Here is a 72,089-nt window from a genome sequence, read left to right as displayed (position 1 = left end):
TTCAACCAATTATTTTCCTTGCCAAGTCCTATACAATCTAAAAACATTCATGTGGAACTTTGCCAAAGCCATGTTGCACAGCAAAAGGTTCCACTTAAAGTATAAATTTCTTCCCAAATGGGACACACTAAATTTAAGGAAGGCTGCTATTTGAAGTGCAAGACTACAAAATTCTCAGCACTGTAAATAACCAAAATGAACAAAAATATACACAAATTGCATTGTAAATGTTAGCACAGATCAATAAGAAAAAATCCAAGGTCATTTCACAAACTTAGAAATATTAGCCAGAGAAAACAATATATAGGTCAAAGTAAATAGACAGAAGAAATAAACATCTAATTCTATTTTTTGAAAGAGTAACACAGGGTGGCAGGAATTATAGGTATTTCTGAGAAATCTTTTGAACATCTCTGATTCATATTTTTCACTCAGTGGAAGAAAGACATTCCTATAGAACACAAGCTCTTTTAGGGCAGTGATTTTTGTCTGTGTTGTTAACTACCATATCCTAACATGTATGATAATCTTCAATGAAAGCTCTATGAATTACAAAATATATATACTATATTCACAGAATTTGATACATGTGTAGGGATATGAGTAAGTTTAGAAGGATAGGTGCAGTTTTCTCTAAATATTATTCATTCAATGGATTGACAGTAAAGTTGGTATAACCTTCACACTAAATAAAATTTTAGTAGACAAAGTTATAGGTGCTTCACTGTGTCTGGTTTCTTCCTCAGGGTATTGGAGCCATGTAATAGTTTTGAGGACTGGAATGGAGGGAGAAGATGATAGGCAGATTTCTGAGGATGAGTAAATGGCCTGAAGAAAGAGATGAATGACCCTTTCTTGTGCTAATTCTTCTTTCTTTTTTGTACTGAATGCTGTGGTATGGTGTCACACTGTCTGGCATTAAGGCAACCATTTTGTGACCGTAAGATGCCAACTTTGAAAAAAGGCTAATACGACAGAATGAACAGCTAGAAAATACTGAGTCCGTGATGACAACACTGGACAGCTATACCAACCCTGAGAATAGTTCCCTCCTCCCCATGACTTTTTTGAGATAACTTGTTTAAGTCGTAGTCACCCAGGATTTCAGCAGCTCAAAATATTCTGTACTGATAAGTGAAAATTATGTTTCAGAAAAGTCAGAAGTTATTCCAATATCATACATCGCCTCTCATTCAAAGTAAGAAATTCTTAAAAAAGAAATATTCAATGATTAGATTAAAATAAAAGCCTAAAGTGTGGCAATATGAATGAATAAAAACTTAAAAAGCAGGGGGCATACAATAAATATTTAAGCAGTAGACTCACACTTCAGAACTTGGGAACTAAATTTTCGAAGGTAAGATGAAGGAGTGACTTACTATTATTTCTTATATATGGTGTTGTCAGGAAAGCTGAACTCTCAAGTCTAATAAGATGATGAGCATTATGAATAGAAGTATGATTATGGAGAAAGACAATCAAGTTACCTCCCATGGAATCAGTGCTACAGGATAGCATTGATGAGACGATAGATGTCTAACAAGTCACTAGAAGTTTAAGTCAGGTATTCAGAATCAAATGTGGTGTTTCCATTGTATGTATCTGTGTTAGACACATAGAAGGAGCATCTGATGATTTCTGTGATGTAAAGACTTCCACCATGGCATTTCAAGCCACCAGAGCTTTAACTTTCAACTGGCAAATTTCCATAGAACTTTGCACTTGAAAGCTGATGAAAGCTGGCTGCAAAAGCAACTTGGGACTAGAATAATCATTATTACTGGAATTGTGGTATCTGTATGGACTCGTTACATATATGTGTATGTGTTCATTTATATTATATAAATGTACATGTATGTGTAAATATATGATATAAATGTATGTAGCTAAAATGCGTATATGCATATACATACATAAGTACTTATGTATGTATACATAAGTAAACAGCCTAATAGAATGAGTCTACATAGTTTCCAGACCTTGTTTTCTGATTTCTATATTCCAATCAAAGGCATGAGGAGTCCTTGGAGAAATGACTGAGTCAGGGACTTGGACAAGAAAATTCTAAGATGAGCTTAGTTATTACTTTTGCGTTCTAAAGTAATCCAATGTTCAAAAAATGAAGGAGACGATGTGAAAAGGACCCCAAACAGACTCGAGTTGGACAATTTTTGTACAATGTCAGCATCTTCAAAACATGACAGTGGCATATTAGAACCCCTGAATAAAATATTAAGCTATGAGTTCATTCTGATATATGAGAATAAATAAATGAAAATTGATAAAAAATAAAACACTTCCATAGTATCAAAGCAATGTTAATTTTATGGTGAATAATCCTGAAAGACACCATATTTGAAAAAATTATCAAAATATCTAGTAATGAGAGAAATTGAAACCATGAGCCTTTTGATAGGGTACAATAAGTACATACTACTTCTGTGATACTTTTCTCTAGAAATTAACACAAATATAAGGAAACATCAGGAAAACTGAACTTATAAAGAAGAACTGGCCTAAAATCTTCAAGTGTATCAAGGTGATAAAAATCAAGGAATATTGAAGAACTGCTCTAGACCAAAGACACATAAAGAGACACAACAACTAAATATAATGTGATTCTGTTCTGCAACATTTTATTTAAAAAAAGAAATTGACCTTCTGGCGAAACTTGAATGATATCAGAGGGTTAGCTAGTAGTAAAGTATTTGCTAGATTTCTTTATAACTATGGTTGTATGGTACATCTATAAAATGCTTTACTTGTAAGAAATATAAGCCAACTATCTGCTGATAATGGTAAACTCTGTTGGTATTCTGACAGCTCAGAAGAAAATGGTTATTGTACTTGTCCTCATTTTTTACCTTAAGTTTGAAATGGCTTTAAAATACACATTGCCACTGTCTACATGAAGAGTTGTTATAATGCAATCGTACAATACTAAATTAGTTTTTCAAGTTAACTACTTCATTGTTCAAATACTTAACTAAATTAAAATTCTAGGTATATAATGTTAAACATTTTTCCCTAGTGAATTCACATTTACCATACATTTATTATTCCATCAACCACCAAAAATAGTTTGGAAATTAATAGACTTATTGTTTCAATAGAGAAAATGAGGCAATAAAAAGTTTCATAATGAACATTAATAAACAACCACTGAATATCTATGGCATGTAAGATACCACACAAAGCGCCCTGACACACATCTCAGAGTTGCCAGCAATAAACATGGATTGGAATTTGAAGTCGTCTGATAGATAGATATTATCCCCGACAGCTTTCACATGAGCTGTCAACTTCGTTTAGAGGACAGTAGCTAGCTGGAGTGCTGTATTGAGAAGAGTGAAGAATCTTTATGTTTCCAAGGAACAGTGTCTTGACAGATGATCAGTATCTGCCAGGGGTTGGGTGGGAGCACAGAGCATGCTGTGTATTTGGCAACATTTTGCAGTTTGTTGCCAACTACAAATATTTTTAAGTTGCTTTCATAAAAATTAAACATAACCTCAGGGGAAAGTAAGGTGAAAGAGTTAAGACTACATCCCTGGATTGTTATGAAATAGGTGCAAAAGAACATCCAAATAAATCTAGCAGTTAGAGAAGTTAGCCACAGATATAGTTGTTATCCTACCTAATTGCATGTCTATTGTGTGGCTATACCAAAGTCATATCAAATACAAATGCTAAAACATGGAACACAGAGCAGAGCATGCGTAGCTTCCTTTGCTGAAGACAACCGGACAAGGCATAGGCTCACTCAAAGCCTGTGTCTTAAACATTAAGTTCGTCAGTTGAAGGAGTTAGGGAGAGAGACAGCATTTGAGGTGCAGGGAATAATACCCTATGGGAAAAGTCACAAAAAGCTTAATATGCCACGGGAAAGATTGGGCTTGTGTGTGCACACACGTGTGTGTGTGTCTATGCATGTGAACTGTGACTTGGGAGGAAAGGCAGACAACAGCTAAAAGAGCAGTTAGGGACCAGATTGTAAAGGGATTTACAGCTGAGCTTAAGAATTCGAATGTTATCCTGAAGACAGAGTACACAGGGAGGCGGCAAGGCTTATGAGTTAGTGGAAGAGGCCAATAGGTCTGACAACACACTGGGGAATGCGTAGAGGGAAGAGACCAGAGGCAGGGAGATTCACCAGAACATATGCCGATGGGATCAGAACGAAGTAAATGAGTATGACTTGGAGACCATAATGGAAAGCTTTTTCTTTAATAGAACATCCAAAATATCTGTTCAGGAACATGATGAGAAGATGAAAGAGAGGGATGAGTAGAGGCTGACACAAAGACATTTATATGTGGAGGAAAAGTCAGAGGTAGGTCAGGGTGAATCACAGAAACAGTAATTCTGAATTAATGTGCTGGGCTCTTTACATTTAATCTCAACACAAAGCCATTTTACAGGAAAAGAAACAGAAATTTTGAGAAGTTAGTTTCTTTTTCATTTTTGAATAAACCCAAATCAAATAGTTGGTAAAAATTTTTTTTTATTTCAATGTTTTAACATAGGAAATGAAAATGGCTATCAAGAAACCACATGGAGAGACCTAGCAGAAATTTAGACACATAGTATGGATCTGGGATAAGAATTTGGGGCAAGAGGTATAGATATGGAGCCAGAGCCTGAAGTCATTGTTAAGATCAACCAGAGAATAAAATTAAGCAATAGACCCCAATGGGTCTTTTCCACACTAAGGGTCTAACTGAAGGGACTAAGGACTTACTAAAGACTTACTAAGAGACTTACTATTCCATACTAAAGGACTAACTGAAGAAGTCACTGAAGGAAAAAAGAGAAATAATAGTATTTACATAATCAAGAGACAGTAAAAACAAACAAATGCCACCAAAACAATAACCAGACTGAAAGGTCTGAGTTTCTAGAATCAGGAGATAATGAAAGTGCTAAATACTATAAAGGTATAGACTAAACTCAGGACTGAATCAGACTGTGGAATTTAGAAATTAGAACTCAGAAAAAAATGATTAATAATCTTTAACAACTCTTAAACATGTGACAGGTCTTCAAAAAGTTCATGGAAAATGTATACTCTGAAAAAATCATTCATGGATTTCAAATTATTTTGTGCCAAAATGAACCTATCTTCCAATTCCATTTTTCCATGAACTTTTGAAGTAACCTTGTATAAATCTATACCATGATTATACAGATTGAGCTGGGTTTGCTATGATTATATTGAGGCAGAAGGAGAGGCCAATGTGATATATCTGTTTAGCAAAACAGTTAAAAGCAGAGCCAAAAACAGCATGAATATAAAATGTCTACAAAGAAAAGGAAATAGCTATGCATCTAGAATATCTGAATTTTATGTGAGTTTTTAGCTGTACTTTCTGCACATTATCATTACAGCAGTATGTTGCAGTAATATTAACACTAGTAAGGAGAATTATACTCGACTCCTGAATATTAAAAACTATGAGTCAATCACCACACTTCTTGGAATCTCAGGTTCCTCATATGTAAGATGATAATCTCTGAATTCCCTTCCAGCAATAAAAATTTTTTGATTCTACAGCAGAAGCAAGACAATGTTAACCAGCTGCCCTAAAGCACACTTGGCATTTCACAGGATAATTAAGAAGCCTAAAAATTGTATTTTAGCTACTATTTGAAATAGATACATTTTCACTTACCATTTAAAAATACTTTTTTTAGACTTACATAGAGATTTATTACTTTTGAAGTAAATTTTTTAAGGGAACCATTTATTTGCCTGTGCCAGTTAGTTGCATGCCATGAATTTTTATTTTTAATACTTGTTTCTTGTTGTATGATACAGAAACTGGCTCAATACCACATACCCAAGAGAGACTCTGGCTGTTATGGATACTCCTACCCAATTTTTCAATTGTAATCATTTCACTGGAAAAAGAAAGCATATAAGAAATCACCAAAATTAATATGTCAAGTAATTAATATGACACGTGTAGTTTTAATTGGACAAATTTCAATTGGACAAGACAATAATTGACTAGAAAAAAAGGGTAGGAAAGAAAGTGGGAGACAGAAAATGAGAACAATGATTTTTAACCAAGTAATACTCTGCCCTTAAGAGTAGGTAGTAAAATTCCAAAGAAACAAAACAAAACAAAACAAAATACCAATTATGCATTAGTCACAATAGCAAAAAGTGAAGTAATAAGTTATTTTGAAATCACCCCTAAAATAAATTTAAAGTGAAATGCAAAAACATCAAAAATTTCTCATCACTTCTTGAAAGAAAGAAAGAGAGAAAGAAAATAGAAAGAAAGAAAGAAAGAAAGAAAGAAAGAAAGAAAGAAAGAAAGAAAGAAAGAAAGAAAGAGAGAGAGAGAAAGAAAGAAAGGGAGAAAGGGAGAAAGAAAGAAAAAAGATCCTAAGAGCTCTGAACTAAACTATTGGCAAAAACATAAGTCTCTTATGGGCATTAAGCCCAAAATATGATTTCTGCAAAACAGGCTGTTCACTATTCACAGTAGATTCACTAATTCTATTCCCAACATAAAAATCACATATGTCTTCCACAACCTACCCAAAAGTCCTAAGTAATATCATAAGGGTTTTGTACATAATAATTAAAGAATGGCACAAGTAAAATAAAAATATACTTCTGCACAACTCAATATTTCAACTGGAATTTCATAGTCATTGTCTGAAGTTCTTAAGTATTAAAAGGGAAAGAATGGAATCTTTTTAGGAGGATTAATTGGATTTGAGAGAAGTACATGGAAAATGATAGTAAACATGTTGACTAAATCGCATGGTCTGTGGGCAATAAATGGTGTTTCACCTTATTTTTCCTTAATGAGGAGAAATTAGGGAGTGGATTTTAGGCTGAAGAAAGAGATCCAAACAAGTATCCAAATGGTTCTGTTTGTGGTAATTTTCTTCCAGGTAGGAGAAACTTAGTCAGTCTCAGCCTTAGACTCATATCTGTTTTGGATGGGCAGATGGTTCCGCTGTCTGTAAGCCAATGTTTTCCTGCTATGGTTTGCACATATGTGCCCTCTAAAATTCGTATCCTAGAATAAGTGCCAAGATGACAATATTAAGAAATTGGGCCTTTTTGAAAAGTAGTAAGTCATAAGGACTCTGATCTCATGAGTCAATTCATGCTCATATAACAACTGAAGGGACCCTTCCTCAACTAGTGCCCCCTCTCTTCTATCATGTGAAAACTGAGGGGACAAATAAAGGTTGCTTATTAATGGATCATTCATGTAGATGTAGCCATTTTCTGTTGAAACTCCTGGAAATTGAGCTGTTAACTGAGCCTGCCCTGCCCAGACTGCCACGCTGGCTTATCTGAACCACCATCATACCAGACATGGCAACATATCAACCATCATATTGGGTACAAAGTGAAAGACCTGCATTTTTGATGCATGGACTATCATTGCATGTCAGGCTTGAAACTACTACCAAAACTTGACCCAGTTATCTTTCAGTGAGTGCAACCACTTAGCACAGGGCATTGCCCATGCTCTTTCCTGACAGAGTAATAGTTTTGGGGGTTATATATTACTATTCCAGTCTCTAAGCTTATTCCAACCATACCTTTGTGGCCTATGAAACTAATCTGTGTTAGATTTTTGGCTTTCTGGTTGACTTACCTGACAACAAAATGCCCTGATATGGTAAAAAAAATTCAACAGTGTGCTGGTAATCAGGTATTCAACAGACCTTTTGCATTCCCTATAATTCACAGATTTGGTATGGTAGAGTACTGGGACATTGTCATCAAAAATTCATTCAAAAATACTTGTAGCTCTACCACCCTCCCTTTCTTCTGATCCACACACCTTAACATTTAATGCTGCAATGTCCTCAGAAAGGGAATAATCTTTCAGCTGTTTTCTAAGTAAAGATCTGAACAACAGTGTCAGGAGACTGTTTAGGGCTATTTTGAAAATCCAGGATTCTCTTTGACAAGTTCTGGGCATGATGTTTGTTTCCTTTCATGGCATCCTCAGGGTGGCCTGGTTGGTACAGCTTCTGGCAGGCTGCTTGGGATATTCCAACTTAATTCTGGCTTACCCAAATGGATTTACTTGTTGCACCAACATGGTTTTAGATCAAAGATAGTGATCAATTGGCTGAGTACCCTACATTTCCTATGTGAGCCAAAGTGGGAATGAAATCATGGTCTTTGTAAATTGTATGAAAAGACTCTTCCCACTCTTATACCCAACCCTTCTGGATTAAAGGTTTGGATTGGGGATAACTGGAAAAAAATGATGAAACCACAGATACTGAAATGGAATAGTAATTATTTATCAGTGGAGGGAAGGCAATTCTGAAATCTGTAAAGAGAAACCTTAGAACCCAGAAACTACTTGGAACAGAGGGACTTTAATAATTTTTGTTTTTGAAAACCACTAAAGTGGCTCTCCCAATCTGTTACAAGCACCTTACATGTAACCACTGGATCTGCCACCCCTCAACAGAGGATCTGCAACGCAATTCTTCTTAATTTGATTAAATCTATCTATCTATCTGGATGGGCCTAGTTCTTGTGCCACATGCACAGGCAAGTGCATACAGATCCACCTATGAATACCCACCAGCTACCTCCCCTTCTTCTATTCCCATGGCTGTCACTTATTCATCCTCGATATGGGCAAATGCTATGCAGTTGGTGGTGTGGACTGTGTGCTGGAGTGATTGTCCTTGACCATTCCTTGTAAAAACCAAAACTAGACTCAATGACTCAATTGTTTGAGCTGAACTTGGGAACTCCAAGTCTTATCAGCTGACCAGGAAGCCAAAATATGGACATTGATACTTGCCCCCTTGACCAACATTTGGAGGGGCATAGCAATCAAGAAGTAGGTGTTAACCTCTCTTCTTGGAAAACATGTTGATTTTTACCTCTCATGATTTTAGTGTTTAAGGAAATGCCACAAATAGCTCATGCAGACTTGAGGTGACTTTGGGGATCTTCCCAAAATGAAGCTCCCATTGGTTATTCAAAAAAGCTTATTAAAGTGATAACTGCTGTTTTATTTAAGTACAATCTTAAGGTCTATGATCCATACCTACAATGGAAATCATTTAATTGGGAAAGCTGCTATGAACTTTGCCTGACTTTAAAATGACCAATGGCATATCTTAGCCCTGGAACCATCGTGTCCATTTCAATTCATTGGCCAAGGCTATTGTGGATAACATGTCTGAGACTTCTTCCCTTCAGGCTAATGTGGAGTCTGAAATTGCTCACATATCCTGCATGCCAGAAACAATGCTGTGGCATTGAGAAATTTGAGAAGGACTCTTGGCCCCTTATTAATGGTCTACAGAATTTATCTACCTGTGTGAGACAGAGACCCTGGAGAGCACAGCTGAGGTCAGTATTGCAGTGTGGCCTCATTCTGGCACTTGGAGCACTATTCATGGTGGTCTTAATTCAATGTTATATGAAACAAATTGTGCTGATTTGGTTGCAGCTAAATGGCAGAATTTAACAAATATGAGACATAACACATGTATAGGTATGCATGTGATCCTCAGTATAGGAATATGACAAAGGAATACCTCCCTTCATGTAAAAATGCACACCCACAGGAATACATTTTAAACAGAACATTGGGAAACAGAATCAAAATATATACAACAGCACACTTGTTCTCTGTAAATACTGTTCTTGTTCTTTATGTATTAAAATTACTCAAAGTCTGGCGGAACCAGCTGTCTTAGTGGTCCTATAACATAAATTTTCTTAAAATGTTTGCTTGACTTTAGAAATTCTGTTCTCTTATTATGTATCAAGAAATTCTTTTTAGACAATGAAGACTTATTGTTGATTATGTTCAGAGTAATAATATCTGGACATTTTCTTTTATTTATTCATTTTCAAGGTATTGTAAACTCTCAATTATAACTAGTCTACTTCATATTTTGTTCTATTTCAATTAAAATATTCAATTTCTTTTTCTATTCAGACTTTGATTAAATAATGCTTTCAATAAATATTTTATTTCTCTTTAAGGATTAGAAAAGTAATAAAGCTTGTTATAAAAGTTCAAACAGAAGAAATATAGAGAAAAAGATGAAAGTCTACCTTCCCTCACACTGTAACCTTGTCTGTCCTCCTTTTCAAAATTCCAGTTCTTCCAACATATAAATATATATTATTTATTGTAATTCTGATTTATGCTTTCTTCTTCTACAACTTATCCTCTGCTATATAAAAAGGCATCAAAGCTATTTCAACAACCTTGTCTTAGGCAGTGTTTACATGGGCAGAAAGGTTTAAGGTTGGGCATGAGAGGAATGGCTGAGTGGTTCGATTAGGGGATAAAACCTTGATTTCCTTTGTTCTCAGCCTTAGCAATGATTTTCAGGCTCACATAATAGGGTTTAAGAGACCACACACATATGGACAATAGATATCTCAATATGAATGAATCAGCATGGGATATTCAGGGTTTGCCCTGAATATATTGCCTTATGCCAGAGGCTCAGACTTTGCATGGTTTGGAATGAGGTAAAATACCTCATATAACTGACATACAATATTCTATCAGCTGAATGGATGGGGGAACAGAACTGAAGATTATAATATATATATATATATATATATATATATATATATATATATCTTCTATGCATAACTCAGTCTGTGGAGAAAACAACCATCACACATCCCTCTGCATTTCTGAGAAAACAACATTAGCAAAATCTTGAATTTGTTTAACTTTACATCTCACTAAAAGCTTTCACATATACTCTATAGCTGGATTCTCGTACAGAAATTTCACAAGGCTATCCTACAGATGTTGAGATTTATCTCAGAATATGATAACAACATTAATTAAAAATTTACTTGGCATGTACACACTGAACACTTCATAGGCCTGACACCCTTATTTTTGAAACATGTATGTTACTCTCAGGGCAAAGTGGATTCAAACATGAGTGATGTGTATAAACTTAAGCCAAAACATTTAAAAATTTCACAAATCAAGGGTCATTAAAAACGCCAGAGAATTAAAACACTCCATGAACTGAACATTACCTGAAGGGCTTTTGAATTTTGTCTTTTTCCTTTTCAAATTTAGAATCTTTAGTTTTTTTAAAATAAAAGAATGAAGAAATTTCTAGGTTTGACCAAGATGGAATAACAAGGACCAGATTTATTCTTCAATCTGAGGCAGCTAAATAGCTGGACTACAAGTAAGGAGGTGTATCAAAAAGGTTATGGAAAAAATGGATGTAAATACAACTTTCTTTCGATATACATACTTTAAAAATTTGTGCATATAAAAGATCTTCAGAAAGATCACACAAAGTGTGGATTGTGGGAAAGGCATGCATGGATCTCAAAAATTTTTGCACCTTAATAAACTTACCTTTTAATTCCATTCTTCCTCAAACTTTTTGGAGTATCCCTGTGTGTTTACAGGTGTTAGTCTCTGGAAGCACAGGGCAGTGATCCCTTTAGAAATGGGAGAACGGAGGTGAGCTCTAAGGAATGCAGCAGCTTAATGTGGGAGTTTTAAGGTTGCAGCATGGGAAGGGGGACTCAGCACAAGTACAGTGAGGTGAGGTGACTGAGCTGGGTACATAGAGGCTGAGGGCTTCAAGTCCACAAAGCTAAGTTCAGTGCTTACAGAGTTTGCCTCCTGCCTCTTGAGTGGAGAGCTAATCATCAGCTATGTGTGAAAAAAACCTCCTCAGCTGAACAGAGGGAGCAAGGACGGGGCTGTCCCACTGGCTAGAGGGGAAGAAAGCCCATGGTCTGAAGAGTATCAGTCTTCAGAAATGTACTGCTTGAGTTGTGGAGCCAAATTATTCCTGGAGGAAACACTGCTCTGACAGCATCCAAGGAAGCTTAAACGGAATCCTGCATGCCATGACACTGGTTATGAACATACAAGAAATGTAAAATTACCTAGCACCTAACGAGACAGAATTCACGATGTCTGAAAACTAATCTAAAGGTTCTAGGCATGCCACATGAAAATATTATCCTTAATTAGAACAGAAATTAATCAATAGTTTCAAATTTAAAAATAACAAAGATTACAGACACCGAAAACAAGGACAGTAAAAATTTGCTATTATAACTATAAATATTCAAGAAGGCCGAAAAAGACTAACCATGTCAAATACAAAAATGCACCAAAATGGAAACATGGAACTAAAGAGAGGAACAGTAATGAAAAATAATTAGGAGTAATGACAAATTAAACATTGCAGAAAAAAAGACAAACCAAACTAAACAACATAATAGAAACTATCCAAGATGAGATGAGACTAAAAAAATAATTTAAAAAAGGGAAAAAAGAACTAAGCACAAGTAAGCGAAGAGAAAACTAAAGTCTCAGTACAGCTGAAGTCCCACAAAAAGGGGAAGGGAAGAGGCAAAGAAATATTGGAAAATGTAACACTCAAAATGTCTCAAAATTTTATGCAACTATAAACTTACAGATCCAAGAAAAATGGGTTCAAGAAATTCTAAGCACAAGCAAAGTGGAGGAAAACAATACTAAGGCATGTCATAATCAAATTGCTTAACACAAATGATAAAGAAAATTGTAAAAGCTGCCAGAATTGGGAAAAGCAGAGTAGGACATTAGAAAACTGGAAACTAGAAGTGAATGGATTAAGATATTTAAAGCACTAAAAGGAAGGGGAAAACCAACAACAAAACACAGAATTCCAAATACCTTTTCAGAATGAAGGTACAGTAGACTTAAAAGAATGTATCAGAAACAGACCCACACTATTGTAAGTGCTGAAGTATTTCAGACAGAAGGAAAGCCATATGATACAGAAATCTGACACTATATTTTGGGGTGAAGAGCACTGGAGAAGGTAAATATAAAAGTAAACATAAGAGATGTCATAAATTTTTAAGCCGGCGCCATGGCTCAATAGGCTAATCCTCCACCTTGCGGCGCCGGCACACCGGGTTCTAGTCCCGGTCGGGGCGCCGAATTCTGTCCCGGTTGCCCCTCTTCCAGGCCAGCTCTCTGCTATGGCCAGGGAGTGCAGTGGAGGATGGCCCAGGTGCTTGGGCCCTGCACCCCATGGGAGACCAGGAAAAGCACCTGGATCCTGGCTCCTGCCATCAGATCAGCACGGTGCGCCGGCTGCAGCGGCGGCCATTGGAGGGTGAACCAACGGCAAAAGGAAGACCTTTCTCTCTGTCTCTCTCTCACTGTCCACTCTGCCTGTCAAAAAAAAAAAAAAAAAAAAGAAAGAAAAAAAATGTGAATGGAAGGGGAGAGGGAATGGGAAAGGGGAGGGTTGTGGGTGGGAGGGACGGTATGGGGGGGAAGCCATTGTAATCCATAAGTCGTACTTGGAAAATTATATGCATTAAATAAAATTTAAAAAAAAAAATTTTAAAAATTCTTTAAAAGCTAATTTAGTTTCCAGAATATGATGTAGTAACAGAGCTGTTCTTGCACGTCAGAGTTGGGGGAAAAAAGGGCTAAATACTATAAACAATTTTTCAAGCACTAAATATTAGAAAATGAAGGACAGTGGTCCTTGAGAGATGAGAAACAAGGTGAGCTTTATGATCAGCCGAACTTTCTACCTGGACAGAGTTCCAAGTCCATGACGCAAGGATTAGAAACCCACCTTAAACCTAGGAGTTGAGAAGTAACTCTGTTTTGCAAATAAATGATAATAAATAGATAACAATCTTTAAGAAGATGAAAAAAGCATCAATCTGGAATTCTCTAGCTAGTAGAAATATCTTCCCCAAAGAAATGCGGAATAGATTTTATCAGACAAATGCTGAAATTCATCAATGACAGATCTGAAGTACAAAAAAATGTTTTTCCCCAGGAAGGGGAAATGGAAAGTTCTTACACTAATTGTGAAATGGCACAATATCACTTGAAAGTAGACCAGAAGATAAAAAAGTCTAGTATACAGAAATCTCTAGGCCCAGACAGTTTCACTGAAGAATTGTCCCAAAGAGTTAAAGAAAAGCTACTATCAATCCTATTCAGGGGAGAAAATACTACCTCATTCATTTTATGAAGCCAATGTTGTGATATCAAAACCAAATAAAGACAGCATAAAAAGCAGATAAAAATAAACGTTCAATATCCTTCATGAATACGGTTAAACAACATCCTTATCAAAGTGTTAGTGAACACAGTTCAGCAATACATAAAACGAATTATACAGTATGACCAAGGGAGTGTATTATGGGAATGCAAAGCTGGCTCAATATTCTAAAACTGATTATCATGGTGATGGGCTGAATTAAACAGCAACAGGAAGAAATCACATGACTGTATCAATTGTTATAAAAAAATCATGCAACAAAATTCAACAATTCATGATAAAAACTCAGAAAATTAGGAACAGAAAGGAATTTTATCGACTTGCTAAAAATTCTCTACAGAAAAACTGCAGCTAACATCATATTTAAAGGAAAAGAATCTTTTTCCTTAAGACTTGGAACAAGGTAAGAATGCCTGTTCTCGCTATTCTCATTCACCATAGTACTAGAAGTTTTAACCAATGAAATAAGCAAAGAAAAGAAAAGGCTCAGATTTGGAAAAAAAGAAGTAAATCTATTCTGATTTACAGATGATAGTCTTTATAGAAAATCCTAAGGAATCTACAGAAAAATTCCTTGCATTAATAAATGAGCTCAACAGATCCAGACCAATACACAAAAAGCATATTTTAATTAAAGAAATCAAAGAACTCAGTTAGTGGAGTAATATCATATTTTTGAATTGTAAGATTCAACAAAGATGTTAATTCTGCCCAAACTGATACACAAACTTAACACAATTTCTATCAAAATTCCAGCAAGACTGTTTTTCTGTAGCTACAGATAAGCTTGTCCTAAAATTTATATGGAAAGGGTAGAAACAAAAATAGCTAAAATTATTTTGAAAACATTAATAAGTTGGGAGGATTCGCTCTACCTGATTTCAAGGTTTATATAACTATAGCAACTAAGTGGATATGTTGGTTGGAGAATGAACACACAGATCATTGGAACAGAAGAGAGAACTCAGAAACAGACCTATATAAGAGCCAAATGATTTCTGACACAATTGCAAAAATCATTCAATGGAAAAAGGATTTATATCTATATGTCTATATCTGTATGATCTATATAATTTTACTAAATAGTGCTGGAGCACTATTGATAAGTATGCAAAAAATCTAATAAAAATCAATCACTGGCCTGCACCGCAGCTCAACAGGCTAATCCTCCGCCTAGTGGCGCCAGCACAGCAGGTTCTAGTCCCGGTTGGGGCACCGGATTCTGTCCCGGTTGCCCCTCTTCCAGGCCAGCTCTCTGCTGTGGCCAGGGAGTGCAGTGGAGGATGGCCCAAGTGCTTGCGTCCTGCACCCCATCGGTGACCAGGAGGAGCACCTGGCTCCTGCCTTCGGATCAGCGCGGTGCGCTGGCTGCAGTGCGCCAGCCGTGGCGGCCTTGGAGGGTGAACCAACGGAAAAAGGAAGACCTTTCTCTCTGTCTCTCTCTCTCACTGTCCACTCTGCCTGTCAAAAAAAAAAAAAATCAATCATTAAGAAAATGGTAGCTAAATCACAATGTAATACTACTATACACCTACTAGAATAGGTAAAATATAAGAAAAGCTAGTCATTGAGTGTTGGCAAGAATCAGCAGTAGTTGCCCTCTCACACACTGCTGGCTGGAATATAATATGGCACGATTCCTTTGGAAAACATTTGTGTAATTTCCTTTTGAGTTATTCATATACTTACAAATATAACCCACCCAGTTTATTCCTACTTATGTATGGAAATGACAACATAGGTACATCTAGAGACTTTTAAGTGAATATCCCTAGCAGTTTTATCTATAATATCCCCAAACTGGAAACACCATCAATATTTACCAATAGTGAATGGATAAACAAATTGTGTTGCATCCTTACAATACAATATTACTCAGCAATAAAATAAGTGAGTGATTTATACATGCAATATATATGAATTGAAATAATTTTATTGAATGAAAGCAGGAAAATATCACAATTGCATTTGTGTAAAATGGGAATGATACATATTTTACCAATCCTAAAAAAATTGATGTGAGCATCAAACAGGACAAAATTAGACTATGTATGCATAAGAGATCACCAATCAATATCAATAGCATTTGCAATTAAGAAACATAATTTTATTTTTCATTCGTTATCTGCAAAGTCTTCCTAGAAATAGATCATGACCACCCTACAGCTAATATTTGAGTGCTCATTATGTATTGGTTTGGCTGTTTATTTTATTTAAACCTCAACAACAACCCCATGGGATAGGTGGGATAGGTAGGTACTATCACTTTACAGATGAAATTGAGACCTGGAGCACAGCAGCTAGCTGGTTTAACAGAATGAGAGTCCTTTGAGCACGAGAAGCTCTGGATTCTAGTCGTGCCTCTTGACACTGTGAGGTTTTTTTTTTTTTTTTTTAGCACCTCTACCTGTACTACCAAACATTAATCATTACCCAGCTTATTCATGAAGCTCTTGTGATGATCAAGTAAGATAAAGTAAAACTTTATAAACCTGGAGTATTAATGGTACTGAAGAACCAAAGTGACTCCATTTTAAAACAATAAAAAAAAGCAGGCTCTGTTTCCCATAGCAGACCCGGATCCTTGTAAAAGCAGGCATTCAGGCATTCCAGAGATGTCAAAGCTTACCAGGGACAGCTAGCTCGGTAGACCAAGGACAGCACAGTAGAGATTGCTAAACAAAGTAACTCCCTGTGCCCAAAGCTTCCGTGCTGTAAGCCCCCGCTGTAACTCCCTGTACCCAAAGCTTCCATGCTGTATGTAACTCTTTTTTCCTGCTGATGTAGCTATTTTTTCCTTTAAAAACTCTCCCAAACAAAGACCGGGACCTCACTCCTTCCTCCGATGTGCCGGCTGGCTGGATGGGGTCCCTGTCGTGGCTTGTACTCCCAAATAAACCTCGCTTTTGCAGTTCAGTGTGATCGACTCTCTGGGGGTCTCTGCGGGGATCTAACGATCTGGGCACAACATATTTTTTGGTGCCCAACAGTACTTTAATAAAACTATATAAACACAAATATCTTTGGAATGATAATTGAAAGAAAGATAACAACACAACATGCTGAATTCTTTCATGTTTTCTCATTGCCCTTACTTATTTTTAAAGTTCTCATTATAGACTACCCAGCCCTTGATAATCTGGTTTTGAGCTCCTTTCTTTTAAAAAAATTGCAATAAATAAATTAGTTTTCATCTTATTTTAAAGGCATGAAGAGGAAAAGAGAGAGAGAGAGAGAGAGAGAGAGAGAGAGAGAGATCTTCCATCTGTTGGTTCAAGCAGAAATGCTTGCAACAGATGGAGGTGGGCAAGGCTGAAGCCAAGAACCTGGAACTCAATCCAGGTCTGAAACATGGATGGCAGGGACCCAAATACTTGAGCTGTATCATCAGCTACCTCCTTAGTGTGTGCATCAGCAGGATGCCAGAATTGGTTGTGAAGCTGGAACTCAAACCTAGGCATTCCGATATGGAATGTGGGCATCTTAACTGTTGTGCCAAATGCCTACCCCTGCTCTTATTGATACTATTTTAAAATGTTGAATTAGTAAATACTTAAAAGGGTCTCCAAATACTTATAAAAATGTATCTGAAAATAATGCACAGATGATTGTCTAAATTAATGTTTCCTATTAGTAAGATTATGTTTCTCTCCATGGTGCTAGCCATTGTGATAATATATAAACCAGCCAGTAGTTATTTCTTGTATCATTATAATTGGCAATAAAAACTACTTTTTACAAAGACATGACATATCCACTAAGAAACTGATCTTGATTCATTCATTTTGCCTTTCCATTTCTCCTGGCAGTTTCGTAAGAATCCATGACTTTAGTTTTTCTAACTCGGTTTTGTTTAACTCATGGTAAACATTTGGAAGACTATGAAATCTTGTGCTTACACCTAGAGATTTTAACAGTGAGTTTGTCTCTTCACCCCAAGAATGAAGAACTAACTCGTCTGCAGTTCCATGACACTGAAATAATTCAGGAAGGACACCATGACTTTTCTTAAGAGCCTGAAGAAAAAAACCATGAAAATGGAAATTAATGAAAATTAAACTTTAAAAAGATTATTCAAGAAATAAGAGCAGAAAAATGCCATTTTTACCAAAGCTTCAATACTACAGGGGAAAAGGAGGCAGAGGTGGCCCTGTTGATGTACATTTTGGTGGGCTGAGCCTGAGTTTTAACTGGTTGCCGGCACCACTTCAGCTGTGGTTGTATGTGACCCGTACGTATAATATAAAGGTCTGTCTTAAAGCATTTCCTGAAGAAACTAAGTGACTTGCAAAGAAAGACCTCTTCACATAGAGTAGAAGGCAGGAAAAGCTCAGAACTAAAGTATAATCAAAGCAAAAATTTCATTGTGGTTTTAATTTATACATTTGTATTATTATTTCTACTTCTAATGAAGTTGCAATACTATAAATTTATATCAAATCTATGAATTAGAATGTTGCTGCAAAGTAAGTATCAGGTACCTAATACAGTTTTTGTTTTGATTATGTTCATGACATACTAACCAAATCTGGCTATAATTATCTATATATTTAATATGTACAAAGGTAAATATATACCACTTACATACATGTATTTTTTTATTTTTTTACTCTGACATTTTGCTTTGCAATATTCTTTGTACAGGACCTTCTCTGAGCAATAATGATCTCAGATAGAATGAATGAATATGAGTTGTTTGGCAGTTAAGTCCCAGGAATGGTCAGTTACATCAATTGTGCAAAAATTGCAAATCAATTTTTACTTCTTATTACCAATTTCATTTTAATTTTGAGATTTGCTTCAGTTTTTTCAGTTTTGTTTTATTTTCTAATCTGGAACTTACCTCATAAACAGCAGATCCTTTATTCAGAAAACTAGAAAGAGCAAATACTCCTGCCACATCTTGGTGATTTCTATATGCTAAATGCATCGCCATGCACCCGCCCATGGAAAATCCTCCTAAAATAAGCAGAAATATACCTATTAGAAAAAGCAGAATATTTGTAATACTAATTTAGATATTAAATTATTATTTAAGATAAAAGATATCTATGTCATCCTTTCATAATTATATTTTAAATAATTGGAGACCTTTAAAGAGATACAGCACTAAAACAAAAACTCATCTACTTCAGTTCTCACAGGAGACAACCCGCTACGTGTAAATAACACTACTGCATCTGTCATCTCTGGTACTATATTATGAAAGGTGCTAGGATTTAACAAAGAACTCATCCTTACCAAGTAGACATATTTATCATAATTCAAATCATGAGTCTTAGTGTAAGAATTATTTATTTAAGCTTCTAAGGTCTACTGATATTTCATTTACACTTAAAGGGCTCCTGCTTGCCAAGCTGTGAGCTCCATGAAGAGTTGACCACGGTGTCTGCCAAGTGTTCCATGCTTAATGATCTTTGGATTAGGAAGGATGATCAAAATTAAGGTGAGCTAGTTACAACATTTTTGGACTTGGTAGTATTTTGGAAACTGACTTATAATGGTATAATAAAAAATAACATATATAACTCTATGTTCTTTTTTACAACAGACCTTGAAAAAAGCCTTGCATTTAGCTGACACATCTTTATAATTTTTTTATATGGCAAGCACTGCTAATCACTGGAGATTTATGCACATAAAAATACATGGGCCCTCCTGTTCAGGTGGACTTTGATAAGAAAAGACTTTCATCACAGAATGCAGAGATGGGTGTGTGCCCTGGCAACAGCAAACAGGATGCGGTTCCTAGGCTGCCTAGAAGTCAGAGACTCGGCATGATAATCCTAATCTTGACTGAGAGTTAAAAGATATCTCATTTAGTTTCAAGAGGATATAAACACAGAAAATAAATCATGTAGCCACACACTTGTAGAAATACAAAGAAATACTTTGGTGTGGAATTTAGATCTCTTAATTTCCAGCCTACTGCTTTATTTTACTTCGTGTAAAGCGGAGCCTTTAGGGAGTATAAATTTGTATTTATACGATACCTTTCTTTTATACATGGGAAGAACTGAGGCCCAAGGAGATCAGGTGACCTGCTCAAGGTTGCACCCCTAACTTTAAGTGTAAAGCAGAACTTTAGGAATCTAGATTGCTTGCAAAAAAGAGTTTAAGGTACTTTCTATCATCCTCTGATGTTTATTAAAATGTGACTACCTTATCTGGGCCAGGCACACATATAAGTATGTTGGACTTCGGATACAAATTCTTCAAAAAGGATAAGCAACCTTACAAAGTTTAGATTTTTAGTGACGGGGTAATACAAAAAATAGTAACAATGCATGGTAAATATTATACCAGTATCTGGATTTCAACATACCAGAACTAGGAGGGTCTTAAGAGGAAGGTCTTATGAGTAAAAGTGGCTCACCGTGAATGAGAAACACCTGAAAGATTCTTTCAAAATAACCCTCAGTACATCTAGATGCAGACGCACCTAATTAGAGGTTCATGAATGAGCTTGGTGTGGGCAGAAGGGGCATAAAAATCTTAAATCTGCATGCAAAATTTATGGATGCTTATCAGATTCCTCCAAAGCTAGCAGCCCCTGGGCTACATTATCCCTAAGTTTGTGCATTGATAAATCTTTGGCATGTCGCCTTTGTGTATGAAGTGCTTGCCATAGCCAAGATTAGTAATTCTGGTAGTAAACACTTATCCTAAGTATTCAGAAAGAATTCTAAGCTTTATTATTTTTTTTTGCCACAAATCTAGTTATAAACTTCTTTTTGCTTCTAAAGTTTGTCTATATAAATATTGTGGGGGTTTTAAAGAAAACACATTTTGAAAAAAAAAACTTTTTATTGAGTTTAATTTATTGCATTTAATTAATTCTCCAGATTTTGAAATCCTTAATGGTTACGAAATGGTTCTCTCTTCAATCGTCAAATTTGGATTGCGTGCTTATGACCGCTGAACAGTGTCTCTGCCCTCTTGGTGCAGGCATCTGATGGAAATGGCTCCACATTTACACGCTCATTGCCTGGCAATGAGTACACTGCCTGGCACATAGTGTCAACTCAATATGTTTGTTTCATCAAATGTTTAGAAATCATATCTTAAAGGATGAATAAAAAAGATAAAATATAAATAAGGTAGATAAGCAAGCAAAAGCTTACTTAAAAATTTTTAAAGCACACCTATCAAGAAAATTTTATACAGTAATTACCCTCACACTTTACATTTATTGACTGGGAACACATAAAGCCACTCTACTTTATGTGGCTTCAAGGCACCTTAATGGGACCAGCCTAGCTTAAAAAAAAAAAAAAAAAAGAAAGAAAGAAAGAAACAGAAAAGCATTTACTCACCCATGAAATGTCATTATGCACATGAGTAAATGCATCTTGCAGACATTTCATTCTCCATTCTTGTAAGTTACAATGAAGAAAAATGTAGTTACTGAAACCTTATTATTTTAAGATTTAATCTAAGTCCTTTATGCATTAATAATCTCATGAGGTAACCTGCAGTTTCTCACAGGTCCTCTTTGACAATACAATAACCTTGAGCATAGGATACTACTGTGAAAAGGGACTCTGTATATTTTTTCTTAATGGAAGAAAATTTAACACAAAGAACTAGTCATTTGAATTCAATTTTCCATCGAAGAGTCTAAAATCTAATATAAAAAAAACACTGTTCAGAGGTAAATAGCAAATAGTAAATTCATTGTAGGTAATGGTTATAATGGATATTTATAGTTGCTAGCTAAGTATTTAAAATGTCAAGAGTTAACGTTTCAACATATATTTAAGATTAACAAGCTAAATAAAACATGTTAAAAAACAATAAACCTGGCTTTATGAACTCTTTATATAAAATAAAACTGAAACAATCTATATAAAAACTATACTGGAAAAATTAAGATATTCTATACAAAAACAAAAACCTAAGATAAAAAACAATGTTTGCTATCAACTAAATAAGGCTATAAAATATAAATAAAACTATAAAAATTCTTCCATTTGATTTATATAATATTGTATTTGTTCTTTAGACTTAAGTGCAATAAAAACCTTAAAGATCTGGGAATGCACAAGTTATCCATCTCTATCGTATTTATTTATATATTTCCTCTCAAACAAAATTTGTAGGATAAAGTATTTTTCTCTATGGAAAACTTTTAGAACAATAGTGTCAATCCTTTTAAAGCCAAGATAACTGTTGTTGAAAAAACCATGAGTTGTTTAATTAAAAAAATATATATATGTTCAAAGAAAGTAGAACCGAGTCATTCTCAAATTTCAGTTCCCAGATGGGCATAAGAATAACACATACGTTCAGGGGAAGGCAACTGTGGAAACTGTGGTGTTAGGTTTACCATGAACATTCCAATTATCCTTTTTTTTTTTTTTTTTATTTGACAGGTAGAATTATAGACAGTGAGAGAGAGACAGAGAGAAAGGTCTTTCTTCCATTGGTTCACTCCCCAAATGGCCGATCCAAAGCCAGGAGCCAGGTGCTTCTTCCTGGTCTCCCATGTGGGTGCAGGGGCCCAAGCACTTGGGCCATCCTCCACTGCCCTCCTGGGCCACAGCAGAGAGCTGGACTGGAAGAGAAGCAACCGGGGGTAGAACCGGCACCCATATGGGATGCTGGTGCTGCAGGCGGAGGATTAACCAAGTGAGCCATGGCGCCAGCCCCTCCAATTATCCTTTAATTTTATTTGTATTTTATATCTTACTCTAAAATCAATAAAGTAACATACACATACTCTGTAAAGTGCTTCTATAATATAGATACAAATACAAAAGAAAATGAGTCATCTGAAATCTTATAAACCACACAAAATTTTGGTATGTTCTTCTCAAAGTTATTTTAAAAATCAGTCTCAATGTACATGTATATCTTGCTTTTTGATTCATATACTAGATTTGAAATTATAAAACTACATAGTTATTTTTTAATAGAACACAAACTGAGAAAGTTTTATTTGTATATAAATAGTATTTGAAGGTTACAGACTATTTAATCTTATTAATAGACCACAATTCCCTTAAGCAGATACTTTAAGATAGGGTACTTAGATCATCCATGTAAATTATTCAAGTGTAGTTCCAGAAACATTCGCTTCTCCATGCTTCAAAATTCTGATAATATGCCTGTTATCAAAATTTTGGTCATCTGTTTGTCATCTGTTAATCTCTATATATCTTAAATTAAAGTTAAACCTAAATTATATTAATATTTTCTCTTAACAACAAATTATCACCACCTAGTGGCCAAAGAAAGGAATCTGATCATAGCATAAAGTTCTTGGCCTAAGTCAAGGGACCTGGGTTCTAGTCCCAACTCTACAGAGGCCAGTAATCTCTTTGAATTTATTTTTTTATATCTGAAATGAGAATAATGAAATTCTATTTAGCCTATTGCAAATTTTAAGAGAGCTGTATATGAAAACAACTTTATAACTTATGCTACCTAAATACAAAACACTATAATATTTAACAGCAAGTTAAAAACTGCCAAGTATAATATAAATGTTAACTAATTTAAGATTATTATTACCATATATACTTTCTGAGCACAACAGTACACAAGGGAAAATGATATAAATTTCTCCATTTTGACTTCTCACATTATACAAAAACACACTAGGAGGAAATGGAAAGTTTAAGACGGACTTATAGAGGGAAAATGGACTGATTATGAAATATGCTTGTATTCTGCACACAGGACACTTTCAAATCTGTTAACAGACTCATTAGAAGACAGGATAACCTAATATTATTAATGCTTTAAACACTTACAGGATTTGAATTCTAGCACTTCACTGATTATTTCAAAAATTAATTTACTAATCCATTTTACTGCCTGTGTCTCCCCTACATTTTATCATAACTTCTATAGTCACATAACATATAAATGAACAAAAATAATTCTTTTCTTCAATTCTTAATGTAAATAATGAGGATACATAAATGCCTCCAAGGAACATCCTTTCCTTGAACATTTTCTATATAATAGATCTGGGGGTAGATAGTGAATCTTCAGCCAGTTCTTCTCATCTTTACAAGAATTTATTAATTTCTATTAAGAAGGTAATAAATGTCCACTGCAGGCAACTTAGAAAACTATGGCGTAGCCAGTAAAGTCACTGCCTGTGGTGCCAGCATCCTCTATTATGGGCACCGATTCAAGTCCCAGCTTCTCCACTTCCCATCCTGCTCCTTGCTAGTGTGTCTGGGAAAGCAGAGGAGGACTGCCTAAGTGCTTAGCTCCTGCCACCTGCATGGGAGACTCAGAAGAAGCTTCCGGCTCCTGGCTTCAGCTTGGCCCAGCCAAAGCCATTCTGGCCATTTATGAAGTGAACCAGTGGATAGAAGATTCTCTCTCTCTCTCCCGCTCTCTCTGTCTCTCCCTTTCTCTCTGCCTTTCAAATAAAATAAAATTAATCTTATCCAAAAAAAAAAAAAAAAAAGAAAGAAAGAAAGAAAGAAAGAAAGAAAGAAAGAAAGAAAGAAAGAAAGAAAGAAAGAAAGAAAACAAAAAATTGGGGCCAGCATTGTGGCAAAGCAGGTTAAGCTGCCACTTGCAATGTCAGTGTCCCGTTATCAGAGTACTGGTTTGAGTCCCCCACTACTACGCTTCTGATCTAGCTCCCTGCTGATTGTCTGGGTAGGCAGCACAACAATGGCCCAAGTACTTGGTCTCTGCTCTTCATTTGGGAGATCTCCCGGCTTTGGCCTGGCCCAGCTCTGGCTGTTGGGGCCATTTGGAGAGTAAGCCAGCAGATGAATGATCCCTCTCTGTTTTTCTCTCTCTCTCCCCCAACTCTTTATTGTTCTACCTTGGAAAGAAATAAATTGAAAAAAAAAAAAAAAAAAAAAAACCACTTTGTTTTATAGCCAATCCCCATAGTCAACTGTAAATTTCTTAAGTATTATCTACCATCCCTTTGTTCTAAAAACCTTTAAATTGTGCCAGTTCAGTATTTCTTCATGCCATTTCATTCACCTTCTTGCTGTTTTCCTGACCTTCATTCAGACTCCCTAGTCAGAACTCCATAGTGTGGACAGCATAATGTTTCTAAAATGCATATTCGATCACACCACTCACTCGGTGTATAATCCACTGATGCTGGAGTTGGATGAATAGTCAGCTATCTCCAGAGAGAGTCTAACGTGTCCCTTACTTTCTTTCACAAATACATTGCTCTATGTGCTGCGAAAGTCTCACTCATTCTTTAAGACGGGTGGAGAACACCTGTTTTACAGAGTAGAACTAACTCCTAGATTTTCTCCTTTCATGGACTACACTGTGTCTTTTACACATCTTCTACAAAAACATGTGCATTGCATTCAAACGTTTGAATTCAATATCTATCTCTATGGAAAAGAGAGGCTTTTAGTACTCTAGCATTTAAAATTTGTATTAACAATTTGGAGATAAAATTTAGGATGAGAAGTGTCATTTTCAACCAACCCAAGCTGGACCAACTATTTAGAAAAAGTAGAAGATCATATATTATTGAAAGAATTGTTTCTAAAACTGAGTCAATTTAAGAAAATATCACTAACTAAAATTGTAGAGTGGTCTCCCATTTACATCAAATATAGATGGCAGTTTTGCTTATAAAATTATACAGGTTGCGATTATACTCTGAGACAGGGTTGTATTAGTACATACCATTTGTTATCAAATCAGAAATATGACCATGTAGGAAATAAAATGTATAAGGATAACACTTTTGCATCTATTAAAATTGTACTTTTCTAATCTTACATTGCTATTTTTCCAATCATAATTAATTTTTTAAAGATTTTTATTTTGAAAGTCATAGTTACAGAGAGAGAGGGAGACACAGAGAGAGAGAGAGAAAGAAAAAGAGGGAGAGGGAGAGGGAGGGAGGGAGAGAGAGAGAGAGAGAGAGAGAGAGATCTTTTAGCTGCTGGTTTACTCCCCAGATGGTCATAATGGCCAACTCTTGGCCAGGTCCTATCCAGGAACCAGGGACTTCATCTAGGTCTACCCAACTGGGTGGCAAGGGCCCAAACACTTGGGCCATTTTCCATTGCCTTTCTCCGGCCATTAGCAGAGAACTATATTGGAAGTGGAGCAGCCAGAACACAAACCTGTGCCCTTATGGGATGTCTGCGTTGCAGATGGCAGCTTTACCAAATGCCAAAATACCAGCCCATATAATTAATTTTTGAATAACATAATCTTTCTCCTAACTCTGGGCTCTGAATACATGTGTTTGAGTGAGTATATGTGTTTAATAAAAATTGTTTGAATCTCAAATGTATTTTTTCTTTGATTTCCCATTGAATCCCTGCATTAAAATGTAGTTAATGGCACTTTAATCTTAATAAGTTAAAATGTGATAGAAATTAAAATTCCAGATAAGTCAAATAATTAAATGTAAAAAAGGAGGAAAGTCAAAAAACCAATTAAAAATCTATTTGAATATTCATCTAAGTTCTAGAGAGGGGAAAATCCATAAGCTACTCAAGAGAGGTAAGTTATGCCCACAGAACTAAGAATAGGAGGGCTGAAGAAAATATTCATTGAGTGTCTAGAATACATCATATTGTTTACAAGCACCATCTCCCAGGAAAGGACTGTGTTAATATTCCCACCTTAGAGATTAGGTATGTAGTGTGTACTAATTAAATCGACACCTTGAAATCTGATTATTATTTATAGCCCTTTTCTATATACAGGAACAGCGGTCTTTCTATTTACTACTTGTTGAATTCTTTATTTAGTGGAAGATTAAGCTTGTGATTATAAAGTAAATTGAAAGGATGTCATTGGAAAAATTTAAAGAAATTTAAAGAAAAAAATTTAAAGAAAAATATATAAAAAATTTAAAAAAAAATTTAAAGAAAATTAGCAAAGGGAGGAGGAGGAATATGATCAATAAATTTAGTGACTTAAATAACAAAGAACCAAGTGAATTCAGAAGAATAGGTCATATGCATTTGGGACTAATGGAGAAGAGTTTCACAGATGAATGGTGGTGACATTTGAAATGTACACATTACAATCATTTAAACTATTGCACTACAGAAATCGAGGTATAGGGAACGCCATGAATGATAAATAGAAGCAGGAAGAGTGCTGCTCTTTGTTTTCCTCTGTGTGGACCCTAGTTGGGTATCTGACTGGACAGCACCTGGTTGACCCTGAGAACCAGACTGAGAGACTGAAGAGCATGGTGCAGTGCTGATGACAGAAGTCTAAAACCGGCCATTTCCTAGCTGACCTACTGCTTTTTTACTTATATGAATTTTTTCATTTATATAAAGGGAACAGATGTCATATATTTAATATACAATTAACAGATTTATTGATCAAATCATAACATTAATTGTGGATTTCCTGGGCATATGCTCTGTGCCAGGCATTGCAATGGCTCCTGGGAAATAAAAACAAATAAAAGCAACAATTTCCTTGGAAGAGCTATTAGTCCAAATGTCAGGGGATCCATCACAGCTGGTTGGATTACAGTTATTATTTTTACTTCAACCTCTTGGGCCATTCTAGGTCATAGGAAATTTGAAGACGAATCCGGTTTTATTTATCTGTGTATCCCTTTGGGGATCTCAAATACTTCTGACAAACAGTGAGGATTTAAACATTATTTGCTAAAGAATAAATGATGAATTCTCTGATTTATTCACATATTTTGAATTCTATCTCTGTTTCATAGTGCCAAAGACTGAGTTGGGCATCTTTTCCCTATATTCTTTCTCAAGCTAGACACAGAAAGAAATACAGAGTGGCACATAGATGAGGATACTAAGGCCCCCGGAAGTTTTATTGCTGGACAGGAGGTCACACTATTTTTAAATAACAGAAGTGGAAAGTGAACCCAATGCAGTATAGAATGAATACCCAATAGATCATGTTGTCTCTCATAAATTAATGGACAGAATCCAGCACTCCAGTAAACACAAAGGAAGTTTACTGATTCATACAAATACTTTCTATAGAGAATTTTAACATATATTTTAAAATAATTTAGAACGTGATGTAAATGCTTGCTTTACAATTCTGTCAACAAATGTAACTCATTATAAATTAAATAGTAATATTTCAAAAGAAAACTGTTTCACCAAAGTACGTTCTACAGCACTCACACTCTATACACCTTAAATCAGTTTTGTATACATTAGAGACAAAGGATTTGTTAGGTTATGTATTTAGTGAGCACAGAAAAAGAAAAGGCTATTAAGTAGAAAATAGAGCTTATATAAAGCTATGGTATACTCCTTTGGGAACAAGGCTAAAGACACATTTAACAAAAATACATAAATATCTTAATTTTGTAATATTAACTAACAAGTTTAATTTTCATGAATTGTTCAGCATATTTTGACTGTGCACTTACTCTATTTGAATCATGGCAATAGTATTTTAAACTCTCTAAGAGTTGGCTGGCACCATGGCTCACTTGGCTAATCCTCCACCTGCAGCGTCAGCACCCTGGGTTCTAGTCCCGGTTGGGGCACCAGATTGGCGAACCAACAGAAGGAAGACCTTTCTCTCTGTCTCTCTCTCTCTCACTGTCTAACTCTGCTTGTCAAAAATAAAAATTAAAAAAAGACCTTTCCTCAAAAAAAACTTAAAAAAAAACTTCTAAGAGTTAAGATAATTAAAAAACAATGTTTAACAAGCTAAAAGGTATAATATCAATTAAAATTAAACTGCAAAGAAAAATTTAACTGCCATGAAGTTTTCACAATATTGTTACTCAAAATCAATTATAGTTGTATAAGACATTATTCTAATATCTTTGAAATCCAAAATACATTAACATTTACATATAAAACTATGAATGTGTTGAATGACATACAAATGCTTTTAATAATGTCTCCTATAGAATTAGACAAAAGTGAAAAAAAACACCAATTTAGGTCTTACCTATTAATATCCTGTTTTTTTTGATGCCACTCTTTACTTCCTCATCAATCAAACCAGACAGCACTTTACACATTATATCAATTGATTCTATGTGTTCTGGGCAGTCATTAGATATTTTAAATCTGTCAAACCATACATTAGAGATGCTTCCATTCAAAGGAGTATATGGCCTGTTTGAAACCAAAACACAGGAAAGAAAAAGATGATGAGTTTAAAATCTATAAAAGATTAATGTTTTGAAAGAATGATTTTAATTTTTCCAAGTTTTATAAATAATTCATATTAAACAGACTCCCAAGCATACTGTGTTAACTTTCTTATACTTACACTGACTCAATTCATGTTTACTAAAGCTAGTTTAACATCTTTATATATATAAACTCTATCTTTTAAGAAGTGAGATAGAGTGCCACTGTTATCCTAACCCATTTATTATACAGTCATACTCTGGAATGCTCTGTTTTATACACACAAACACAAATCAATGCATTTTAGGGGTCTTTAGGAAGTTCATGGAGGATATGGGGTGGGCATGTGGCACAAGGGGTTACAGCCACCACTTGGGATGCTTGCATCCCCTAACAGGGGTAGGGAACCTTTTCTTCTAACAAGAGCCATTTGGATAGTTGTAACATCATTCACAGGCCATACAAAATTATCAACTCAAAAATTAGGCTGCAATAGATCTACTAGATTTTAAGTTCCACCTGGGGTTGACTTGGCGGTGCCAGATAAAATTATTTTTGTAGGCCTTATATGGCCCACAGATCTGGTAGAATGCCTGGGATGGAGTCTCAGTTACACTTCTGATCCAGCTTCCTACTCACATGCCTGGGAGCAGCAGATGACTGCTACCCATTTGGGAGAACTGGCTGAGCTCCTGGATCCTGGCTTCAGCCTGGCCCAGCCACCGCTGCTGGCATTTGGGGAGTGAACCAGTGGATGACAATCTCTTGTGTGTGTCTCTCTCTCTTGCTCTCTTTCACATGAAATGAAAATAAATAAACAAAACTAAAAATTTATAAAAATTGTAAGTTCTTGTAAAATGTGTATTGTGAAAAACCAATCCATGGATTGCAAAATTTTTGCACAAAAGTAAACTTATCATTTAATTGTGTTTTCCACAAGGTTTCTGAAGTCCCCTCATATTAGATAAATAAAAACAACAGTTTTCCATAGATAAGGGAAAAGAAAGTTTGACAAAAGATACAGCTTATCACATGGCAATCCCTGTTTTCTCCTCACAGAATGCTGCAAAAGTTATGTGCAAGAGTGCCTTAGAAAACACAGCCACTATTATTTGGAAGCAATCTAAACCACTGACAAGTAATTAACTTTTCCTTTTGATGACTACAGGTGCAGGATTCTCCCTTCACCAGTACCTCTAGTATTTTGCCATCTCAGATGCTATTGTAGGTGTCACTCTCCAAACTCAGTCAAGAAAAAGTATAAAATGTACAGCTAGATTGGACAAAAACTAGAAGGCTAAAAGGCTGTTGAGATATGACTGTTTTCTTGTACCTTCTCTGGAACTTTAGCAAATGCTAGGAGGTAGCAATATTCTATTCTCTCTGCCCCGGGGAAGCATGTAATCTTTAGGACCAATAGATGGTGTTGAAAAGAACAGAACTACAGGAGAATTTTTTCTTTTTTGCTTTTTAAAAAATTTTATTTTTCTAAGTTTCATGTATTTCCATACATACAGACTCAGGAACACAGTGATACTTCCCACCCTACCCTCCCTCCTGCCCATACTCCAACCCTTCTTCCTCCTTCCATTCTGTATTGATCATGCCGCTCCAAAACAAATGGACACCAACATTAGGAGCCTGCGAGTCATGAGGATTATTTCTGGAAAGTTTCTCAGTGAAGCTGAAAGAAACTTGGAAGCAAGAAAGGTACTATGACTCAAACTGAAGAAAAATTCATATACAGAGGATCTTCTGTTTATTTACTCAAATAGAATCATGAGCTAAACATTACTTTGCAACACCATTTCTAAAATTTGGATGTACATGATGAAAATCCCAGAGACGCTATATAAAAAATGTAACAATTTCTTTTTTAAAATTTGTTAAAAGATTTTATTTATTTATTTGAGAGGTAGAGTTATAGACAGTGAGAGGAAGAGACAGAGAGAAAGGTCTTCCCTCCATTGGCTCATTCCCCAAATGGCCGCAACATCTAGAGCTGTGCCGATCCAAAGCCAGGAGCCAGGAGCCAGGTGCTTCCTCCTGCTGTCCCATGTGGGTGCAGGGCTCAAGCACTTGGGCCATCCTCCACTGCTTTCCTGGGACCACAGCAGAGAGCTGGATTGGAAGAAGAGCAGCAGGGACTAGAACTGGCACCCATATGGGATGCCGGCCCCATAGGTGGAGGATTAACCTACTGCACCACGGGGCCTACCCCCAAAATTGTAACACTTTCCACAATTCATGAAGATACAAATAATTTTTACAAATATGGAGTGTCTATATATATAGAGTCATACATAATGTCTTATTAGAGATACAAAGAGGTGGACAGAGAGACAGACAGACAGACATCAATCTTTTTTCTTTCTTTTTTTTTTTTTTTTTTTTTTTTTGACAGGCAGAGTTAGACAGTGAGAGAGAGACAGAGAGAAAGGTCTTCCTTCCGTTGGTTCACCCCCCCCCCCCCCGATGGCAGCTACGGCCGGCACACTGTGCCGATCCGAAGCCAGGAGCCAGGTGCTTCCTCCTGGTCTCCACGCCTGTGCTAGGCCCAAGCACTTCGGCCATCCTCCACTGCCTTCCCCGGCCACAGCAGAGAGCTGAACTGGAAGAGGGGCAACCGGGACAGAATCCGGCGCCCCAGCCGATACTAGAACCCAGGGTGCCGGCACCACAGGTGGAGGATTAGCCTAGTGAGCCTCGTCGCCGGCCCAGACATCAATCTTGTATCCAACAGTTTACTCCCTAAATGCCCACAGTACTTGAGGCTGGACTGGGCCAAGCTGAAGCCAGGAACCAGGAACTCTAGGTTTCTTACATGGCTGGCAGGAACCCAAGTATTTCAGCAATCATCTGCTGCCTCCCAGGTACATTAGTAAGAAGTTCAATCAGAAGTGAAGTAAGTATGCAATCCAAAGCACTCTAACCTGCTATGCCCTATCTGTCTGTCTGTCTATTATATATAATACACATATTATATATATATATATATATATATGCAGTTTTTTTTAACATTTATTTATTTGAAAGGCAGAGTTACAGAGAGGCAGAGGCAGAGGCAGAGAGATCTTCCATCCACTGGTTTACTCCCCAAATGGCCACAATGGCTGGCCTAAAGCCAGGAGCTTCTTCCAGGTCTCCCACGTGGGTGCAGGGGCCCAAGGACTTGGGCCATCTTGTACTGCTTTCCCAGGCCATAGCAGAGAGCTGGATAGGAAGTGAAGCAGCTGGGTCTCAAACCAGCACCCATACGGGATGCCATCACTGCAGACGATGGCTTTTCCGGCTATTGCCACAGTGCCAACCCCTATATATATGGTTTTAATGTTATCCATATAAATCTTATTTTTTGCTTATCTCTCCATTCCTCTTTCCCACACATCTGTCCTTCACACTAAGTGCCTGGTCAATGATGTAGAAATATAGCCTTCAATTTAAAAAAAATATTTATATAAAGTGAACATATATCATGTATTTCATATATATAGATTTATAACCATAGTGATGCCTTCTACCCTACCATGAATTCACACTCTCACACTCCTACCTTCCTTTCTTATTTTTTCTTTTAATTTTTATAATGATATACTTTCAGTTTATTTTTAATCATAAGCTTAACCCTCTACTAAGTGAAGAATTCAACAAATAGTAATAAAGAAAATACATTGTTCTTCAAAAGTAGAGACAAGAGCTGTAAACAATAATCAATTCTCAAACTGTCAATTTTGCTCCTATCATTTAAAAGAATTACATTTTTTGTACTCTGTTAGCTACCACAAATCAGGAAAACACATGATATTTGTCTTACAGGATACATTCTAGAGCTCTTTATTAGGTTTTCAAAACTTATTTGCTTTTTGATGTGCTTCATAGTTATTTTTTTTAAAAAATACATCATGGAAATCCTTCCATTTGATAAAGTTCTGATCATCCTTTCACATGGTTATCTTCTGCTCTATGATAAATATATTCTGCAATTTAATAGGCCATTCCCCTAACAATTGGCATTCATTTGGTACCCAGGTTTTGGCCACTAAGAGAAATGATTCATTAAACATATATGCAGACATGTTTTCATGTACTAGGGGTATATATGTATATATGTATGTATGTGTCTATTTATTTTACTTAATAAGTACTGAGACAGACAGCCAGGGTGAGCTCCTATTTGCTGATTCACTTCCCAAAGATCCACAACCAACTGAAGACAGGAACTGGTCAATCCCAATCTCCCACATGAGTGGCAGAGGCCCAACCACTTGAGCCATCACCCTCTGCCTCCCAGGGTACACACTAGCAGAAAGTGGAATGCTGAGATGGAGACAGGATTTGAACCCAGGCATTCCATTATGGGATGTGGGTGTTCCAACCAGCAGCTCAACTGCTAGTCCAAATGGCCATACCTACACTGGGGTATGGAACAGAGTCCAACTCTGTTCAGCCCACTGGGGTGAAAGCTATAACTTCTGTCTTAATAGATGCTTCAAAGTAGCTTCTGTAAAGGTTGTAAAAATTCACCTTTTCACAATAAAGGTAACTGTGTTAACATACTTTAAAATGTTACCATTTGAGGCCAGTGTTGTTAAGCTGCCTCCTGCAACATCAGCATCCCATTTGGGACTGGTTCATGTCCCAGCTGTTCCACGTCCAATCCTGCTCCCTGCTAATGTGCTAATGTGGCAGAGGATGATGGCTCAAGTATTTGGGCCCCTGCATTCATGTGGGAGACTCAGATGAAACTCCTGGCTCCTGGCTTCAGCCTGGCCCAGCCCTGGCCATTGCAGCCATGTGGGGAGTGAACCAGCTAATGGAAGATCTCTGTGTATCTTCCTCTTGAATAAATCTTTTTTAAAAAATTATCATTTAAAGGAACCTATTGAAGTTTAAAAATGAACTTTACTGAGGTATTACACACAGAAAAGTATACACTTTTAGTACACATTTCAAATACTTTTTGGAGTGCAGCCACATTTACATAATGATAAAAAAATACTAGCTTTCCTCAGAAAACTCCATCATACCTCTTGGTGAGCAATTCCTATACACTTGCCAGTTAACCACAAGCATTTCTATTAACAAAAAGAGATGTATATACTTAAAAATTTCACATAACTGGAACTGTGGATTGATGCTACTTGCAGTTCTTTTTCTATTGGATTTTTAAAAAAGTTTTGGTTTAGAATAGCACTCTTTATTACTGTTAAATATTTGTCATCTGCATCTCAAGTTTATTTTTCCAAATTTATGTTTGAATGTTGATACTAAGAGGATATATTTCAGATTCTCATTTTGATCAAAGACTTCACGTTTGATACTCTTTTTAAAAATTAAATATTCAGATTTCCTGATTTATTTAAGAAGCTTTTCCCAATCCACAGAATCCAGATTTTCTACTAAGATTTTTATTCTATTCTTTACTTTTAAATCTTGAAATGTGGGAGAACTTATTTCAAATAAAGGGTGACCTAAGAGTTCATATTAATTTTATACCATATGAATAATCAACTGTTTTGAACAGAAGGAAAGAACAGAGAAAAGGTGAAACTCCATCTTGGTCATTTATTTAACATTATAGGTCTACTTTATCTATTCTCTCTTCACCTGAGTTCTGTGAGAAAATTAAGTGCTAATACCTAAGACCTATACCATGTAATGAACTGACTTCTCTTCAACGCATCTACAGTGGTACTTGCTCTTTACTATCTTTGGAGAAAAATCAAGAAAAGAGTCACTCAAACAATTTTCCATGTTTTGCCATTCAGAGGAAGGAGCTGGGTTGCAAAAGGCTCCACTGTGTCCCACTACTTTATCAGTTGATTTCATTTGACCATCTCACGGCGGTTTTGCAGCATCTTCTGAAGTTGTGCAAGGAAAGGCCCACTATCCTTACCGTAATCACCATTAGTCTATTTTTTTCACAACTGTCCACCTATTCTTAGGCATCCATTATTCTTTCTTTATCCAATAAAGTAATCAAAACATTTGGTAAACTTTAAAATACTTTCAAATCTAAAAAATCCTTTCCGAGTTTAAACCAATACCGTCTTATTGTCTGAGAATTAACATTTTATGACATCTGTGACAGGAGGACAGAGTTGTACAGTGTAAGCTTTTAGCACTTCTCCTGCGTTGTCCTCCACCCAGGATCTCAACTGCAGCAGAAAAGACAAAACCTTGCACCAGCTCTCTGCTACCACCTCACTGCCACCCAAAGCCCAAACTCTGCCTTGCTCACATAAGCCTCCTTATCCCAGAAGCCAACTGCCTTAAAAAGTAGAGACAATTGGAATCAGAAAGGGAAAGAAGGCGGAAAGCATTCAAGCCTTTTACCTCTCAGAATCCCTTCTTAGCATTAACTTTCTTAAAGCACTCGAAATGAAAGCTGGTGCTATCCACATAGTCACTGTCAGACAAAATGAAATACCAATCTGTATTCCAATTGCCCCTAAAAACATGTAAATTTCTAAGTCAAAACTGAATATACAGCACTCACTATAAAGTTCAAATTAGGCTGTTACCCTTTTGAGTTATTTCTACATCCCTTTCCATTTTTCTCTGCTATTTGTCTGTCTAAGCACTTAAATAAGGATGATATCATAGGCTAAAATGTGAATCATTCTGGGAACTCATCCATTAATGGAAAAAATGATATTCCTGTAACTTTTTTTCTTCGACAATGCTTTAATTATTTAGATATAGATGCTCCATAGAGGTAGAACCCCAGTGCAAGTATTTTACTAATACAGTAGCTTTGTATTTTCTCAGGTCTCTAAGAAAATTTTCTTTCAAAGGGAATAATCAAAAATTTAATCAAAGAATAATTTTAAAGTTTTTTCTTTTTGCTAAAAAACATAATCAAGAACACATAACTCTCCAAATATGTTAGAATAACCTTTAAATAAAGCATGAAAGATTGTTTTTAAAATAGCTAAAAAAAAAACCTGGCACATATGTTATACTCATTCACCTCCATCCACAAATAAATCACTTTATTAGCTGGTATAAAACTGCTCAGACATTACCACAATAAATAAATATGCTCAGCAAAGAACATCTGTGTGACTCCTAAATCAATCAATCAATCAATGAGCCCATTACACATTGGTAAGTTATTAAGCTAGAATAAATTGTCCAAGGTTATTTAAGAAATGGTATCAGATTGACACCAAGTTCTGTTTTGATCTGTATTCCCTTAAAGTCATAAAATCAAAGGTGATTCATAACCTTTAGGATGATCTGGCTTGTCTGGCTTCTTGTTCTCATTTCATCTCACTTCCCTGAGCATTTTTCAAGTTCCAGGTACACTTCCTATTTCTTCTCTTCCAACAACACAAGCTCATGATTGAGCCAAGGGAACCGTACCTGATCGTGCCCCTACCTGGAATGCTCTTCACCATCTTTCTGCATGCTGGGCTCCCTCTGATCATTCGGGTCTCAGCTTAAATGTCACTTTCTCAGAGGAGTCTCTGACTCTCCCACAGGATGTTTGCCTCCCCTCCACCCTGTAACACACATAGATCCTCTCCATTCCACTGCCCTCCCTAGATACCATCTGTCACTATCTGAAATTATAATGTTTAAATTTTCTTTTATTTTCCATCTCTATGTGAGTACTCTGAGAGCACGGATTCTACATTTTCTGCAATAATAGCCTCAAGGCCAAGACCAAAACTTGATATACAGTAGATATTAAGTAAAGATTTTCTTCATGACAAATGCCAATAATTGTTTGTGTCACTTGCAAGTAATTTGTATCACTTAGAAATAGCTGAATGCCTAAAGTTATTTTATATGTGCTTTGAATATTTTGATTTAATTTGAATATTTTAACTTAATTTGATTTTATATAAAATAATCTTTTGAGAGGCTTAGAAATAGACAAAAAAAGACAGGTGGAGAGAGAAAAAGATATAGGGACAACTTCCCTCTACTGTTTTACTCCCCAAATTACCGCAACAGCTGAGGAAGGGCAAGGCTGAAGCCAGGAGCCAGGATCACAATTCTGGTTTCCCATGTTGGGGGGCAGAATCCCAATTACTTGAGGGTCTGCATTAGCAGGAAGCTGAAGTCAGCAGTCAGAGTTGGGAACAGAACCCAGGCTCTCTGATGAGGGACACAGATGTGTTAACTGATGAGTTAAATGTCAGTTTCCATATCTTTTGATTTTAACTCTTACAAAATCTATACTGCAACTTCTAAAAATATGCCCAAATTTTTCTTTAGTTGAACCTAAAAAAAGATTTCTAAGAAAAAGGTTTTTACCTATTAACAGGTATTTAAACACACTATTTAACATACTTGCCAAAGAAATAAACTATTTCTTCAGCTTAGCTATTTTTCAGTAGGACTTCTTAGTAGTGTACTTGTTGGGTACATCTACTGATGTCAGGACAGTGATCATCTAACACCATGCATTAGACAGGAATCCTAAGTGTTGGAGTAAAGATTAATCCATTGTTTACTTCCCATAAATAAAAAGTGCCTACATTTATTTTACAATATGTATTTAACAAAAATGTAAGCATGATCTTTATGTGGAAAAATAATGAAGTGAAAAGTAGAAGCACCATTAAAATCTTACTACTTTTAGACTATTTTAAAAATACTAAGAGAAACTGTATCATACAAATTATAAAAGGCTTGTTAAAAATTGTTATATTTTGTGAAAAAATGAAAATTCTAAGATTAAGCCCAAATTATGAAAACTTCTAATTGTAGGTACAGCTCAAATATGTCACAAATATGGGTACTTTAATTAAAGTATTCAAATTAACATAATGAGGAAAAATAAAGTAATATTTTCCACCTAAATTAACAAAGCAAACTAATTGCTTTTACTTATTATGTCCCTTCTTAGCTGAGTATTTTATTTTATTTATTTTTTTACTTTATTTTTTTTTCACAGGCAGAGTTAGACAGTGAGAGAGAGAGACAGAGAGAAAGGTCTTTCTTCCGTTGGTTCACCCCTCAATTGGCCGCTACAGCCGGCGCGCTGCGCTGATCCGAACCCAGGAGCCAGGTGCTTCCTCCTGGTCTCCCATGTGGGTACAGGGGCCCAAACACTTGGGCCATCCTCCACTGCCTTCCCGGGCCGCATCAGAGAACTGGACTGGAAGAGGAGCAACCGGGACAGAATCCAGCGCCCCAACCGGGACTAGAACCTGGGGTGCCGGTGCTGGCGCCGCAGGTGGGGGATTAGCCAAGTGAGCTGTGGTGCTGGCCTCTTAGCTGATTAAAAACTGTATTAAATACAGTTGAGGAGGAAAGGAATACTACATAGCCAAATTGGTAATTCACAATTTAATCAAGACACAATATGCTGTAATAGACTACAACTGAGTTAAGTACAATAGATTATTGTTCTCGTCTTCCGTTCTTTAACATGTGGGTGGAGTTTTCAACATAAGCAAATGAAACACTGTGACAACTATAACATAAGGTAGGGGAGATAAACGGACCTCTCTTTATATAGTTTAAAGCTTCTACAGTTCACTGAAAGTCGTAAAAATTACCCCTAAGAAGTCGAAAGGTTTGTTATAGATACTTATATCCATAAATATTTGGCTTGGGAAAAGCTATACTTCAATGATGGGATATTTTAGATAAATTATAGGACAAAACTGCTTAATGAATAGGTCATTAACGGTGCATACTAATTAAATGACATCACTGCAAAGATTTAAAAATCCAGATGTTATCCTCAGATATCCTTGTGGGAGTAACACAGATGGATAGTCAATGAAATGCATACAGTACAGAAAACCTTAAGGTGATGAAAGAAAAAACTGGAGACACACACAGTACTAGAAATCTGGACTATATCAAGTAGTGTGCAGCAAAGGGCAAACATTTGGTCTAATGGTTAAGACAGTGTGCAGTAAAATGTTGAAGGAAGAAACCCTGGTGCACATTTTAAAAGATTGTTAAAGTTTACTTTTATAACATATTAATTACATTAAGTGGTGACAGTTAAGGACAGCATGTACCACTTGTCTCCTTCTGGTGTTATCTGAATATCATAAACAAGGTAGATGATACAGGAGTCTTCCTATTAGCAGCTCAAGAAACACTGTTGTAATACGAATAGATGGAAGGCAGCAGAGATGTTTATGCTCCCAAATGAGGCAAAACCAAGCAAAGCCAAGCCAAGAAAGCTGTGCCCAAACTGCATTAAAACTATTACTGTTGAAGTCTAAGGATGAATAACTACCGTCCCTTAGTACCTACATTTCTGTTTTTTACCCCCAAAAACACGCTTTTAAAAGCTCACGTAGTGGGCTGGTGTTGTGGCACAGCAAGTAGAGCTGTCACTTATGATGTCAGCATTCCATATGAGCTCCAGTTTGAGTCCTGGCTGCTCCACTTTTGATACAGATCCCTGCTAATGGGAAAGCAGCAGAAGATTCCCTGCCACCCATGTGGGAGACACGTATAGAATTGCTGTCTCCTGGTTTTGGCCTGTTCCTGGTGCAGCCATTGTGGCCGTTTGGGGAATGAAAAGTGAATGGAGGATCACTCTCTCCACACTCCCTGCTCTGCCCAGTAACTCTGTCTTTCAAATAAATAAAATAAATCTTAAAAAAAGGAAACACATCAGCAAAAATTATTCTAAAATTAAAATGTAACTAACTAACTTTGTTAGATTCTATGTTAAGTGCTTAGGAATATTATATCCCTAAGTGTCCGTTAGGATCCAGCAGTGAGCATGATATATAAATAAGGTAGAGAGCAAGGAATACATATATTTAAGGTAGAGAAAATACAGCTAATTACAATACAGTATGCTCAGTACTATCTCTCATCACTGACCTGACTGCCTCATAGGACTAGCCAAAGCTGTCTATTCCTTTTTCTAACACAGCAGCCTAAATGCTCCCAGCGAAGAGCCTTCACTCCAGCACATCCCCAGTTTTGCTCCCACAAATTGAGCTTCCTTTTCTATGTTAAGAATAGTTAACTAGGTTTGTTTCCAAATTTGTTTATGCTATTTTATTTTCTATTGCAATTAGATAATTTAATATTTAACATAAAAGCTTGGAAATGTTTTATAATTTCTAACTAAAAGTAAAAACTTGAACAAATGAGTATTCTACTGAGGTAAAAATGATGAATTGGTCTATAACATTACTTCTGAACATGCTGATATAGAAACTCCTTTCTAAGGTCTAAAACTACTGTCCAAAGTGGTAAACCCTAGACACGTATGGTAGTACAGCATTTAAAATGCAGCTACTACAGCAAGAGAACCAAATGTTAATGTCACTATGTTTAAGTTTAATTAATTTAGCATCCAAATTGAGATGTGCTATGGATGTAAAATGTACACAAGGTTTCAAAGATTTGGTATGAGTAAAAGAAAGCAAAATATCATTTTAATTACACATGATTATTTTGGAAATATTGAGTTAAATAAAAGATATTAATATTACCTTTTTTTTCCTTTTTCTTAATATGATGCCAAGGAAATTTAAATTTATATATGTAGTTTTTATTATATTCCTGTTGGTCAGTGTGGTCTAAAACAATGATGATCTGTCCAAATAACTACTAATCATGAAAACATACAACAGAAAGTTACTATGAATTCAGTGCATCATTTCAGTGATACTATGCTAAATCACAAAAGCATCACAAATAATGCTTAGTGCATCTGGAGACTTCTGGACTCAAATATTTCCAGCATAAGGTTTGAAAAACATTGGTCAAGAATTCATATTGCAATTGGTGATAAAATATGAAATAATGATGAAATGTATTAAATCCCATAATCATGTTTTGAAATGTCTTCCCTACAAATCATCAGACTGCATTTATATTTAAGCTGAAATGCATTTATCTTTCTTATATCCACACAAATATCATTACCTTTTTCCTTCCTAAATTTGCCCATCCTAAAAACAAGTGACAAGCACTTCTGACATTTTCAAAGGTGTTCAACTTATATAACAAAAAATAACCTCTTGGTCAGCAGGTCTTTTATCTGTATGACCAAAGTTAATTATACTAAAATAACTTTTTTTGAATCTTGACTCATCATTTATGTGTTCAAGCTCTTTCATTTCTATCAGCTGAGGTAAATAAAGCCTTATTAGTAAATACAAAAATGTCCTTGAAATACTGGTTCTATTACTAATTAATACTAAATTAATGAAAAAAATCAAGCCAAGTATTTGCATAAGTACACAAGTAGACTTAATAAGTTCAGATCAAGAATAAACAATGAGAAAACAGGTTGGGTACATAATTTCATACACACAAAAAATTTGCAAACATATTAAAAGCAAACATTCAGAATAAAAAACTATGCAGAGGCTAATTTAATATTTATAAAAAGAAATCTGACTTCAACACTATAATATTATTGTGAACTGTGTCAAGCACACAGGTTATCTAACCTGATGATTTACTAGGTAGTCAATTTCATATTCCTATTTTGTTCTGCCAACTCAAAAAGCATAACATTATTTCTAAATAATCTTTCTGAATGCAGAAAGAATGTTATAAAATGCTTCTCCAGAGATTACAATCTTTGCCTTGGCTAAATCATTACAAAGATTAGACTCACTGAAGTTCTTGAGTTTCCTTGAAGGGTGAATTAGGGAAAGAGAGGAGTCTTAAAGATGACAATCTGAAATGCCAGAGTACATACAGTCCAGTAGGTACATCTTGGTCAGTTTCAATTCACAGTTTCAGGAGTGTTTTAGAGAAGGGAATTACTCACCTGACAAAACTCCCAAAAGTACAAATGCAAAATAAAGAACATGTTCTGGAAAAAAATGTATCCTAATTTAAGAAGTAAGCTTAAAGACCCTTTAGTTGGCATCTATTTATATACATTTTATGCCACAGAGTCATACTGAGCAGTGAGATAAATTACTACATACCTGCTAGGAGCTGTTGGATAAATAATTTTTATGTGCTGGAATGTTAAATCTTGATTTAAAACTTGTTTGATCCATGTTCTCAGTCCTAGTCCAGAATCACCTGTTGAATGACAAAGTCTAAAGTAAAATAACCATTTTATTAATATAACACATTAAAAGCAGTCTGTAAGTATCATGTCACACAGATGCTGGAATAAGAGATAAGAAAATATTTATACATAAACATAACTGAATAGACACTGATATGAATTGATCAGGCATTAATAGCTTGGATTACTTTACTCCTTGCTTTACCACTGAACACCTTAAAGGACTTGTTTAAGCTTGAGTTTTAGGTTTACTCATTTACTTCATGGGTATAGCAGGAACAAAATTGATTTTTCTAAAAATAAATTTTTGTATCTCTGATTTTTAACACTATCATGTCTTAGCTTACTCTAAAAAGAACTAAGTTCCAAAGTGATCATACTGAATTTTTTAGTTGGAGCAACTTAATACATTTTTATTGGTTTCAAACAGGAACAACCTTTCCAAAAGGATATGAAGTCTTTCATTTTTAACTTGAATGAAATAGAATTTAACTTTGATAACATGATCTGAAACAGTGATCATATATTCCATGGTTTAAAATAACCAAAATTCATGCAAGGATTGCTGTATGTGTATGTGCATTCAAAAAGGGGAAGGAAATATAGGCCCATTCTATGTAGAAGAGGAAATTTTAGAGTTCACATCTTAATTTTTTAATCAATCATTAGAAATCAATTCCACCAGATACTACCTGAGAGGCAGTGATGTGCAGGGCGGGGGTAGGATGGGGAGTTGGGGAGGTGAGGAGTGGATAGAGTCCTTACTCCCACTAAGTGTGTATCCTATTATGAGGAGTAGCCATCAAATAATCACAAAAATAAATACAAATTATAAATGTAACCACTGCCAACATGAAACACTGGGTGCAGAGGGGTTTACTATGTTCAGAATTGACCTACTAGTTAGTCAGGGATAACTTCACTAGAATATCTGCTCCACACAGCAAGGTTCATTTTGTTTTATCCACTGAGCTATTTGTTCATCTACTGCTAGGAATAGAACTGATACAAACTAGGTATCTTAATATATGGTTGTTGCATGGTCTGAACTAAAATCTGCAGGAAGGTGACAAGTGAAGTGCAGACAGAAAAAGCATCTCAGACAGTGAAGAGGCAAGTGTTTAAGACCCTAGACAGGAGACATAAGTGTGACATCTGAGAACTGAAAAGCAGAGAATGAGAGGAACGCTGACTGTAACATGAGGTTGGAAAAACTAAGAACCTGACAAATCCCAAGACCATGGGGAAGTCATGAGTACCTTTTACAAAAAGGTGGCATGATTCTAAAGGATCACTCTGGAGGCTGTAATTTTAGGGGGACAAATATAGGTGTGGGGAGTTCAGTTACAACACTACCGTTTAGGTGACTGACGCATAGACTAAGGGGATAGCAGTATACACAGAAACTGATAATGGAGATATTTAGGAGGTAAAATTAATAGGGACTGGTAATATATGAGGGGGCAATGGTAAAAGATTTCAAGAATGACCTTTACGATTTTGGTCAGAGCACCTGGTTGAACAATAGTATTATACACCAAGGTAGGAAATACAAGGTAGGAAAAACAAGTCTATACAATATAATAGATACAAGGTCTTATGCCAGGAGTTGGTTGAACAAAGCATGGCCAGCCAGAGGGAAGGACACAAATCCAGCCAATATCTTCAAGGAATATAAGCTAATTAAAGATTTTGCATTTTTAATTATGCCACAAAAAAGAAGAGGGGAAAAAGACCTGATGTGGCCCACAAAGCCTGAAACACTATTTGATCCAGTAAAGAAAAAGCATGATGAACCCCACCGCACACAACACAGATGCCAATACCATCTAGAATACCATCTTTTGCTCTCCTGACTCCAGGCACACGAGCCTTACTACTTCCCCTGAAGTGTCAGGAATTCATCATGGGGCCTTTGTCTCAACTTTTTCCTTGTCTGGAATAGTCAAACCCAACATCCACATGATTACACGCACTCAAGTCTAGCTGCTTCACTGTTATCATCACACTGAGGTACATTCTGATCACCCTATTTAAAACCGTAACACCCTCATACTTTCTGTCCCCCTTATCCACTTTTTTTCTCATTGAACTCACTATACTCTACTATTATTATTTATTTCCTCTATTAGATTATAAGCTTCATGAGAGCTCAGACTTTGTTTGTTTTGTTCAGTGGTCTGTGCTGTAGAACAGTGCCATGTGCACGGGTAGTCACATGATGTATTTCCTGAATGAATGGGTTAAAGAATGAATGTCCTGGGGCCAGCGCCTTGGCTCACTAGTTTAATCCTCCGCCTGTGGCACCGGCATCCCATATGGGCGCCAGGTTCTCGTCTCGGTTGCTCCTCTTCCAGTCCAGCTCTCTGATGTGGCCCAGGAGTGCAGTGGAGGATGGCCCAAGTGCTTGGGCCTCTGTACCCGCATGGGAGCCCAGGAAGAAGCAGGTGGCTTCTGGCTTTGGATCAGCGCAGCACCTGCCATAGTGGCCATTTGGGGGGTGAACCAATGGAAGGAAGACCCTTCTCTCTCTCTCTCTCTCTCTCTCACTGTCTAACTCTGTCAAATAAATTTAAAAACAAAAATGTTTTTTGAAAAAAAAAAGAATGAATGTCTATCAGGCAGTTGGATAAACAGGTCTAGAGCTCAAAGGAGGCCTACAATGAAGAGACACATTTGTGTCAACAGTATAAAAAAGACTCTTCAGGTTTACACGCAGTTTAGTCTGGGGAGAAAAATGTAGAGTAGGAAGAGTAGACCTAAATCTAAATTTTGAGGAACCCCATTGTGAATGTCCAAGTACAGGAGGAGGATGAGTTTGCAAAAGAAACCAGAGGGAAAAAATAGCGGTAGGAAGAAAACAATTCAAACAAGAAGATTGAAAAGTCTGCTAAATTTAGCAACTGACATTACCAGTGACTTTACAAGTGACAACTAAGTCAGCTCATTGAGACATATTGTATGGGGGGAAAAAGCCATAAATTAGATACATAGGGTTTGGCTTTTGTGATCCTTATAATTTAGACTAGAACACAGACATTTGAGGTGATAAGTATGATGACTACCATTGAAACAAGAACTATAGCATCCTATGGGAACAAAAAACAGCACAAATTAATCTGAGACTGAAAAAGCTAATTGAACTATCATTTATTTTTATCTTCCTAAAATAAGTTATTTCTTTAGTATTTCCATTAGGAAAGGCTCAAATGAAGCTGGCTTTCTATATTTTACACCCCCATATATTTTTTAGAGGCTGTTACATCCTAGAAAAGATCTCAAGCTTTTAAGATTTCTTTAAAAAACACAATGTCCCTAAACATACTTTTCCAGTCTTAAAAATACTAATGTTACAAAAAAACAACTATCCATCCATTCACAATGTTCATTTTTAGGCAGTTTAGTCCAATAGTATGATAACATTCTTAAACTTGGTTTGCTCCTCTTTGGATTAACCAAAAGCCAAACATTTCCTCTAACCACACATATCATAAAATCTGAAATAAAATCATTAGCCTCTACCTTGAATAATAAAGACCTATTCTCAATAAAAGCTTCATTTACTTCAGTAAAGATTTAAATATATGGAAACCACATTGTACTTCCATACTTGGCAAAATTATTTGGGTAAATTCTTTGTCCAAAGTACAAAGGGGAATGTTTATATATAATGCATGACTCTGGGTTTCAGAGATATGTCATCCAGCGCTGTGGCTCACTAGGCTAATCCTCTGCCTAGCGGCGCCGGCACACGGGGTTCTAGTCCCGGTCAGGGCGCCAGATTCTGTCCCGGTTGCCCCTCTTCCAGGCCAGCTCTCTGATGTGGCCAGGGTGTGCAGTGGAGGATGGCCCAAGTCCTTGGGCCCTACACCCCATGGGAGACCAGGATAAGTACCTGGCTCCTGCCTTCGGATCAGCGCGGCGCGACGGCCGCGGCGCGACGGCCACAGCGTGCCGGCCGCGGCGGCCATTGGAGGATGAACCAACGGCAAAGGAAGACCTTTCTTTCTCTCTCTCTCACTGTCCACTCTGCCTGTCAAAAAAAAAAAAAAAAAAAAAAAAAACCAGAGATATGTCATTACAGGCTATAACATTATCAGTAATTTAACACTGAAGAGAATGGATCCTTATTTTAAATAAAGTGGTCCAGGGGAAAAAGAACAAAATGTATGAATTCTTGTTAAAATACTGGGAATTATTTCTAAGAAGTGAGAATTAGCTTATTTATTAATTAGCTGTATTTACAGTATTCAGAAAATTCAGGGCACTTAAAAGTGTACATCCTATGGTCCTAGCTAAACAGTGCTACCAATCTCCAGCAGATGCAAGCACCGCTGACAATTCTGGACACTTCACCTTCCAAATATATTTCATCAGAAAACCCACAGGCCTTTTTCTTCCCTAACTCGCCACCTTATCCTACCGGAGTACTAATTTTGGAGTCAAAGAAAGATTAAGATTCAAGTCCCCAATTTCTCCACCACTACTCACAGTAATAGCCAAGTGACCTGGGCAAACTGCTGCACCCATCTGGCCCCATTTTCAAAACTCTAGCAACTGCTCACATCCAGTTCTCTGCCCTGCACCTTTCCAATCCCCTCCATTACCCAATCATCAGCCCCTATGGGTCTCAGATCAAAGATCACTGAAAAACCCGAGGAGTCTTCACTTGGCCTGAACCTTGCACCGTCTTGTGATCTCCCAAGCACTGCTGCCTCAAACTAATTGTTTTGGTTTTTAAATGTAGGTAGGCCCCCTGAGGACACTTGCTGCATTTCATTTCTGAAAGAAAGAAAGAAGACACTTGCTGCATGAAAGAAAGAAAGAAAGAAAGAAAGAAAGAAAGAAAGAAAGAAAGAAAGAGAGAGAGAGAGAGAGAGAGAGAGAGAGAGAAAGAAAGAGAAGAAGAAGAAGAAAAACCAAACAAAAAACATCTCCTGGGGACTTACCCTGGGCCAAGCACTGGGCATGCAAGGAATAAAACAAGATTCAAGGGTCCTTATTGTGGAGGACTGACAATCCAGTGGGGGTAAGAAAGCCCTAAGTAATTAGGATGAGAGTAAGAAACGCCATAGGAAATCAAGTTAGGGAAGGCAGAATACCCGCCCAGAGAATTCAGAGCTGACCTGGTGCTGTGCCTTGGAGGCTTAATGTCAGAGAGAAAGCGAGGAGTGTGTGGGTGGGCAAGACAAAGGCACGGGGCAAGTAGATGCTCTGCTAATACTCGCAGTGTCTCAGTGAATCATGACTGCGATGGTCCACGTGCGCCTGGAGGCTGGCGCAAGCGAGCAGTGGAAAAAACCCACAGCGGCGGAAAACCCTCTAGTAGCTGGCTCTGGGAAGTCCTGAATAAGTCACTCTCATGAGCAGAAGACTCACCTTCCTAACTCCCAGTTCGAACGCGGGGAGCTGGGACGGGAGTGGTAAGGATGGCACGGGAAAGGACCTTGCGGATGGAGAGCGGGCTGAGAGCCGCGAGGCTCAGGGCGGGAGGGAAGTGTAGAAAGAAGACGACAGGAAGATCGGGGCAACTGAGTAATCCTGCCGGGAAGTCCGCGGCCCCGGGCTGCAGAGCGGAGAGCCACCCTCTCCCGGAGCTGCCTCCACGGGAAAGAAAACTGTGCTAACCCAGGGGAGGATACTGCCTACGCTGCAGAAAATCACGATGGAAAATTGCAATCCACCTGAACCGTGCAGGAAGATCAGAGAGGCGCTGTGCCTCCCAGCCGGCGACACCAGACACCGCGGAAGGCCAACTGAACCGGACGCAGCCGCCATTGTCGGGAACACGCAGGCTCGCAAACAGCCTGAAGGAGCGCGCATGCGCAGCGCTTCTCGCGCAGGCCTGCTTCTGACAATTTGGGTTCAAATAGGGGGTCATTCTAGGTGTACTAAGACTTTGGTTTTGCTGAGGATGGTGTCAGCTGCAAATAGATTAATGAATATATTTATGTCGTGAGCATTAGCTGTGGAATTTCAACTGCAATGCTAAAACTCTAAGCCTTATTTGTAGAAATATTGGTGTTACTCTGTTTAAAATTTTGACAGGATGATCATATTTTACCTTCCACTTTAGGACTTGCACAGGATGTTTGCAGGTTTTTATATGTAGGGTAAGGCAGCCATAAAATGAAAATAATTTAGGGCCGGCATTGTGGCACAGCCAGTTAAGCCAACACCTGCTGTGTCTGCTGGATTGAGTCCCAGCTGCTACACTACCAATTCAGCTTCCTGCTAATGTCCCAGAGAAGGCAGTGGATGATGGCCCAAGTACTTGGGTTCCTGCTACCCACATGGGAGACCCAGATGGGAGTTCCTGTCTGGGAATGAACCCAGAAAATGGAAGATTCTCTCTCTTTCTCTCTCCATTTCTGTTGCTCTGGCTTTCAAGAAAATAAATATTTAATAAATAAATAAAAATATTTTCCTCTGTATTCAAAACATTTTTTTTTTTAATTTGACAGGCCAGGCAGAGTTAGACAGTGAGAGAGAGACAGAGAGAAAGGTCTTTCTTCCGTTGGTTCACCCCCCAAATGGTTGCTACGGCCAGCGCTACACCGATCCAAAGCCAGGAGCCAGGTGCTTCCTCCTGGTCTCCGATGCGGTGCAGGGCCCAAGGACTTGGGCCATCCTCCACTGCCTTCCCGGGCCACAGCAGAGAGCTGGACTGGAAGAGGAGCAACTGGGACTAGAACCCGGTGCCTATATTGGATGCCGGTGCTACAGGTAGAGGATTAACCAAATGGGCCACGGCGCCAGCTCCTGTATTCAACAAAATTTAAAAATCTATTTTATTTTAAAAATTGAATTGAAAGGTAGAGTGAGTGAGAGAGAGAGAGAGAGAGATCTTCCTTCTACTGGTTCACTCCCCAAATGACCTTAAAGGCCAGGGCTGGGCCAGGCTGAAGCCAGAAGCCTGGAACTCCATTCATGTCTTCTACGTGGGTGACAGGGTCCCGAATAGTTGGGCCACCATCCACTGCTTTCACAGATGCATTAACAGGGAGCTGAATTGAAAGTGGAGCAGCTGGGACTTGAACTATTGCTCCTAACTGATGTCACAATCACAGGCTGCAACTTAACCCACGGTACCACAACACCAGCCCCAGAGCAGATTTATTTTCATGACATAGCACTCCACATTCATTAGGATGGCTGTTATCAAAAGAGCAGAAAATAAATGTTGGTGAAGAAATGTAGAAACTGGAACTCTTGTGCATTATTGATTGAGACGTAAAATAATAGAGCAGCTGTGGAAATAGTTTGGTGTTTCTTCTAGAATTTCTATCTGATCCAGCAATTCCTCTTGGAAGTATGCCCAAAATGAGTGAAAATAGGCACTCAAACTGATACTTGCTCCTCAGATATTCATAGGAGAATTGTTCACTGTAACCAAAAAGTAGAAATAACTTAAACATTAACCTATAAATGAATGGACAATCAAAATGTGGAATCCATACAATGGAATATCATTCAGTCATTAAAAGAAAGGAATTCCTACACATGCTACAACATGGATGAAACTAGAAAATATCACGCTAGAGAAATAAAATGGAAACAGAGGAAAATATTTTATAATTATATTTATGTGAAGCACTATGTCTAATTTGGGCAGAATCATTGAGATCGAATATAGCATAGTGGGTATCAGGAGCTAAGAGGAGACAGATAATGGGAAGTTATTGTTAAATGGATATAGAGTCTGTTTAGAATAATGAAAAATTGTGAAAGTTGATAGTAGTGATGTACTAAATGGCACTGAACTTTATGCTTAGGAATGGTTACAATGATAAACTTAAGGTTGTGTGTATTTTACCACAATTTAAAATAAACAACAACAAAAAAATGGAATTACATCCTATAAAGGTGTAAGCATAGATACCTTTTATTTTTTTTGACAGGCAGAGTGGACAGTGAGAGAGAGAGACAGAGAGAAAGGTCTTCCTTTTTTCCGTTGGTTCACCCCACAATGGCCACTGCGGCCGGCATACCGCGCTGATCTGAAGCCAGGAGCCAGGAGCTTCTCCTGGTCTCCCATGCGGGTGCAGGGCCCAAGAACTTGGGCCATCCTCCACTGCACTCACGGGCCACAGCAGAGAGATGGACTGGAAGAGGGGCAACCGGGACAGAATCCGGCGCCCCAACCGATACTAGAACCCGGTGTGCTGGCACCGCAGGCGGAGGATTAGCCTATTGAGCCATGGCGCAGCCACATAGATATCTTTTAATACCAAATGCTGTAACCCCAGTTCATGGCTGTTTTCAATGTGAAACTAAAGAAAATAACCCAGTAGAACTTGAAGTGCCATTAAATACCAAACATCCATTCATAGTAGTCTGCATGATACTTAAGCAATTACAACTCATCTTTCATTTGTTCAAGGTAATCACTTTACTCTCAAGGGATAAAACTGCTCACAATTTATGGTTAGTTGCCAAGATAAGCTCTTTGCTATTACAGTGTTACACCAATGCTGTCAATAGGAATGAGTCTACATGCCATTAGTTAACCAGATCAAAAAGAAATTCAGTCATTTCCCTAAAGCCCATAGATATGCAGCTCAGAGTACTTAAAGTGAAATAATTGAAGAGGACAGATAAGCTGAACTCTAACAGTCAACTCTTAAAAAATGCTTCTGTCTCTAGGCCTACCTTCTCCAAATGAATTCTAGATACCTTTCAGGGTCCAGGTTGAGAAGAGGGCAGTACTACTAGGAGAGGCCATGGGAGATGTGTCAAGGAAGGTTTTGAGTTTTAAGAACTCAATTTACTGTCATAAAACCTTTCTCTACATTACCCCATGCTTTTGAGGCAGCAAAAATTTGGGAACATGATGATTTAATCATTATGATTATTGTTAATAATACCGATAAACAGCTATCATCATGGATTATTTATGGTGTGTAAATTCCCACAAAACTCTGTGCTACCATTATCTGCTTTTGCCCATGAGGCTCAGAGAGGTGAAGAAGTGGGCTTAAAGTCATCCTTCTGGTTACTGTAGAGCCTGGACTCACATGTTGGACCTGACTCCATAGTCAGGCCCACACAAATAAGCCCAAGGCATGTCCCAACTATTTTATTTTTTAAAAAAGATTTTTTTATTTATTTGAAAGAGTTACAGAGAGAGGTAGAGACAGAGAGAGAGAGAGGTCCTCCATCCACTGGTCCACTCCTCAGATGGCCGCAATGTCTGGAACTGGGCCGATCTGAAGCCGGGAACCAGGAGCTTCTTCTGGGTCTCCCACGTGGGTACAGGGGCACAAGGACTTGGGCCATCCTCCACTACTATCCCAGGCCATAGCAGAGAGCTAGATCAGAAGAGGAGCAGCCAGGACTAGAACCAGCGTCCATATGGGAATGCTGGCGCCTCAGGCCTAGACGTTAACCCACTGTACTATAGCGCCGGCCCCCAACTATTTTATTTTGAACCAGCCTTCTGGCTGTGGGGCAGTAGTCCTTTTGCGGGGCATGGCGGGGGGGGGGGGGCCTGGATCCTTTCCAGTCTCTGTCATTTAGGAGTTCTGTGTTTCTTTAGGCTTTCCCCAAGTCTCATGGTGCTAGTTCCTGGTTTCCTACTTCAATGCATGAGCATCAAGTGTAAACAGGTAGAAGAGCATTGGTAGACACCTGAAGGTTGGGATTCTGAGTTTCACCTTGAACCTGAGCCTTTCCAGATTTAGGATTGTTATTAGAATGAACCAGTTTCTCCTGAACCTAATCAAAGTGCTCTTTGATTTCCAGTGATTTAAATGCTTTGCCATTGTTGCTATTGCTTTCATCTTTATTTATTTGTAGAACAAACAAAAGGTTAAGATGACTGCTTTTAGAGATGCCATCTGGTAGGCAAACTATTGAACAAAAATATTTTGTTCCTTTCATGTAACTGTATCACTTTGAAATGTAATTAAGTTTCAGGATGGCTGTTTGCTTCTTTTGTGGTGTATCTATTGCCCTATTGAACTTGCGGAAAATTATTCCGGGATGATTTTTATTCAGACAATCTTTTATTGTTTATAGAATATCTTTTTTTTTTTTTTTTTTGCTATTTGTTTGCTTTCAGCTAATTTATTTGCCCACTATTTATGTACCTCCTTTTGGTAACTTCAGTTCTAAACTTAAAAGTCAGGAAAGTAAACAAAGCAAAAGCATAAAAAAATCTAATTTCGCAGGATTTCCATATCTTTGTGGATTTAAAGGTAAAAATGGCAAAATCAGAGCTTAATCTGCCTTTCCACTATGTGTTTAGACATCCTCTAAGCCATACTTGTAGATTAAAAAAAAAAACAGTTGAAAGGTTAGCAATTTAGAATAGTTTAGTTTGTATTTTCAAATAGCAGTTAAAGGAGGGTGTATGAGTCATACAGACAGTACACAGCTATGCATTTGTTGTTTTCCTCAGTCTTGAGCGTCAAATTGTACTTTCTCCTTTGGTTACTTTTTGCCTTGTATTATTTAAAGAGACATGTCCATAAACACTACATTTTTGTTGTACAAAATGTCTCAGCTTTGGGTAACTTTAAACATTTTTAAAAAGATTTACTGTGTTTATTTGAAAGACAGTTACATAGAACAAGGGAGACACAAATCTTCCATCTGCTGATTCACTCCCCATATGGCCCCAAAGCTGGGATGGACAGGCTGAAGCCAGGACCCTGGAACTCCATCCAGGTCTCCCATGTGAATGGCAGGTCCTCAAGTACGTGGGCCAGCTTTTGTTGCTTTTCCAGGTACATTAACAGTGAGCTGGATTGGTAGTGGAGCAGCTGGTACTCAAATTGGTTCTTGTATGGGGTGCTGGTATCACAGGTAGCAACCTAACTGTCTACTCCATGACACCAGCCCCTAAGCATTTTTTAAAGGTTTATTTATTTGAAAGAGTGACAGTGACCTAGGCTGGACCAGGCTGAAGCCAGGAGATTCATCTGGGTCTCGCATGTGGGTGGAAGAGGCCCATGGGAGGGACCCAAACACTTGGGTCATCTTCCATTGCTTTTCCAAGACCAATAGCAAGGAGCTGGATAGGAAGAGGAACAGCCAGGACGTGAACTGGCACCCATGTATGATGCTGGCATCCCAGGGAGTGGCTACATCACAGTGCCAGCCCCGCTAAACATTTTTATATATGAATGAGGCGAGTTTGTGTGTGTGTGTGTTTGTGTGTGTCCATTCCCCCTAACCATTTATGACAGGAAAAACTAGGGAGAAAAAAGGTTATTCTTACAAAACAGTAAAAGTAAATTTGTTAGAAATTAGATCATCAAATTCATTCATTACCTGAGTTCTAGAGTCCTTAAGCATTTCAATTTGGTTCTTTAAGATACAGATGGGGCAAGTTCCTCCACTCCACTTCACAGGTGGTGCTGGATTTGCATTCTACCATTCTTTCTTTTTGAGCAAATGGGTCACTTGGAACATTGTGAGATAGACTGAGACAACATAGGCTATGGAGAAAAAGGAATACCAGAGTTATTCAAACACAGACAAAACACAGTCTTGGAGCATGGGTAGGTTATCAGTCTGCTGATCTTTGCTAGAGCAATGTGTGGGCCTTGGAAAAGTTCCATTCCTGTGTAAAGGTTGCATGATCAGTGCACGTGCCTGGGCACCTCAACAATGTTCTCTAGGAACAATGTTCCCTAGGAAAGGGGTTATTTCCCATTTGAACATCTCCCATCACCAGTTCTCAAATTCCCAAGTTACTCTCTGAAACCCTTCTTATTCAACTTCCTCTACATCTTCATAGTAAAATGGGGAATCCTTCCATGGATACGCATACTTGTCTGGGTAACCTGGAACCCATTATTTCATTCTCTTCTAATAGATCTTGACAGCTTTTCAATACATAGCAAGAATTGATAATAATGCCTAGCCAGGTCCCTTTTCCTTGCGGACAGGGGAGGCTCAGTCTTCAAAATCTCCAATGAGATGAAGGGAAGTCATTGCACTCAACAAATCTATTGCAAAAAAAAGTAAAGTAAAAAGAGTAATTTCCTTATCAATACAGCCTGAAAGTCTGTATTTGCCATATTTATATGAGAAGATTTTGTGTATCTATATAGATACATACACACACAATATAGGTCAATAGATAGGTAAATTGAATATGTATGTGTATACACGTACACACTCATATACTCATATATGAATGTTGAAATATTGAAATGATAGTATGGCCTTTCTGTTCCAGTTTCTTGGGTGACAAAGCTATGTGACATGAGACAGACCATTTGGTCTCATTGGACAGGTTTCTAAAGCTGTGAAATAAGGGAATAGGACTTGATAAGCTCTGAAGTTCTGTGATTCCAGGCTCATGAAGTGATTTAAATACGCAGCATGCACCACTTTCATAACTACACCTCGATATTTAATTCTACTCATACAATTTTGATGCCAAACTCTTAAATATAGTAAACCAACTACTAGTAAGTAGTACTAGAAATAGCAGGAAATATGAGTCTCCTCCTTCCTTGTGTGACTGACTTTAACACAATTACTCTCCCTGTTATTTCCATGGTGACTTATAAAAGCCAAGAAAATAGAGTTTAAAAGGATTCTTTTAAAAGAAATCAGAAAATACAAAGTCAATACTTGCAATTTAAAAAAGGATGTGCAACTTATTATGTAGTGAACTATTTGCAGATATATGTGTCCATATATCTGCGTTTTTCCATTGACATATGGAAAATAATTTGTAAAGTTGTGACAGGGGCTGGCGCTGTGGTCTAGTAGGTTAAGCCTCCACCTGCAGTGCCGGCATTCCTTATAGGTGCCAATTCTTGTCTCAGCTACTCGTCTTCCGATCCACCTCTCTGCTTATGGCCTGGGAAAGTAGTGGAAGATAGTCCAAATCCTTGGGCTCCTGCACTTATGTGAGAGTCATAATAGTCATAATGGTCATAAATACAGGTTAAGAAAATAAAGACTATTGGTAAATTTCTCTTTAATGCATACTCTAAAGACTTATTAATGTCATTCCTTTTGTTTATAATGCTTTCTAAGAATTTACTGTTCTGTAAATGATGGAAAACATCAGTATTCAGTAATGAATATCTTTTGGGGAGATTAAAAATACATGCAAGTGTACATATCCAAAAGAGTGGATAGCAGGCTAGCCCAGTGAAGTTGTATTGTGATGAACACAACCTAAATTCAAGGGATGAACATCTCATTGTAAATGCAGCATAATCAATGATTATTCAGGTATCAGGTTCCCAGATACCACTTTTTTAACCTTTTTTTTTTTTAAGATTTATCCATTCACTTGAGAATCAGAGTTACAAAGACAAAGGGAGAGATGGCGATCACTCCCCAGATGTCCAGAAAGGCCGGGGTTGGGCCAGGCCAAAGCCAGGAGCCAGGAGCCAGGAGCCAGGAGCCAGGAGCCAGGAGCCAGCAGCCAGCAGCCAGCAGACAAGAACCACATCCAGGTCTCCCACATGGGTGGGAGGGGCCCAAGCACTTAAATAATTCTCCACTGCTTTTCTCAGGCCACTAGCAAGCAGATGCATTGGAAGCTGAGGTGTGGGGACTTGAACCTGTGCCCTAATGAGAAGCCTGGATCGCAGGTGGCAGCTTTATCCACTACACCACATTGCTGGCTCACAAATATCCAGTCTTGCCACAAAATAGTCCAGTTTTCACAGCTGGCAGATATGAACAGTCTGTGTCTTTAAAAAAATGTAATTGATTAATCTTTCCTTCCAGAGTGAAATCAAGATTTAATGATGGCTTCCTAGAGATGATGTGGAGCTTGGGTTAAACTGACCTTCACACTGTTACTCATCCTCTAAGTCCAACTGGACAACAAAAATTTACTTAGCAGTTACCTGAGCATTGCAACTATCTTAGGATCAGCAGTAGAAACTTTTCATTAAATTTAGTACTGAAAAATTGCCAGTTACATTCGCACCTTGTAACAAAAGATAATTGAGAAGCCTTGACTTGGATTTGCTTTCTTAACTTTTAGAGTACAGCAGCAGAGTAATGAGAGAAAAGATGCATTTTCAACTTCTCTGATAAATAAATATTCAGAACTCACCACAACTATCCAAAATTCATTTTGTCTTTATTATTTCCATGATATTTAATGTATTTAATACTACAAGTAATAACATAGACAATGGAATAGCTTTGTCCCTGGGAATCATTTGCAGAAATTAAATTTGTCTACAAGGAAAATAGTGATATATTTTATTATGAATTATGGCACATAAAGATGGTAACATTACACAGCTAACCTAATTGAAATCTTTAATTTTTCCTCTCAAATACATTCAGATAACCATTCAAAAAATGGAAAAAGATCACATTTCAGTGGTTCTTCATACAGTCCTACATTTTAAAAGCTGTAACCAGAATTCTCTTATTTCTTCCTATTATTTACTAATTTGCATGTGATTTGCACTATCCTAATGTTATTTCTCCCAGATGCAAGTCACACTTTTTGGGTCTCTTAATTAGTACCTACATTTTTTTTTATTTTTCTACTACAATAATTGTTTTTCTAATGCTATGAGTATTTGATTATATTTTGGTTGAATCCCTTGAAAAATTTTTTAAATCAAATGATATAGGATGTCCTATATTGAAGGCACTATGCTAAATATTGTTGATGAATGGAAGACAAATAAGGCATTCATCCAGTCCTTAAGGAATTTACATTTAGTAGGTAGATAAGAAATGTACATATCCATGACATGCAGTGCATAATAATCACTGTTGCACAAAGGTTATAGATTAGTTTTTCAGATGTTTAGGGAGGAGAGAATGCATTTCTAGCTATGAAAAATCAAAGAAGGCATATATTGAGTAACGATCACAGTTCTGTAAATACTATAATCAAAGATTACCAGTCACTGGAGTCTAAAGACACCTGGAAGCTGTGGAATAGAGCCTTTCACTAAAGTTCAATGTTTCGCTTTGGGTAGGAATACGTGCTGACAATGCACCTGTTGCCTCTTTTCTTGCTTACCTTGTTCTCACTCCATCTGATTTATTCAAAGCCTCTGAATAGAGCAATTTCTTCTCTGATAAATGTGAAATCTCCTATATCATAATACATTTCTCTGTGATTTACTAGGCCTGTATTATTTGGACATGGTAAATTCGTGATGGATATTAGCTGATAGAATGTCGAATGAGTGGTTAGTCAGTTATTGAGTGAATGAGTGAGTGAATGACCATCCTCTAGGAAATAAATCAGCCCAAGAAAAATAGCTCGGTCCTGATTGTATTATTGTATGTAAATCATGCAAGAGCTCTTGGAATCATCCTTTCAACTTTAGTATAGTTATTCAGTAAATATTTGTTGATCATGATGCTCCTCAAAAGACTCAAATTGTGCATTCATATTTTGTATTCATATTTTTTGAGAAAGCTCAATCTCCTTGTAAAAGGGATAATCTTGCTCACTACTGGATAAATAGATCATTATGCAGTGTTTCCAACATCCTTTCTAGAAATGACCCCTTTGAGGTTCAAAAAGAAATCAAAAGAGATTAGATTTTACAAATGTTATGCCACTTCTAGTTACATATAGTATTCAATGAAAAGAAAATCCCACAAGGCAATTCTGTTTATCCCTTGTGTCTAATGCCATAAAGTGTTGTTCTCACAGCATCTACATTTTGGCATTTGTTTGTCAAAAAATGGGGTGGAGGTAAAAGTATTCTTTTTGCCAGTTTATGTGATGCCATAAAGCAGCATTTTTCATTTTTCAACACTTATTAGCTCAGCTCCCCAGCTGTGTAGCACCACGCCCTGGTGTGAAATTGAGAGGGAGAACTCTGACAAGTTTATATTGGCTTAAATTTATAGTTTTTCTTTTTGGTGGGGGAAGGGATTTTTTTTTTTAGAAAGACTATTGTAACTGTGTGTTACAAGACTTATATAATATGGAATAACAGTTTGCAGGAATGGCAACTAGTATATCCTGTTTGGCTAGTCTAAAGAAATATTAACAGTTATATAATTAGAGGAGAGCAACAATATGGAATCAATCAATCAATCAATGATTTGATTAAATCAATTTAAGTATTTTTATATCCTGCAAGACTAACACAAAAAATATGTTCAAACATATTAGCCCATAGAGAATAATACAAACTCAAGCTCCACTTAAATAGTTGGATTTTGACTTAATTTTTCCCATAAATGCTTCAAAACTTTATTTATTTTGTTTTCCAAAAAGAAATTTCAAAAACACAAAATTAAATTGATTTCACAGGTTTGGTATGTGCAGTCGGAAATGAGATAAAACAATTACTGTAACATGACATAGCACATTAAAGCAAAATGATTGACTACAAGTTAAAAATTTTAAGATAAACAAACTTAATCCTTGGCTTCTTTTTTGCTTTCATACACACCCTCACATGTGACAAACAAGACAGGGAGGAGATACTTAAAGCATTTTTTTAAGATCCATCTTGAGTGAGACAGTACAAATAAATTCAGATAAAGCTCCTCACATTTATGTTGTGTGAAAGACTTATACATCAACACAAAATCAAGTTTTTAGTCTTCATCTGAGTAATGCTTTACTTTGGAAACTAAGGTGGAAGAAAAACCTTTACAAAGCCCAAGCAAGTTTTGAAAAACATTCCCAAATACTCCCAGCCATGGTGGGAAGAAAAAACCATGTGTCAAGACTTTCATAATCCTCAGGCTGGCACTGAGGGCACATCAGTACCTTCATGTACTAGCAAAATAAACTTAAAACAGCCTTATTTGGCTTGATGGATTTATTTGCAATGTAAAATGCAAAATAACAATTGTAAATCTAAAATAATGTTGAAGGTCCAGGGCCATCTTCAATTTGATGGGTTGTTTTAATCCCTGTAATCAAAATCTTATCCAGAGGGAAATCCAGGACACTGGACATTACAGCAGGGTTTTAAGCAAATAACAACATTAATTTTTATGCCAAGTGAAAAGGCTCTTCATCTGAAATAAATGAGACATCTTTAAGTGAGCTCACCAAAGCACCAATTCCATCTCTTAGCTCTTGCTGTGTGGTTCAAGGAAAGAGCAAGAAAAAACAAACAAAATAACCACTGATAGGGAAAGATCCATTCCTTTCCTTTTCACATGGAAGGAGGAAGAAATGGTATACAAATCTGGTACTTTGATCAATGGAAGAAAGTAGAAACCATCTTTCAAATACAAACTACATGGGAGAACGTTATACGTTGGTTTCCTTAACCAGCCTTTAAGTATAGACTACATTTTAACTTGAGAAAACAGAAAAACTAGGCTAGAACTTCAGAGTTTTCTGTATGCTTGTTTGTTTTTAATATAGAAGTTATGTGTTTATGTATATAACAAACTAGCTCTAGAAACATAGAACTAACTTTAAGGACAAAATCTGAGGGATTGACAGAGGCAGAAATTCATTGGAAACCTTTCTTGGAAGTTGAGGGGGGCGATGTCAGAGAGAGCAGACTCGAAAGGCTGATTGGGTTAGGACTTAGTAATCTACTGGAGTTGGAGCTGGGGTACAAGAGGTAGCCTAAAATTACTATTTCAGTGTGTTCTAGACAAGCTATAAATAATGATAAAGAGTATAGAGTTGGGAACAAGTTTAGAGTAGATTTAATGAATTCAGCTTTTGGTGGGTTATTTGAGATGTCATTGAAAATTAGTGATAGCTGGAAATTAGGGTCTAAAGTTTAGACAGGATAGAAATAACTCTGGGAAGTCATCAACATATGGGAACCATACAAAACTATAGGAATTAAAGAGGTAGTTTCATGAGAAAACTAGCAGGAAAAGAAAAGACAACACAGAAAAAAATTTTTAGAAGACTCACATTTAGTGGTTAAGTCAAAGAAGAGAAGTCAGTGAAAAGGTCTTCAAAGGAATCATGAAAGGAGAAAAAAATTGGGGAATGTTGTTAAAGTAAAGGAGACAATTGGAGCCATACTGGAGTGCAGTTTACAGTCCTGGCTACTCCACTTCCAATTTAGCTTCCTGTTAAGCACCCTTGGAAGAAGCAGCTGCCAGTAGCCCAAGTGCTTGGATCCCTGCCACCCACATGGAAGACCTGCGTGGAGTTTCTTGGGTCCTGGCTTTGCCTGCCCCAACCCTGGCTATTATGGATATTTGGAGAGTGAACCAGAGAATGAAAGATCCGTTTATTTGTCTCTCTTGCTCTGTCACTCTGATTTTCAAGTAGAAGAAAATAAATAAATTTTTTTTTCTAATTATGGGAATGATTTAAACCTACAAACTTAAAAAGAGAATTCAAGCCAGAGGGAGAAACTGAAATATGACAAGAAATCAAAGAAGATGGAAGAGCGACTGAGAACCTTGGAAAATAGGGGCTCTCTTTCTCAGGACTAGAAAGGGAAAAGTGAACAAGAAATAGAGAAAAAATCTAAAGTAGAGGATAGATTATACCCTACAATGGCCACTTGCTAAGGATGAATGTAATAGGAAAAAAATTAGGAACTGAAGAAAATGTATGAAGGCTTCAAGTAAAAGGGAGCTGAGTAAGAATTGGGAAGAATTTCTAATGAGCCATAAATACAAATAAAACATTTAAAGGAACTAGTCTACATTGTCGTCAAATTTGTACCAGTTGCTTCTGAAAAGAAACATTTATTGATCTTGTTTTACTGATAACAAGGCGGAAAGATCAAGGAAGAGTGGTGCTGTGGATCAGATTGGTAAGAATGTAGTACTATATAGGCTTAGTAGGGAAAGAATCAAGCCAATCAAAGACAGGTAGCCTGGAAATATATGGCATAAAGTCTATAGGCCTCCAATGTAGTGGAATGAAAAGATGAGAGATGGAAGGGCAGGGAATTATGTGCACACAAGAAAAGGATGAATTGATGTGCAGCTGTTTGGGCTAGCAGTTAAGACATCCATGTCCCACATCAGTGTATTCAGATACCATCCCTGGCTCTAGCTACTGATTCCAGCTTCTTGCTAATGCATCCTAGAAGGCAGCAGTGATGACTCAAATACTGGGTCCCCACTACCCACAAAGGAGACCTGATTTGAGTTGCCAGCTCCCAGCTTTGGCTTCCAGGCTATTGTAGGCATTTGGGCAGGGAACCAGGGGATAAAAGCTCTCTCTCTTTCTGTCTTTCTCAAATAAATAGATTTTAAACCATTTTTTAAAAGGGCATTGAAAGTTAATTATTTCAGAGGTGTATCATTATAATGCATAGTAATGTGAGAAGGCTCCCTAGAAAATAGAACAGAGCTGGATCTTTAAGAACTGGTTTTATGGTCAGGAAGAAGAATACTCTGTGGCCAAAGTCAAAGAAGAATTGGGAACACACTGCAAAAGTAATCATGAGGCTCAGAGAAGGGGGCGGTGCAGAGAGAAAGGAGGAAGCCGTGTGAGTACTGGGTCTGTCTGGAACCACAGCTGAAGGCTCCACTGTAAGAGAAAAGTAGGTGCATAGATTGAGCTAATTTTGGAAGGCCCTGGCATCTTATTATGGAGTGAGAGTTTTTATCTAGGGCGAAATTGGCAATCACAACAAAACATTAAGCAGAGAAGTGTCATGAAGAAAGTGGCACATTCATCTGGATGGAGACTATAGAAAGGATTTCAAAAGCGATGAGTCTATGCCCAAGAGTGTCATTGAAGAAGCCTGGGAGACAGGAAATGGGAGGTCAGAGCTTTGGAGCAGTGACATGAATGCAGACAGCTTCAATTAAGAGATGACAGTATTTGAAGACAAATTGCATGCAGGTACCACACAGAAGGAACAGTTAAAGTGGTTCTAAGGTCTCCAAGACAACCGAAATGATCCTTCCAGCTAAGACAGCAAGGATACTAGAACGGGAAGGGGGTTGGGAAGAAGTAGCCAAGTATACGGATTAGTTTCCATGCTTCTTGTTTGTGCCATAAAAACATAATTTTCTTATGCAACCACTGGATGTCAAAAGCTCATAAACAGTTATTATCATGCTTTTTTTAAAAATTAAAACTGACATGCAATAGTGCCCTACTCTGTTGAGAGATTGTTAGTAGCAGACCATCAAACAGGAATGAAGAATGAAGAAATTGGGTGGCTCATTTGATCATTTGGAGTGAAGATTTCTGGTGAACAGGCTCTGTTAATGATGGCAGTGTTCCAATCAAAAAACCTTTAAGAGAGGATAATATGAAAAAGACCATTTAATCACACCTTGATTTTTTTTCAGTCACAGCTGCACATGGGTAGCAGGCACCATGCTGGGAACACCACCTTTGATTGCAGAGCATAAAAAACTTTATAGGCTCTTTTTTCCCCCTAATAAATTAAAATTTGAGGTCTTTTCTATGTTGCATTTGGGTAATAATCCAGGACAAAATATTTGAAAGTGCATAAATGGACCCAGTTAAAATATTTTTAAAAAATCATCTTTGATAGTTCCTGGTTACTTAGATTGTGGAAAAATATAGATTAATGAATATTTTAAATGAATTTTACTGTGTAATAGATTTAAAACTGGGCTAGATAGATCAGTAGTAACTAAGAGTAATGAAACTATTTCTTGAAATGGCTATTTCATGGCAGAAATATGACAGTCTTTTATTATATTTTTGGAATTAATTTTTTCTGAAATATTTCCTTTAACTTTACTTTTATAGAACTAGAATGTGTCTTTTAAGAGCATGCTGTGTTATGATTATGTGGAAATATACTACACAGGGGAAAAAGGCTCTCACTATAAGTAGATTTTGCTGTAATTATTGGAGCCTCAAAACTGAGAACAAATGTTGCCAGTAATGGCCTGTGATTTCCCTGTGTAGAATGTGATTCACAGAAATTGCTCTGCAAGTAGAGTGTGATTTACAAAATTTTTACTTTTGTCTTATACACAGAATCGCTGATTTCTTCCAAGGATCCTAAAGTCATTGTGATACTTTTTCTAATTCTTTGTGAAATAAGCAGCACTAGTAGTGTTTAGCTTCTTGGGCTGCCATAGCGAACTACCAAAACTCATGTAGCTTAAAAAGACAGAAATTTATTCTTTCACAGTTCTAGGGCATAAAGTTCTGAAAGCTATGTGTTGGCAGGGCTATCTTGCCTCAAAATCTCTAGGGAAGAATTCTTCGTTGTTTCTTCCAGCTCCTGGTGGCTCTTGGCAACTCTTGGTATTCTTTGGATTGCAGCTACTTCACTCTGATCTCTGCCTCTGTTTTCATGTGGTTTCTCTTTTTCTAGGTTTCCTCTGTGTCTGTCTCTGTTCCCCAATCCCCCTCTCCTTTCTGTTATAAGGATACTAGTTACTGGATTTAGCATTCACTCTAGATCTAGGATCCGTCATGCCATTGTGGCATACCAGGTTAAGCCACTGCTGGAAACGCCTATATTCCATATTGAAATGCTTGGTATGAGCCCTGCTATTTAGCTTCTGATTACCCTTCCTGCTAATGCAACAGGGGAGGCAGCTGATGAAGGTTGAATTGATTGAGCCTCTGCAACCCATGTGGGAGACCTAGATGGAGCTCTGGGCTCCTCTTTTGTGGACACTGAAGGAGTAAACCAGTGGATGGAAGATATTGCTCCCTGTCCCCCTCTGCTCTGTATCACTCTTTCGAGTAGAAGAGATTAAGTAAATAAACATTATAAAAATAAATCCAGGATGATTTCAACCTGAAATCCTAAACTAATATCTGCAAACTTATACAAATTTCAAATCAAGAGACATTCTTAAGTTCTGAGCTGTTGAGAATATTGGGGGGGGGGGGGCAACAATTAGTCCAATACAAGTGCTAGTAATAATGTCTTAGGCTTGTATTAATTTACATTTTGAAAATTGTCATCCAGAACAGCTGTAGAGGGAAAGGCCTGCTGGAGTGAGTGGCCAACAATGTGGAGACCCAGGATATAACACAGGAAGTGGCCTGGCAGTGGAATTGTCCCTTAGGCCTTGCCTGTTTCATGGAGGATTTACTGGACAGACCACAGCAAGATCTTTGGCCTTGTACTTGTCTTCCAAGGTCTCCTGATTTTTGTATATATGAGATCCTAATAAGCAAGTTCTACACTGATATCTAAACCTAATTCTCCACGTATTACACTAAAGCAATAGGGGGTAAAGTGAGTGTGGAGTCTGAAAGCAAACCAGTTTAGCTATCCTCTCAAATGCTGTCATTTATGCAACAAATATTGTGAATAGCACCTTACACTTATTGTAATTTGTGTTTCTTCAATGAGCCTCACACATAGTAAGTTAGGAAAGTGAACTGTGATTCAGAAACTTGTGAAAAAAAAAGGGGGGGGGGCTCATCAATGAGTTCTGTTAAATGTTCTGGTTAGGAGGAGGTCCCTGAATCAGAAACAAAGTTTGGCCTCCACCTGTTCAGTGGTTACCATGACGTAAGGCTTTGTGGTTGGAATCTCTGTTCCTCCATTTATGTCACTGAGCTTCAGGTAGGTTGGGAATATTAACAGCAGCTACTTCATAGGTTTGTGGTAAAGATTAAACAAATTTACACAAGTAAAGCATTTAGATCATGGCCTGACACATGGCATTATTAGTACTACTCTCCCAAGGTATTTTAATTGAATAAGAATATATACGAGGGGGTCTTTAAAAAGTTCCTGGAAAATGCATGTTACAAATAAATTATCCATGGAGTTCAATTTCTTGTGCCAATAAAAGCTTATCTTTTAATTCCAGTTTTCTATAAACATTTAAAAGTACCCTTACATGATTCTTAATCTCAGGTAGATACTTACTGTCATCAGTATTAACATATTAGTATTATGCTCAGCATTTGTGATCACCTTTATATAATCCTGTTGAAACTCCTCCAATTTAGTTAATACAATTATATAATAGAAATCTAGATTTGAGAGAAGTTAAGTAATTTGTTTAGACATAAAGTTAGCAGAAGTTTTGGACCCAAATCTAGATTGTCTCATAGGCCATGCCTTAAAAATTAGGGGAGAGGTGGAAATGTTCGTAGTTATACAGTAACTCTTTCCCAGGCTTCAGCAATACAGAAAATTGAATTGAGAATCATTCTTTGTAATGGAATGTATACTGGTTCCAAAGTCAGACACCTTGCATTTTAGCCTTTTATCTGACATTTGAAATGCAATTTGGTGTTCTTGGTTTCACAAAGTTAACTGAGTATTAATAACACAAATCCTCACTCTTCAAGTCAAGTGATGTGTTTCAAGTGGTAGAAGTCTCAGTTATAACATGTAACTTCTTCCTCTACTTGCTGAGTTTTGTATTTCTGGAAAGCTGCAGAGTCCAGCTCATGGAGCAAATGTATTTGCATATTGTATTGGTTGCCATGTGTTTGGGAGATGTTCCCATATGCTGTTGTAATGCAACAGGTTTGGGACTTCTAAATGTTGATGGTCCCAAAATGTAATATGATTATGCTTGAACAAGTACCTGAAACAAACAACCAATCATATTTATTTTGCTGCCAAACAAGTCAAACAAATTCACGGAGGATTTACTGGACAGACCACAGCAAGATCTTTGGCCTTGTACTTGTCTTCCAAGGTCTCCTGATTTTTGTATATATGAGATCCTAATAAGCAAGTTCTACACTGATATCTAAACCTAATTCTCCACGTATTACACTAAAGCAATAGGGGGTAAAGTGAGTGTGGAGTTTGAAAGCAAACCAGTTTAGCTATCCTCTCAAATGCTGTCATTTATGTAACAAATATTGTGAATAGCACCTACACTTATTGAACTTTCTTGATAGTGAATAATTCACATTTCATTTCAAATACATGCTGAATAGCACTAACATATTCGTGCTGAAAACTCCTTTTTTGGTGTACATTTTAAAAAGATCTTTTTCTTTTGTCCATTTTATTTTTGGATTTTACATTGAAAAGTAGAATCATTCTACCTTGAAGAGGGAACAAGAATACTTTTTTTTTTTTCTTAAAGACCCCTATGGGACTTTAATCAGAGTTCAAAGCTCTTCACTCATGAGAATGATCTACTAGTTTGTGTTCTTTCATGTGTGTTTTCACCAGATCTGGTGACTGAGCTCTGCCTTATTCCATTACATCTTGCTCTATCTGATACTACTCCATATACTTTGCAGGAAATCCTCCACTGGGGACTAGCAAGTATTTAAAAAATGCTTGGTGACTTAACATACATGTCCCATATCAACAACACAGGTAATTCTAGGACTTAACTCCCTTATTAACTGGTCCCTCCTTGTGCGTACTGAGATAAAGATGTCTGTTTTGAGAGATCTATCTTTGGGCTTAACTGAGAGCAAGCAGAGAAGCAGGAAGCTGTCTCAAAAGAGCATATCTAATGTTATATCCCTCTTGTTGATGATAATGGGATGTCACAATCAGAGCTCTTCTGCCCTGACCTCAGGAAGGAAGGGGGAGAATGGATCTTAGCCTTTCCTATTTGGAGAAGGATAAAGTGCAACGTGCCTCTCAGTCACCATTCTAGGTATACAGATCCCCTAAGCCTAAAGGGCTGATTTTTCCTAACACTTAGAACACTGCATTCCTGACCCCTATTATTTTCAGGCTGGTAAACATGACTTGGTCTGGGACCTCTGTTTCCATAGTCCTTTCCTTTCAAAAATATTATGTAACTTATGTAAGCATCAAGGAATATAAGGAACTCTTGGCTTTCAATTTATAGTTGATCACCAGTGAAAAAGTATCACTAGTGTCTTCCTAAAATTAATCTTTCATTTATAATCTACATGGAATCTTTAATTCTACCCAGAAATCTATCCTTTTGTCTAAGCATCCCCATGATTCTCATACTTCCATGTTTCTATACTGATAACCCTGGTTCTCAGAGTGACTGCTCATGCTAACATTTACCAGAGCCACAAGCTTCAATAATTACAATTGTGACTGGTTTGTGGACAGTGTGAGAGCAGCTAAACTGTGTTCAGGAAAAGGCTATCAAATCATATCTTCATAATCCTTTTTAGTAACTCACAAGTACAGAAGCATAACATTAATTTCCTTTTAGGGGTCTGCTTTCTACAAAGGTACAACCATCTTTTTCATCCTTGAATTCTCCATCTTTGTCCTTTAACATGTCTTCTTATTTATTGGGCATTTAGCAAAAGTGGTAAAGCACGCGAACTATAAAAATGCATTTTCTGATTTTCATCTCAGGTCTACCATGTAATTATGTGACTACGAGCAAGTTACTTAACCTTTTTTTGTGACTGAGTTTTCTTAACTGTAAAGTATTTCTAACAGTAGTACAAAATATATAGGAATGGATATAAGGATTAAATAAATAATACATTTATTAAATAGAATCTTGTGTGGCATAAGTACTCAATATGTCGTAGCTATTATTAGTCATTATTTCCAAAGAGCCCTAATCTTCAACCACCACCACAGAAAGATTTCTGTTGTTAAATTCCCATAAATATGCAGCCTTGGGGATATCTATAGCATTCTAAACTAAGTTCAGAAGTGTAAGCAAAATTTGCTTCCAAAGAAGTCTCAGAAGAGAAGCCATCCTTCATATTTCTTATACTCAGTAGTAGTTAAAAAAAAAAAAATAAAGGAGTAAAGCGTTGACATTTCTCTTGGTCAGGTCAGTGGTTCCAACTTTACATGCCTAGAACATCTTGGTGAATTTATGACATGAAAGATTTAATATATTTTATGTAGGACTCAATAAAGTGTCTTTTCACAAGATCTCAAATCAGCGAATGTAAACAGTCCACAAATCAGATTTTGAGAAAGTTCTTCTAGATTTTGGCAACAAACTACTCTCAACCTGTTCTCTCAACCACTCATTCATTTATTTGTGCACCTATTATGTGTAAGAATTCATGCTTTGAGCTTCAGAACATCTAAATGAATTAAACATTGTCTGTCTTTTTCAAGCAACCAAAAATATAGTAAGGGTCATAGGAATATACATCTTTTAACTTTTAAAGAATCAAATGAAATAAACTCCCCATTTTTTAAGTTGAGCAGTAAGAGTTGAGGGCGAAATTTGACCAACCGTGTTGAATTGACTCCCTAAACTTAAAAGGGACACAAGAATCTTAAGAAAATGCATCATATTATTTTACATAAACAGACATTGAAAACAAATCTAAAAAAAATTCAATAGTAGAGTAATGGAGAAGCAAATAAGAAAGACTTAAAAATATACTCATCAAAACTGGTCTTCAATGAGCTTCACTATTTTTTTTTAGTTCATCTTTAACAGCTAAACCTTGATTTGCTTCCCATGTATATTACAATTTTTTAGTGTTGAAAACTTCCCCCCACTGTGTACATAAATAACTCTGTTCTTAAACCCAACACCAGGGAAATTTTGAGTAAAAAGTACTTCAGTGAACACATAGTTTAGTCATGCACAGCAGAATGGAACTGTTCCTAGTGGCCTCATTATTGCAAAAATTAAAACACAATAAGCTTGTAAATGTCTTCTACTATTAGACTCCCAGCTCTTTGATGAGAAAAAGTTTTGTTTGCCCTTCACAACCTGATCTTTTGCAAGTCACTGTGAAAGTGAAGTAACCAGTCTTAACAAGTATATTTAAAATGTATTATTGGCATTTTTCTGATTGGGCTCTCAAGCAGTATCTAATTAAAACCTTGAAACATGAAATGGAAATGCAGAGAGCTAAGCAACTTGTGCAAAGACAAGGAGCTTAATGATAACAGTAAGATAGGGAACTTGTTTTAGTCCAGGGTTACCAATCCTGAATTCTTTTCCATAGGTGAATGAGCTCTAAACATACTGTTGAATAGCAAAACAAAACAGAACAAAAGGCATTTTTGAGCCTCCTGGTATCTGCGCATTCATGTGTAAATTGTGTAAGCATGCTTCTGACTATGTATTGATCATATTTTAAAATGTACTATTAAAATGAATTTTTAAGAAGTGAGATTAAAAATGAATAACATACAGAGTCCTAGAAATTTTCATTCCCTACTTTGGAGTGAAGCCTCAAGATTTTTATCTTAGTAGGGTAGAATGGTTTATGTAAACAGGGAAATAAAAAAGTTTATAATGATTGTAAGTGAGGGTGGGTAACATACTTCCATCCCTAGTGCCTCATTTCCCATAACACCTTGGTCCAGGAATGTTGATTAAACGAATGGCTCAGAACTCATTTCCACATCCCCTCCCCCTTTTATTGTATCTTTTCTCTTGATTCTACCAGTCTAGTTTGAAAAAAGAAAACACCAGGATCTTTATTTATGAAACTCAAAGGTAGATTTTATGCTCTGTATTGAAAGTGCACTTTTTTCCTCTAAATACCACACATATCTGTTTTCATCTCCTTAATTCCTAAGAGCATTGATGAAAGAGAGCTGTTTTTCTCCTTAGGAATTTCCTTCGGATTATTCTTATTTCTGTACGCTAATCCTCTGTTTTTAAGTTTCTTCTACAGAAGTTACATACATCTCAAAGCCAGAGGATTTTTATTTCTAATTTCCAATGGGTAGTTGCAGGAAAGGAATGCTTTTAGCTTTCAGATCTTGTTTCCAAAGGAGTCCTTAGAAGTTATAGGGAAGACTTGGAGGTTGGTAATTAAGGAGGAAGGGGGATGGGTGGAGGGAAAAGTAGACATCAGTTTAAGAAGATTATTCGTAATGTTTTACAGAGTGTTAAGGGTCTTTATAAATACAGACCCCAGGGAAACTGAGATCTGACAGCTCTTGGAGGAATGCCCATGAGGAACAGAAGGTGTGGCTGCTAATTTCCAAAAAAAGAGATGTCAGCCATTTTAATGAGAAAAAATAGAGCAGCTCGGATGACAGACAGCAGAGAACAATCAGCCAGTGTTCATAATGCTGCGACCAACTTCTTCCAAGAAATACCCTGACACAGATCTGTATTGCGAATTTTCCCAAGTTGACAGAGAAAGGAAATAGATGGCACCCATGGGTTAAAGATACTAGGGTTAGGCTAGACAAATAAAGAAATAATTAGCTTGTGAAAAGAGTCATTAAATAGATAACCATTGACTTGCTCACTAAGACTCCAGAGAGTGCGAAATAAGGACTTCTATTTCTTTTTCTCTGAATAAACAAATAAACAGATTGCAGTGGATAGGTCTTGAGAGAGATTACCAAAATGCATTGCTTAATTTTCTTAATTTTCAGCAAGGATGGAAAAGCCTTCCTTTCACATTCCCTTGATGAGCAGGGAGTGGCGGTGGCCACCCTTACCTCAACTTGCATAAACAAATAGAGCTGATGGGGTGTCATCTAGTCCTGACTCCAACAAGTTTTGCACCATCAAAGGCTTATATCCTCTAAAATAAAAGTGACAAGAAATAGAGTGAACTATCAAAATAATTCCTCCCAGCTGCAAGATTTGGAGCAAGGCGCCGTCAAAGGCAAAGTATGCCTGATCCAGTTAAGAACTCTCTCATTCTTTATGGAATTTGAGTATTAAATGAAGCCCCAAGATTTCTGGGTTCAGTTTCCAGTTGTTTACTAACTAAAATAAAAGAGCCCGCAAAAACTGTTCATGAGGCTTTGTGCTTCAAATCATTCTTACCAAACAAGTTGATGAGTTAAGTGTAAATGAATCAGAAACATACGGTTCAAATTTCTGTGGAAATCCACAGGGTATATTAAGGGAATTAAAGGGAAATGTGTTAGGCCAAACATATTTAAGAATTTAACAAAACCAAAATCCACGAAAATAGTTTAACATTTTATGGTGAGTCTGTTCCAGTTTATTCTTCACTAGTGCATTTTTTCAATTGTCCTAAACTTACATTTTTACATGATGTGCTAGATCCATAAATAATTATAACATAATGAAATTACCAATCTAGTTCCTTAATCTCAAATAATCAAACTGATCACTGCTAATGATGCTATGGTTAGACATATCTCAAATATTTAATATAAATATTGTATATTAAAAACCCTAGGGAATTTGTTCATCACAAAGAAGCCCAACTGCGAAAAGGTGAAATTGATGTTATATTATATATTGAATTTTTATCACTTCAATTGTATGCATTCTTTTAATTCATTCATCAATTTTTAGTACTATTTAAGTTATTGTCTGTGTATGTTTGTGGGCCAAATTAAAAAAATCAGTAAGTCAGATGTGGATCATACTTTCAAGGGACACGTCAGAATTTAAGTTAGCATATCACCAATTACCATAAACTCAGAGATACTATATTCCTTACTATGTTTTTTAGTTTTGAATAGTATCATAGCATTTCTTTTCAAAGTGTTTCTTCTAAACTGGAGGAGAGTCTATTCCCTCAAGAAAACATGCAATAATGACACAAATTCATACAGTCTATATGCATTCTAAAAATGGATGAAACTTTAAAAGGAAATATGAATTTTGAATTAATAGTCCCCTAAATGAAAGCGAATGAGTTAGAATTTGGTTTTGTTACTGGTATTTTCTGATCCTCCAGTGGTTGTTTCTAATTTCACTGAAGAATGTTATGCAAGGCTGAATGCATAATAAAGGCAGAGGAATTAACTTCTTATTTGCTTCTCTAATATCAATGTAAAGTCACTGGAATCACAGTTCATGCAAAAGATGAAAAGACAGAAGGGAAAACCTACTCCTTAAGTGTCAGAGATAATACAAGAGAAATTAAAAAAAAAAAAAAAAGCATTTCGGGCCAGGCATTGTGGCACAGCAGTTTAATGCCCTGGCCTGAAGCTCTGGCGTCCCATGTGGGTGCTGGTTCAAGGCCTGGCTGCTCCACTTCCAATCCAGCTCTCTGCTATGGCCTGGGAAAGTGGTAGAAGATGGCCCAAGTCCTTGGATCCCTACAGCCGTGTGGGAGGCCCGGAAGAAGCTCCTGGTTCCTGGCTTCGAATTGGCGAAGCTCCGGCTGTAACGGCCAATTGAGGAGTGAACCAGCGGATGAAAGACCTCTCTCTTTCTCTGCATCTCCTCTCTCTGTGTAACTCTAACTTTCAAATGAATAAATAAATCTTTAAAAAAAATTTTCAAGAAGCCACATTTCTGATCCACACTTATGTAGGTTTGTATAAGATCTATGCAATGGACTTATCTTCATATAAAACTACAGTTGTCCA

At 37.0% G+C, this 72,089-nt stretch overlaps 1 protein-coding gene across 2 annotated transcripts; it reads right to left on the bottom strand.

Moving 5' to 3' along the window:
• Window positions 1-15,964: 15,964 nt before the first annotated feature.
• On the bottom strand, window positions 15,965-47,896 carry LYPLAL1 (lysophospholipase like 1). 2 transcript variants are annotated; one of them, XM_089312208.1, is made up of 5 exons: window positions 47,476-47,896; window positions 42,008-42,107; window positions 28,930-29,099; window positions 18,893-19,008; window positions 15,965-18,065 (listed from the first exon to the last, which is right to left on the bottom strand). In XM_089312208.1, exons 3-5 carry the CDS (start codon window positions 29,000-29,002, stop codon window positions 17,826-17,828), a joined length of 429 nt encoding a protein of 142 aa, XP_089168334.1. In that variant the 5' UTR covers window positions 29,003-29,099; window positions 42,008-42,107; window positions 47,476-47,896; the 3' UTR covers window positions 15,965-17,825. The 2 variants fall into 2 exon arrangements, with proteins under 2 accessions (XP_089168334.1, XP_089168333.1); XM_089312207.1 differs by having other exon boundaries at window positions 47,781-47,896.
• Between the last annotated feature and the right edge of the window lie 24,193 nt (window positions 47,897-72,089).

The sequence above is a fragment of the Oryctolagus cuniculus genome, chromosome 13 (genome assembly GCF_051225735.1).
Source record: "Oryctolagus cuniculus isolate XC-2025 breed Fujian yellow rabbit chromosome 13, ASM5122573v1, whole genome shotgun sequence".
NCBI classification, from domain to species: Eukaryota; Metazoa; Chordata; class Mammalia; order Lagomorpha; family Leporidae; genus Oryctolagus; species Oryctolagus cuniculus.
The sequence above is the reverse complement of the archived record's forward strand: the minus strand, read 5'-3'. Positions and strand labels throughout refer to the sequence as shown.

Excerpts from the sequence above, each read along its gene's own strand:
- LYPLAL1 (XM_089312207.1), bottom strand. The coding sequence starts at position 47,874 with ATGGCGGCTGCGTCCGGTTCAGTTGGCCTTCCGCGGTGTCTGGTGTCG. Across the intron at positions 19,009-28,929 it reads AAAAAACAGGATATTAATAG|GAGGATTTTCCATGGGCGGG; the intron begins GTAAGACCTAAA and ends TGCTTATTTTAG. Across the intron at positions 18,066-18,892 it reads AAGGATCTGCTGTTTATGAG|GCTCTTAAGAAAAGTCATGG; the intron begins GTAAGTTCCAGA and ends TTTTTTCTTCAG.